Raw genomic sequence first — 70,685 nt, 5'->3', positions numbered from 1 at the left:
TTCCCACAATTATTGAAGAAGTTGAATAAACCTTAGAAGAACAATACTGGGTGAATACTAATGCTGAATCAGCATTCCCACAATAAACATACTAAACGTGAACAGTTTTATGATTACAGTGAGTGAGAAAGGTGCTAATCACTGTACATTCGTCAGCTTCTCTTCATCCCTAAATTTATGTCAAGCATGTTGTATGTAATCCTAATTTACCTCGATAGACTGCACCTATTACCCAACAAACAAATGTCCTTATTGGTCCTTATCCTGTGCCAGACAGGAAGTGGAAACAAACACTGATACAACTGTTTGTCCGCTTAGTAAACAAACCGCAGTTGTCATGATGACTTGCAGCAGCAGTGTTACCTCACCGCTACTATAATGATAAATGATCTCGCTCTGATTTAAACTCTCCTCAGCTGTCCTGTGTGAGAGAGACGAGGAAGCGCCCGCCTTTCTCTAATAGTTATAATGGTGACCCTGAAGTCTGAGCTATTTATACCTTTTCGTAAAAACTGTTTGGGATTTCCCTCTCCTGTCCTCACCTTTTATATTTGATAAACATTTCTGTCCAGCTGTTTTACTGGCACGAGAAGACAACAACATCTTGAAAGCAGGAAGATTTATATCAACAGAGTCCTCCGGTTGCATGACCCACAAATAGAGATTGGACATCCATGTGTGCGGTGGCTGCTGATTCAGAATAGCTGCTGCTGCCCTGGACGTGTGAGGGACTTCCGCGCATTGGGGTCAGCAAGGTCATGAAAACATCTTGTGTGCTGAGTGAGGTCAAGAGAGCGCATGTTATCATATAAGAAGCAGTCCAGGGTCTGAGAAGTGAGGCCAATGCTGAAGCGCCTTAAGCTTGCATTCTTTCTAATAGCCAGCAGGGGGCGACTCCTCTGGTTGCAAAAAGAAGTCTGATTGTATAGAAGTCTATGAGAAAATGAGCCTACTTCTCACTTGATTTATTACCTCAGTAAACATTGTAAACATGAGTTTATTGTCTTCGTTAGTTTCAAGTCTTCTTCAATACAGCTTGATGTTCATTTAGTAAATTATGGTGCCATTTAGAGTCAAATAGACTGTAAAGCAGGGGATGCTTTAGGGCGTGGCTACCTCTGATTGACAGGTCGCCACCACGGCGTTGTCCGGTCTGGAAGTGGTCCATATTTTCGTCTTACAACTTTAACCTTTTCACAGTTTTCAGTTAATGAAACCTATTTATAACCTTTTTGGTCACCTAAAAATGTCTTATTCAGCGTTCGGTTGTACTTGGCGCCACCCTGTAGTGTCTCTTCTGGTTGCAAAAAAACAAGATGGCGCTGGCCAAATTGCCAAACTTGAGGCTTCAAAACGGCAGTCCAAAAACCAATGGGTGACGTCACGGTGACTACGTCCACTTCTTATATACAGTCTATGATAAGAAGACTGCACCATAGCTGCTTCCTGACCTTTCAAAAGGAGTAACACGTAGGACCTGAAAACGACAAGCCAAGTGGATAATTGTGGGCAAATCTATGATTTAAGAAAAGAAGAAGCAGTAGATAACATAATCTATGTGCAGTAGTCATTACTAGTTATAACATTATCATGGTAAAATTTTGATTTGAGCCAATCTCGACAGCTTACTTCTGTGCTTTGGCACCAGTGGACCAACTGTGAGCCAGATCTGGCCCATTCAGTTTATGACTGCTAGATTTGGTGGTTGTTTCTGGATTAAGGACCTGGGCCAGTTTGGACTAAGAATCTGTTCTTGGCCAGTTCCAGTACTTGGAAATCAAATTAGTTTACATGGGACAATTATGCTGCAGCATTCATCAAATCTGGCATGAATCCATCTGCCCAGACAACCCCTTCATTTGAATCTGTCCTGGCATGCCCAGTCCCATTCTACGCTGCCCTGCCATCCTTTCCCGTCCAGACGAATCATACCCGATCCTATTCTTTGCACCAGCTTCAAGAGACACTGCAAGAGAAAACTTTTTTCTCACATGCCACTAGTACGTTGCCGGTGTGTCAGTTGCAGATAGTTCAGAACTGTTTCATCCATGTAAAAGGCTGTAAAACTCTAGCTGAAGCCACATTAGTCTTCACTGAAACTGTAAGAAAAGGTGTGAACCTCTCCCATCCTGGTGGCCTTTGTGTTTTAACAAGCTGGTGTCAATCACCTCATCGTCTTTGCTGAAAATACTAAAGGGAGAGTAGGGGAGTCGGGCAGGCGGTAACGACGCCCCAAATGTTCAAGCTCTCCAGCCGAGTTTCTGAAGGTGTTGGCTTTGACGGCGTTGATATAATTAAAATAGCAGATCAGACTGTTGATGTGATTGGTAATGTAAACTGTGCAGATGGCTCAGGTGTTACCCCGAGGGTCCGTCTATCATCGGGGCTGCCGAGCTGCTATCAGGTCGGACGTGTGATATCATGAATTTTTCCGATGAGCTCGAAGCCTGACTCAGAGTTGGTCAGATTGCAAACGAAGCCTCAAGGAACCAGCTGTCTCAGTGCAGGGGGGGGGGGGGGGCGCCATGTATGTGGTCTGTGACAGCTTAACACACACATCAAACAACTGTCAGACCCCCACCACCAACCCTCACACACACACACACACACCTAAACAACAAGAACACACACCTCACGCTCTTTTGGGGCGCTGCGAGTATCACCAAAAACTCATAAACGACACAAAGGATCAAAGAGAAGCTCTGCAGCGTGCAGACAGTCACTGTAGTGTGTGTGTTTGTGTGTCTTTGTGTATATTTTGAGAAGTAAGAACTCATCTTTTCCCATGTCCCCCGGATATGCTGTCTGTTACTGACTCATCGCTGATGGATGGCAGTCGAATGAATGATGAAGGATGGGTGAAACGCCTTGGTGTGGTTAAATAAGAGTGCATAAACACGAGGAATGCCCTCGGTGCCTTCATGGTGTGTGGTTTACAGCACGGGGCCACACATGGGAGGACAGCAACAACAATCAATTGGAGACACAGGTGGGCTATTAGGAGGAAAAACACAAGCTGAGATGTGATGGAAACGGGGTCTCTGGTATGCTGAATGAAAAGATGGAGGTTCAAGCTCAGTCCAATTGGAACTTGTCGCTCCTAAAAGCCAAAAAGAGGAAGAATTGGGATTGTTAAACTGCTCCATAAAGGCTGATGAGGGGATTTTGGGGAAAAGTGAGTGGGTGGATTGATGTATTCAACAAGGCCTGATGTTTAATTTAGCTGTATATTCACATCCCCGTCAGCGAACACAGCTAAAAACAGACTTCAGTCCTGCCAGAGCACAGATAGGAAACTCCCTTTATGCTTTTTTTCCTGTTCTGCCGGACGGACTAAGAGCTGGACGGACAATCAAGCGCAGCGAGAGAGGACAGAGTTCAGGAGGAGGAGGCGCGCAAACACAATCACAATTAAAGTTTGATCAACAAATGCCCTAAGATCGCATCACAATAATTGGCAACAACAAGCAGTTCCCTGAGAGTAAATGACGTTGGTGAAAGCAGCGGAGGGGAAGACGGGAATCAATCCTCATCTTCATAATCAGAGGAAGGCGGAGATGAGCGGGGAGAGGAGGAGGAGGAGGAGGAGGAGGAGGATGGAGGGGTGGAGGAAGGGATCAGTGGAGGAAAAGATTTGTTGAGTGATACAGTAGTTGTGTCTAAAGGTCGGTGCCCCGGCGCCACCGCTGCCTCTCTGCTGAGAGACGGAGCAGACTGAAGACTGAGCCAACCCACCTGGGACGACAAATACACCCAAGGGACAGCAAAGAAGGGAAAGAGAGGAAGAGTGTTACTCGTATAGCCTCTTAACATGGCCTCCTCCACTTTTTGTTTCCCTTCTTTAAAGTTGAAAAACATCACTTTATTCCAGTATCACACATATATTCTGTACCAGCTTGTTACAACTCTTCATTGAAGCTATGCTAAAGGATGTTTACAGTTAAATATTCAGGCATGTTTTTTTATGGTGGCACCATTCAATCATATAGAAATATCTTGTGCATCATTTTGTACACATTCCCCCAAAATGCAGACATATTTGGTATCTTTGGGAACTTTCCCCACTAGAATTTATTTATAAAGTTGTGCAATTTAAAACAATTTTTGGCTGCAAGTTCAAAACGTGCACAAAATAATGCCGGTAGTGATGAAATAAATCACATTACAGTTTATATTACATTACAGTTTTGCTTGTCTTTATGAAATGCATTTGAGTTTTAGAATACGGTTTTAATAATAAAGCCAAAGCCAGGACTTTAATATAAATACTAGGGCTGTCAAACGTGATTATAACAAGTTAATGCAAATTCGTTTTAACACCACTAATTTCTTTAACGCATTAACACAACTTAAAGCTAGAGTGAAGATACTGGTATCATATGAAACTAGAAAACCCAATGAATCCATTGGTAAATTTTGGCGAGGAAAAACTGGCAAGGTCATTTTCAAAGGGGTCCCTTGACCTCTGACCTCAAGATATGTGAATGAAAATGGGTTCTATGGGTACCCACGAGTCTCCCCTTTACAGACATGCCCACTTTATGATAATCACATGCAGTTTGGGGCAAGTCATAGTGAAGTCAGCACACTGACACACTGACAGCTGTTGTTGCCTGTTGGGCTGCAGTTTGCCTTGTTATGATTTGAGCATATTTTTTTATGCTAAATGCAGTACCTGTGAGGGTTACTGGACAATATCTGTCATTGTTTTGTGTTGTTAATTAATTACCAATAATAAATATATACATATATTTTCATAAAACAAGCATATTTGCCCACTCCCATGTTGATAAGAGTATTAAATACTTGACAAATCTCCCTTTAAGGTACATTTTGAACAGATTAAAAAACTTGTGTGATTAATTTGCGATTAATCGTGATAAAATATTTTAATCGATTGACAGCCCTAATGATAAAAACATATCAGATCTTATTTTGTAGTATTTATTAATGTATGCCTTTGTTTATATTATATGCTAACCCTGCCCTTAATTAATCATTTTGTTATGTATCATACTGGCTGTTATTTATCAATTTAGTTGTTCATTAGGCACTTAAAACCTAAACTTTACTATTATTAAATCTTCCCAATTTCTTCAAATTGTCTTTAAAAAGTTGAAATGGAATCGAAATATAATTTTGTACTTCAACTGAAGGCTATAAAACATGTTTCTAAGCATGTTTTCTTTGTGTTAAGTCTTGGCATTATTGTATATTTTTAATTAAAGTTCTGAGGTTAAAGTCTTGTTTAACCTGCAGTTCTTTAAAGCTAATCTTTATTATGTCTTTAGTTTGTGGTTCTACTTGTTTGAGCATGTACAGACATGAAAAAGCAGACATAGAAATGCAAATAGTGCAGCCCATTAGGAGTTCAGCAGAGTGCTCCGATACCAGAGGGACTCTCAATTGATATTGAAATTGACTCCTGCATGAAACTTGTCATGCCCAGACTTGACCCATGGGCTACTCTCGTTCCTTAAAGTAAAACAACAGTGTTGCACTCATATCTGGGAGAAATTAGAACAACAAAAAGATTCAAGATTTATACTTTGGACAGAGTTTTCACATTTTTAGATCAATTCCTGTTGTCCATATTTTGTGCATGAAATGAAAAAGAGGGCATATCCTAAAAACATACTAGCATTACAACCCATATTATGTTGTATACAAATCAAATGAATGGAGAGAGAGAGAGGTGGGTGTGTACACAGTGAAAGAGCGTCAGAGCAGAGAGGAGGAGGAGGAGGGTAGTGGGAGGGGAGGAGGAGGGGGGCGTCATGGGAGGGTTCAAGTCTGGGGGCGTAGTATATAAGGGTGGGCAGAGTTCACGTTAGCAACAGACTTCAGAGTGCTGATAACTGCTGTGGATCTATCTGCACCAAATAAGAAGAGAAAAATGGAGCCAACTGACGGTCCTTACGAGTACTACGACTACGACGAGTCGGAGAACTCCACCATGTGTGACTATTCTGAGTGGACGCCGTCGTACTCCGTCATCCCGGTGCTGTACATGCTTATCTTCATCCTCGGCCTCTCTGGGAACGGAGTGGTGATCTACACCGTGTGGAGAGCCCAGGGCAAGAGGCGAGCTGCTGACGTCTACATCGGCAACCTGGCCCTGGCTGACCTCACCTTCGTGGTCACTCTGCCTCTGTGGGCCGTGTACACCGCCTTGGGCTACCACTGGCCCTTCGGAGTGGCCCTGTGCAAGATCAGCAGCTACGTGGTGCTGCTCAACATGTACGCCAGCGTCTTCTGCCTCACCTGCATGAGCTTCGACCGCTACCTGGCCATCGTCCACTCCCTGTCCAGCACCCAGCTGCGCACCCGTGGCCACATGCAAGCCTGCCTGGCCGCCATCTGGGTGCTGTCTGGTGTCCTGGCTGCACCGACTCTGCTCTTCCGCACCACCAAGCACGACCCGTCCAGCGACCCGTCCTTCAACCGCACGACCTGCGGCATGGACTTCAGCCTGGTGGTGACCAAGAAAAGGCAAGAGAACCTGTGGGTCGCTGGTCTCAGCATCTCCTCCTCCGCTCTGGGCTTCCTCCTCCCCTTCTTGGCGATGATGGTGTGCTACGGCTTCATCGGCTGCACCGTCACCCGCCACTTCAACACCCTGCGCAAGGAGGACCAACGCAAGAGGAGGCTGCTGAAGATCATCACCACGCTGGTGGTGGTGTTCGCTGCCTGCTGGATGCCCTTCCACATCGTGAAGAGCGCCGACGCCCTCTCCTACCTGGAGTTCTTCCCCGCCACCTGCGACTTCCTGCGCTTCCTGCTGCTTGCTCACCCCTACGCCACCTGCCTGGCCTACGTCAACAGCTGCCTCAACCCCTTCCTGTATGCTTTCTTCGACCTGCGCTTCAGATCCCAGTGCCTTTGCCTGCTGCACCTGAAGAAGGCCCTGCACGCCAGTCCCGCCGGCTCCCTGTCCTCGCAGAAGACGGAGGCTCAGTCTCTGGCCACGAAGGTGTGACGACAGCTGAGGGCCCAGATGCATGCTGGGGAAGAGGCGAACAATGCAGAACAATGCAGGTGAATCAAAACTGTACGGCGATGGGTGCTTGCTCACAGATCGTCTTCAGGTCCTCTCTGACTCTGTGGACTATTGTAAGGACTGAAGACAACAGTCAGACTTGTGGTTTTGGGGGGTCTGACCACTCTCAAACTTTCAGGTGCAAGGAAGCAAAACTGTTTAATACAAGGGACCAAGCATGAAGCAAACTTTTTTTATTTAAAAAGTGGAATGTATTTGCACGTATCCTCATGTGGTTCTCCTGTGGACTTTTATGCAAAATACTGAGCTTTTGAAATCTTGTCCTCAAGTCCCGGTGAAGTGTGTTACTCATGAATTTGTCCCCGCTGTTCTTGTTTTCATTTGTAAGCACTTGAGGTGTGATACCCACCAGACTGTAGTATCTGTATCACAGCCAGCAGTGTTACGTATGTGTGTGTCTGTGTGTGTGTAGAAAGGGTGTGCCAGTCGGTAAGAGGTGTTGGAGTCTTAAAGGGGAGTCGGGGGGTGGTGAGTCCCAGACAGACAGACAGACAGATGGCAGCTGACAAATGTTTTCAGGCTGGTGGAAAGCCCAATTAAAAGGTGACTGCTTTGACAGTCTGCCAGTGTGTGTGTGTGAAGGAATGAGTGTTTACTGAGCGTCAGAATGATCAATGAATTTATTCCTGACGAATAAACATTATGTGAATACACATCATTTTTTGGATTGTTTATGATTTGTAATAAAAAAAAAGTGCTTTGAAAAAACACAAACATCCTCTCCGTTGTCTCACTCTGTCATTTTGTGATAACTCGTTGAGTCTCGCTGGAATGTATTTTCTCCCATCCAGTGAATGTGCTTCTTCCTGTTGGTGCATTGTGGAGGGGAGGCAGTCGCCCTCCCATTGTGTTTCGGTGGGGCCGAAATCAAAGCATGCGTCTGCAGGAAATGCAAGTTGGACTTCTGTTTCCCTCTTTCAGCATGTTTGTTTCTTCTCCTCCTTAACAAGTCGCTCACACAAACAATCAGTGAGCACAAAAGCTCCTAAATTGGATCAACCAGGATGATGTTAAAAGTCTGAAGGGTTAATTACCACAACTTCAGGGTTCCTTTTGTGTCCCCCAAAAACATCTAAATGAGCCCCTGTGTTGTTGGTGTGTCATGATTAATCATAGTTGAATGTATTGTTTTTAGCAAACAAACACCACAACAGGTTGCTGAGCTTCAAATTAGAAATTTTGACTGTAAAGAGCTTTTTTTACAGGATGTAATCAGCAACAGCAGGGGGACAGAAGGATTGGATTAATCCTTGGTTACTTGGTTGACTATATGTCCCTGTGTAATACCTGTGACGGAGAGTGGCTTAGTTTAAATCACCGACAATTACAGTTCGCTATGCCATTTAGGTAAATGTGACAAAAGCTGAACTCCTCGTAGAAGGAAAATCTTTAATTTCACAGGTGAAATCTGAAAAACTTGCCGGTCACTGGAAGAAGAAAAGAAAGCCAACAGCTGCAGCGACATTCACTCCGTCTCCTTCATCGCCGTCTCAGCTCTATAATCTCATCTGAGCCACAAGACACAAACACAGACATGCAAACTAAATTGTTAAATAGATCTCTGAATTTAAAGTTTGTGTATAGAAGACGAATAATTTCAAATAGCTGCTCTCAACAAACTTGCTGGAAACGAAACATTAAAACATGTTTTATTGGTGAAACAGCATATACATTAGAAATCTTTAAATTCCACGCAGCAGCTATTTTTTTTACAGGACGACTTGTCACATTATCCTCCACCTGTCAGCATCAAAGTCAAAGCCCCGCGTGAAAGCTAATCTGGATAGATTATTGTCATGGGTTTTCAAGTTTTATGAAGCTAATGCGATCGTGTTACCAAGATTTCATGGCACGAACTTTGCCACGGCGAAAAAACAACGTGCTACAGAGAGAAAAGGGGACTTATGGCCTTTGATCCTCTATAGGCTGGCTGTTTGTCTGAGTTGACTGCTTAGAAATGATTACACAAATGTTTTCATTCCTCTGTAATAACAGAGGAATGAAAATTGGGTGTGTCTCCAGTGGAAGCACGCTTGTTTGCCGGGAATCCCGAGGTTATAAACATCCCTCTCTTTCTCTAAGAAATGACAAACAACTACAACAGCTATCTATTCACAAGCATATATAGTATCATTTAACCTTTGCTTGAACCAAAAACTTTAAAATATAGCATTGTTCTCTGTATTGATAATGTGACTGAAACATTACTCTGCATCCTGTAAGGAGGCAACAGTAGTTCTGTCTGTGCAAAGACGAGCACCGCTGTCTGAAAACACTGCTGAGAAGAAAAATCCAAACTCCATAAGAAAACAAACTCCAACCACTAATTATATCCTTAATAATATCGTGTAAACATCACAGTTAACACCTGATGTAACAACCTTTTTAATCTGCTTTACTCTGAACTCAATTTTTTATATCATAAACTTAAAAAGTCGTCATTCATTCCCACTGTCCCCAGTGGAAATGAAGAAACCAGTTAAAGGGTGAGGCAGCAGTTTTCATGAGAAGTAGAGTTTCAAATGAAACTGTAACTAAATACATTTACTCTTTGTACCTCTACTCTACTAAAGAGGGAAATACTTTTTACTTTTTTTTCATTCCACTACATGCATTAGACATCTGTTGCTACTTTTCAGATTACAGTAAGTTTTTACAAACAAAACATATCAATCAATTTACACGATAAAATATACTCGATCTCAACTAACTGCAATATTAAAATGATGCTTACAAATCAATGCATCTGTAATGCTAATTCAATTATATAATATTCAGCAATAAAACACTCACAGGAGCCTTTTTCTGTGTGTGCAAATTGTTTAATTTAAACTAGTAACATAGCATTAATACACAAAACAGATCAGAATCAGGTTTATTGTCAAGTAGGTTTTCACATATTAAGGAGTTTGCCTTGGTGTTTTTGGTGAATAACAATAAACAAAGTGAGAGAAAATAAAAAAGCAAGTGCACAAGTCAAGAATCATAAATAGAGAATAGAAAAATTTACAATAAAAAAATGTATAATCTATATGTAAGTTTTTTTCAAATGAAAAGAGCTTTATTGTGTTTGAAAGGAAGAGGGTGGAATGTGCAAAATGTTGACTAATAGGGACGCACCAGCACCCATACTGGATCGGATATTGGGCTTTATACTATATTTGGATAGATACTATATACATTATATACTGGAATTTTAATTCCTGTTTAAGTTTTGACCAAATTGTTGCAGCATTAAAAAGGTTTACAAATGAATTGTAATTCCTGTTAATTTTGAAGATTGTTTTTGCCAAGTTGTTGGTGTATGATTTATTATATTAATAATAAATAACAATTCACTAAATTTATGTTATGGCATCCATACTGTATATTTATTTGTTACAATTTTTTTTACAAAGTTAGGAAAGTGATGTTTAAGCCCAGCCTGATGTTGCCTTACACATAAAAGAATGATCCCACTCACTTCCACACAGTGATGCATACAGCTTATTAATTATGGTATTATAACTGGTATCGGCCGATACACAAAGCCAAGACATCGCAATCGGTATCGAGACTGAATCCCTATAAGGAATGTGTAAAAGTTCAAAGTATAAAGTATAAAGAATATGTGCAACAGAGATAACAATCCAGAAAATGTGTGTTGATCTAACGCATTGAGTCACATACAACTGGGGGTAATTTATTGAATATGTTTGCTGGTTTTTCTTTGTTTTGTTTTTTTTATTTCCTGAACTGACCCTTTAAGTCTGGACATAGAGGTATAAAAAGGTCCTCTCTGTCTCCTCTCCCTTGGAGCTGATCTATAAACACAGCACAATGCATACTGTGAAAAGGCCAAACCCAAAATCTTCACCAGACTGGACAATGTTTGTTTACGGTAATGCATCTCAATAGAAACTGAAGGGAAAGGTAAGCAGGCCGAGTTTCTATATAGGGGGTGCCCATCTTAACTCATTCATTGTCGTATCAATGGGTGACGAATAGCCTTTGTGTTGTTTTAAATCAGGCTTGCAGCCAGGCCTCCTGTATGTTTAGCTGTCATAAATCAGAACCCAATAAACCCGGTCGTGCAGAAAATAGACAGAGGAAGTGTGCGCACGTTTCTCCTCCGTCCTAACAATGGAGGCTGAGTGGTGCAGCCAGCAGACCGGACCTTGAGCCCGGTCTGACCGCAGCCCGGTAGGATGAGAAGCTGACCCCTGGAGCGTCTTGGAGGACCCTCAGCTTCCTGCCGCCCTGGTCTTGCAGCGCTTCTCCCTGCAGCGTCCCAGGAGGACGACAGACCTCACGGACAGGATAGGAGTCAGCAGGCCAGGCAGGAAAAGGAGAGTATAGGGGTTCCTGACCGGGGATATCCTGTCTTTCAGAGGCATCTCTCTGCTTTTAGGGCCCTCTGAGAGATGCATGCTCCGTCTGAGGTCTTGGAGGACAAGGGGTGCTTGCTTCAGAAGGTGAGCTATAGAGAATAAAGTTTAAGCACACAAAGTAGATGTAATCATGGCAAACGTGTGACTCAAACACCTGAGGTGACACATCAGATGTCTCTTTCTCCCTCACTCTCTGCTCTCACTCCGTCTCTCCTGAGATGGCAGGCATTTCAAAGGCGTTCGTTCACACAACGACAAGGCCATCGTTAGTGGAGACACGTCGTTTCCGACAGCAGAAAGGAGCGGAAGTGCCCAAGCTTTGGGTGACTCCGGATCTTGGGTTATGTGAGTCTCAAGCGAAGATCATCCTCTTCACAGGGCACAAAGTGTCCCTTCATTCCCTCGTCTATCCTCTCCATTGTGCATCCTTCTTCCCTCCCTCGAGGCCTAAATGGGTGCCCTGTCATCTGCAGCAGGAGCGAGCCAGTTCAGAGGCTCAGCTGCACCGATTTAAGCAATCGCAGGTAAAGATAGCTGCACATGCAAGCAAGAAATTACGCAAGAACAACAACCACAGCACAGTTTTCATTGATTTAAGTAATAACTGCAGAGCAGATGACATTATTAAACAACATATTAGACTATGTTAATTTGTCTAGACTGGTGTTAATGATGCAAACATGTTGCCAGCTGTCCTCTGTTATTACAGCCACATCTTGAAGGCCTCTAACAACAATCTGCAGCCCCACACACACACAGACACAGATTCTCTCTCTGTGTCTGTGTGTGTGATTTAATCATGTATATATCATGTTTGCTCTGTGGGTTGTGGCTCAAAAGACTCCTCCATTTCCCATCCAAACATGTTGTAAGACATATTTAAACCAATGATTGCCCTGTACAGTATTTATTGTTATTTCTCTACATGACATCTTCCTGGCAGGTGGCATGTTGAGAGGAGGCTGAGGCATAGAAACCCAAAAAAGAGCAGGCAGGGTTTATGAATACTGAGTAATTAGCCATGTAGAGCATCACTGTAGTCAGTGGTGGAAGAAGTAGGGTACAAATACTAATATCACATAGAAATACTCTGTTACAAGTAAAAAGAAAAAAAAAGAAATCTGAGCTTTTGAGAATGAAGTCATAACTTTACGAGAAACAGAAGAGGCAATTTCCCCGTAGTGGTTCCTGGGTGGTTCTTTCTTCGGAATAGACGTAGTTTCTTGTATAATCTTTTCAAGGACCTGATACTTATGATAATGTGGTGCCGATGTGCCAAAAGATTAAGTATTTTGTTATTTGTGAAACCTATACTAGAGTATAACTTCACAAGATGCTCCACGTTCCTCATTTTCACATAGGCTGCTCTATTCCCCCTCAAAAATAACACGTAAAATTACTACTTTATAATATTATGACTTTATTCTCATAATACTATGACTTTTTTTTCTTAAACTTATGATTTTATTCTCATAATATTATGATGCTTTAACACGTAAGCAGCTTTTTAATGTGACAGCTGGTGGAGGTGGAGTACATTTTAACTACTTTATATACTGTTGAATAGTTTAATCTGTTGCACAGTAGCCATCATATTTTATAAACTGATCACATGTTTTGTTTATAAAAAAAAATCTTAATCTGTAAAGTAACTAACTAAAGCTGTCAGATAAATGTAGTGGAGTAAAAAAGTAGCAAAATATTGAAATACTTAAGTAAAGTAAAAGTACCTCAAAATTGTACTTAAATACAGTAAATATTCTTTTTTTTAATTTCCACCACTGACTGTATTGCCAGTTTTCTATAAATCAAATGACACATAGGATGAATTGTGGCTTTGTTTTCTCATTATAAAGAGAAGGAAGAAATACAAGTTGCATTTCAGGGCATCTTCTGTAGCTACAGTGTGCTGTTGAGTCAAATAAAAGTGGCATGTAACATTGACTTTATCAATTAATGGATGATTTAGAAAGATAGTCAATACTGACACCTAGTGACAACACCGGAACCAACTTAATTGACATACAAATACCGTTAAGTAAAGCAGAGGTTAAAGCTGTCATTAAGGACTACATGCACAAAACCTGGCAATAATACTGGGACTTAAGTGAAACAGGGAGACATCTGTACAGTATTCAGAAACATGTAGGAGTTGGTGGGATACGGAGCGGGAGCCCAAGGGAAGAGATGGTCATTACCCGTCTGAAAATAGGACATACAGGATTAAACCAAACACTCCATAGAATAGGCAAGCACCCAACTGTACTATGCACGCACTGTAATAAACTGGAAACTGTCAAGCATGTTCTTATAGAGTGCAACAAATATGACGAAGAAAGAAGGGAATTGCTATCAGGAGTAGATGCCTCTAAAATCATAGGATGTGACATCCCATCTGTGGCCTCCATCTATGCCACACAGATAGGCCACAGGGCGCAGAAGGTGATTGCTGACCCCTCCCACCCTGCTAGTTGTCTCTTCCCAGATTTCAGAGACTGAGATGTAGGACATCCCGCCTCAGGAACAGCACGTACCCTGATGCTATAAGGCACCTCAACTCTAATGCATAGGCTCTTTGCAGGAGGAAAATGAGCTCCAGCCAATATGCACTTAGGAATGTTTTGCACTAGACACTTTAGGGGAAGTTGCAATAGCACAAGGCTCTTCACAGTATTTTTAGCATTTTAGGATTTTATTGGTCTGAATGATTGTATAAATGTAGGTGGTTGTCTTCTTTGTTTTTTATGTGTGTGCTTTTGTCTTTTGTCTGTTTTTAATGAGCACTGCACCGAAACAAATTCCAATCAACTGTGGGTTGACATGGCAAAAAAAGGTATTGATTGATTGATTGATGATGGAAATATTACAATCGGTAATCTGTTAGGAAAGACATCTAAGAAAGTACACAATCTTATAATTAATTACTTAAGGACAACAGGAATAATGGAGATAATTTAATTATTAGTATTATTATTATTATTTTATTTTAGTTAGTTATTATTATTATTATTTATTTATTTTTTCGTGCCAATCTACTGCTCCACACTCCAGTCCAGATGGTGGCGGTAATGCACCTATAAGCTGGTTTGACCCAGAGAAGAAGAACAGCGGAACCAGTCTGTCCGAGTTGATGCTACCTTCGGAGTGATTAAGAAGAAGGACCGGATTAGCATGGATGCGGCTACATCCAGGATGCTAAAGGCCTTGTTGAAGCCAACACATCCTCCGTCCCTTTAACTCAAACAGCCTCCTGTGTGTCTCAGTCCGGGCTGAGTTTAGTCCGCATGTTGTCTCGTAAACAGCAGCGCGTGTGGAGGTACGTGGAGGAGGGCAGCCTGCTGAAGCTGAAGTCCTACCTGCGGAAGCACCGCGACCTGGAGGAGGACCTGGTGAACTTCTCCCGGGGCCGGAGGCAGAGGAGCCCGCTGCAGCTGGCCTCTCGCCTGGGAGACGACGCGGTGCTGCGGCTGCTGCTCAAACACGGAGCCGAGGTCCTCCAGAGGGACAGCAAAGGAGACACGGCGCTACACATAGCGGTCAACAGGGCTCTGAAACACGGGAAGACAGGTGAGGAGGACACACACAGGGGGACCAAGCTGTTGTTTAATAGCTTTTATTTAGAAATGACAGCAAACACTGAAGCCATTCACATACAGAAGAAGCAAAACATAAACAAAGAACAGGACCAAACATATAAAGGACAACAGAAATGAAACAAAACCAACAGAAAACAATAAAAAAGAACATGAGATTATGACAATAAATTCACTTAAAAATGTATTGAGATATTGCATACATTCATTGTTTTCATATTGCATACATTCGTTGTTTTCATATTGCATACATTCATTGTTTTCATATTGCATACATTCATTGTTTTCATATTGCATACATTCGTTGTTTTCATATTGCATACATTCATTGTTTTCATATTGCATACATTCATTGTTTTCATATTGCATACATTCATTTGCATACATTCATTGTTTTCATATTGCATACATTCATTTGCATACATTCATTGTTTTCATATTGCATACATTCATTGTTTTCATATTGCATACATTCATTGTTTTCATATTGCATACATTCGTTGTTTTCATATTGCATACATTCGTTGTTTTCATATTGCATACATTCATTTGCATACATTCATTGTTTTCATATTGCATACATTCATTTGCATACATTCATTGTTTTCATATTGCATACATTCATTGTTTTCATATTGCATACATTCATTGTTTTCATATTGCATACATTCGTTGTTTTCATATTGCATACATTCATTTGCATACATTCATTGTTTTCATATTGCATACATTCATTTGCATACATTCATTGTTTTCATATTGCATACATTCATTGTTTTCATATTGCATACATTCGTTGTTTTCATATTGCATACATTCATTTGCATACATTCATTGTTTTCATATTGCATACATTCATTGTTTTCATATTGCATACATTCATTGTTTTCATATTGCATATATTCGTTGTTTTCATATTGCATACATTCATTTGCATACATTCATTGTTTTCATATTGCATACATTCATTGTTTTCATATTGCATACATTCGTTGTTTTCATATTGCATACATTCATTTGCATACATTCATTGTTTTCATATTGCATACATTCATTGTTTTCATATTGCATACATTCATTTGCATACATTCATTGTTTTCATATTGCATACATTCATTTGCATACATTCATTGTTTTCATATTGCATACATTCATTGTTTTCATATTGCATACAATCATTGTTTTCATATTGCATACATTCGTTGTTTTCATATTGCATACATTTATTTGCATACATTCATTGTTAAGGGTTTTTTGTGTTAAATTTACACTTGTGAATGGGGAATTTTGCGAGAATTAAAATTAGAATAATAAGATTAAGAAAATGCATTAGTCTTTGTCACTGTAATTATTATATATTAAATATAATATTTCTATAGTACAGTGCAAAATCTAAGAAAAAATGTCAAGTATAAAATTGTTAACATCTTTCCACAGCTCATATTTTGTTATGTAAGGAATAAATCGTTGACGGATATTGTTCCATTTCCTTCATAAATACAAAGAAATTAGGCCTTTTTTGGGGGGTAAATTTACACTTGTGAATGTGGAATTTTGCGAGAATTAAAATTAGATTAATAAAATAAAAAAAATGCATTACTGTCTTTGTCACTGTAATTATAGCAACCAAATATAATATTTCTATAGTTCAGTGCAAAACCTAAGAAAATGTCGTGTAAAATTGTCAACATCTTTCCACAGCTCACATGTAAATTTACAGGACCAAAATAAATGAGAGCAAGGTTCAGGATGTGATTCGCAGAAAGAACAATTTACATCTATGTCACTCTTTTACTTTTTGTAAGAAATTTTTCACTGGATAGAATCTGTGGATCAATTTAAATGACACCTCTTTTACCTCATTTGTTAGAAGGAACTTCTGTGAACCAAACTTTCTTCCACTCAATATCACTAAGAAAACTACTCCAATAAAATGTTGCTGCCGTAATAGAAACCATGTTGTCCTGAAACAAGGCCCTTATTCTGGAGTCTTTTAGCTTTTATTTGTTGTTTTCCTTCAGCGTATGATGACCTGGTTGTGCCTCTGAAAAACAGCTGCCCAGACGCTTTGAACACTCCTAACAGTGCTGGAGTCACACCTCAAGACCTGCTGAACTGGAGGAAACAGAAAGAGGTAAGTTAAACATTTAGATTAGAATCAATGACATGCTCCGATGTTGTATTTTGATATCTGTTATTAAAAAAAGAAATGTAGAGCTGTAACTAATGATCATTTTCATTGTAGATCAATCTGTTTGTGATCTTTCCCCTGTAGTAATTGTGTCTGTAAAATGTCAAAAAATAGTGAAAAACTAGGTTCAAATTGCTTGCATTGCCTGACTAAAACGCAGATATTTTTCATTAATATTTACAGTGACAGAGCTGAAACAATTAATTGATTAATCAATTATCAACAGAAAAATAATCAGAATCTAATTTGGATTGGATGTTTTCCAAGTAAAAATGAAACACAAAAAATCCACAATTGCTGTTTCTTCATTGTAAGGCATTGTTGATTTCTCTGTTTTCTATAATTGTAAACTGAATACCTTCTGGGTTTGGAGCTGTTGGTTGAACAAAACAAGACATTGAACAAGTTATCTTGGTTTGTTGCCAAGTAGGTTTTCACATGCAGGTAATTTGCCTTGGTATGTTGGTGCATACCGGTCACAACAATAAACACAGCAAGAGTATAGAACATACTGCAAAAGTCAAGAATCATAAATATAAAATAGAAATTTACAATAAGAATATATATAAATATATCTGTTTTACAATAAAAGAGCTGTACAGTGTTTAAAATATTGACTCAAGAATGTACAATTGTTCACAGGATGAAGAATATGTGCAGTGTGTGTAAATTATAACCAAAAATGTGCGTTAATGTAATGCATTGAGTTTGATGATCAATCGAGCAGATTATTGGCAGATTAATTAATTATGAAAATAATGATTATGTGTGAGAAGACGCAAGAAGCTGGAACAAGGAACTTTTGTCATTTATGCTTGAAAAATAATGAATTGTCAATTAATTATCAAAATACCCAGACTATTTAGATTATTATTCTCGATAGCTGTGACAGCAGAAACTGGTGGGCATGTCAGCAGAGCACAATTTGATCCGTTTGTTAGTACTGGATCATATTTACATATAATTTCCTTTTTATATTCTTCAGACTGCAGAAAGCATGAGCCGTCCATCTGACAGAGACCCTGAGAAGGAGTGGCAGGAAAAGCTGTTTGGTGAATGCGAGGATGAATTCTTTGAAACCTTTGGAGTATATGATGGTAAATGTATATTCGTTCTTCAATGCAGAATTCTATTTTGACTTTTGCTTCATAATAATAACGGTGCTGCATTTGTTTCACAGCTGATGATTTTCTACCCGTCGATGATGACGAGCAAGACTTCGGGGACTGGGCTGACCGCATCAGAAGAGAATATTTCGATAAAAAGCACGCAGAAGCTCAAAGGCTGGCGGCGTCGGCGTCTTCTGGGAGGAAGAAAAGGAAACAAGAGACGGACCAGGAACGTCAGAGCCACAAGGAGCATCTTGCGAAGCTGCAGAAGGAGCATGAAGAGTATCTGGCGCGGGCGGCACGTAAAGAGGAAGAGGCTAAGCAGGGTAAGAAGCGCAGGTACGACGAAAGGTGCGCAGCTACTTTTGACGGCGGCTCTTCATCTGGCGGCACGAAGCTGAGCTACAACGACATCCCCTGGCCGGCTCCACGAGGCACTGTAAAGGAGATGCTGGATGTGATGCTGCACGGCGTGGACAGGAAGGACGTGCCGGTGTTTCGTAAAATGCTCCTGAAGCAGCAAACGCGGTGGCATCCTGACAAATTCGCTCAGCGATGTGAAGCTCGGTTAGAGGAGAAGGACAAGCAGCGGATCCTGGAGACGGTTACAGCTCTGTCGCAGGAGCTCAACAGACTGGCCCAGACTCTGAGGACTTAAAATCTAGCTAATGATATCATATATATATATATATATATATATATATATATATATTTTGTGCTTTTCTGGAAAAATTTGTTCCATTAATGCAAAAGAACCCCAAAAAAAATCCAGTACACTGTTTAATAACGAACATTTTGGTCCTCAGACCTTCATCAATGAAATTCCTACAGACACACAGCACCAGGATGTAAATGTAAACGTAGCCCAGGGAAAATAAAACACAAATCAGAGGGCACCGCTTAGCATTTATACAAATGAAGGAGACGATTTCAGGTGGTTTCAGGTTTCACACACACCTGGATGCTCCCCAGTACAGTCCAATTCTCACCGGTGAGCAGGGCCTTGCTCAAGCGCACACCAATGGTGGTGATATAATGCTCGGATCTGTCCTGCTAGACTGGGAATTGAACCGGCGTCCTTCTGATTAAAAGGGCCACTTCTGCCCTTGAAGTTGACCTATAGTACATACAGTAGTAAAAATGTAAGTCACTTGACACAAAAGCCTCTGCCTTTTATGGTGAATATTTGCCACTGACATCTTCCTGAAATATGAGTGTGTACTTGTAGGATTCAAGCAGCAGAGATGAGACCAATCCCCGGATAGAACACTGAGCATAGACATGCTTCTGTTGAATCCCTGATTTAAAGAAAATAAAATGAAACGAGTAATCCAGATTTCTCAAACCCTGAGTAACATTTGTGTTGTGTCAAGTGGGCCTACTACTGGTATTTTTACTCCTAAAGCACGTAACGGCATGTTGTCACAGAGTCTCGTACCTGTGATCTGCAGGTCTACTAAAGCACACATTAATCATTTAATATAAGTTTAATACATTTGTTCTAAAAATGCAAAAATGAACATATAATCCTGAAACACCCTAAATAAAGGATTTCACACACAAAGAGCAGATGGTCGGCCTGCTTTCAGTGATGGAACAGAATAAGAAGATGCGCTGGTTGCCAGGTTTGAGGGCTAACCCCCTTTTTAACTTGCCATTTACGAGCATAATTTTAAACGAGACAAAGGAATTCTCTGAATTGTTTACACCCAACATTTATACTGTGGATAATTTTATTATTATTATTTTTAAAAGAGCAAAATATGAATAAATGATACCTATTTCTTCTCATTTATGATGATATAGGCTAGCAAAATATATATATATATATAATACAGAATGGATGGTCAAGGCCCTTGTTATGATTGCAAAAGTTTTAGTGATTAATAGATCTTAAAAAATATTTTATTATCATTTGGGAATAGAAAATTCATCTTCATATTCGTATTTTTTGGAGTACAGCGTCCTCGTATCAAAGCCGTTCATGTGAGCTGCAGTCACATTAGTGTGCTTCATTATGTTTAGCAAATTTTGTCTAGAGTACGACAAATGCCTGCTTGTGATACAGCAGGGCGTGATACCTACAGGTTAAGTGTCAATGCAGTCTAATTAGGGCTGCACAATTAATCAAAATCACAATATGACCTACTGCAATTTTCAAATCACAGGATGAAGAGGAAATCGTAATATTTGTTTAAGGCGAAATGTGTCTCAAAATACCATTTTAAATGAAATATTGTGGTGGTGCTGCAGAGATGTCCTGGCCTACACATCATATTCTACAGATATAAGAAAACATCTGCCTGCTAAAATCACACCATAATAATTTTAATGTTTTTCAATGAAAACCCCAACCCCTCTCAAAATAATAATAACAATAACAATGTAAGATGGGGATTTAAAAATAAATGCATAGGTAAATAGATAAATTAAATTATATAAATCTAAATGAAATAAATACCTTAAAATAAAAAAATGCAATTTAAAAATAATAAATGAATAGAAAATAAATAACAAAAAAATTAATTTAATTAAATAATGACAGCGATTTGATATTTTTTTTCTAAATTGTGCAGCCCTAGTCTAAATTAATATCAGTAAAACTACATTTATGGACTGATAACAATGAAAGACTGGGATTTACAAATAAATGAATAGGTAAATATTTAAATTAAATTATATAAATCTAAATGAAATAAAATTAATAGATAAATACATTAACATGAATGTAAATGTAATTAAATAATAATAAAAATAGCAATTAGATACTTTTTCAAAATCGTGCAGCCCTAGTCCAAATTAATATCAGTAAAACTACATTAATGGACTGATAACAATGAAAGGTAAATTAATAGGTAAATATGTAAATGAAATTATATAAATCTAAATGAAATCAAATTAATAGATAAATACCTTAAAATAAATAATAATAATAATAATAATAATAAATGTAATCAAATAATAATAAAAAATAGCAAAATTCTAAATCGTGCAGCCCTCGTACAAATTAATATCAGTAAAACTACATTTATGGACTGATAACTGTCAACTCAAACCCCTTAAACACCTGTCACTTTCTAATTCAAGAATCAAACGATGATTTCAGCGGATGCAACGAAACCTGGCAACCCGGAGGAGACGCGATCTGTGTCAATTGCCGGCCGGGCGACGTAGCGGGAATAAAGGCCGGAGCCTATTTCTGACTGACAGGCTTTTTATAACGTGTGATGCTGCCTGCAGCCCCGTCCGTCGACATGGCGGGTTGATGGTTTATCTGTTGCCGGTTTCTGTCTCAGCGTTGCGTCGTGTTCGTGTTTGTGCGCCATAATGAGGTAAAAGGTGTTGAAGGAGGTGAAGAGGAGCTCAGAGGATGACGCCTTTCTCCAGGAGCGCAAGATGCAACATTTGCATTAGGGAGGTTTCTCTCTTTGTTTTCATGTTGTTTATTATATAGACGGCGTTGAAAGGTGGGAACAACACGGTCAGGATGAGAAAACATGTCATTTATTGACAGACAATAATGAATAATCCTCTTGGGGGATGTTAATTGGTTAAGGGGCTTTAAAGCGACGCACCGACTCGTTGCATTGTCTGTGAGGTCCTATTTTCGCTTGTGGTGTCCAAGCCCCAGTCGGCTATACAGACAGATTATAAAGCGGAGGAGATCTGTCTGTCAGATCAATAAAGATGGTGTTTCGGAGTGAGGAGATGTGCTTGGCGCAATTGTTCCTGCAGTCCGGCTCTGAGTATGACTGCATCAGTGAGCTCGGTGAGCTGGGGCTGGTCGAGTTCAGAGATGTAAGTATAGAGAGATGATGATGATGCACTAACTCTGTTTTTATATATTCTATCACCAGCTAAAGAAAGTCTGTATGCTTATTTATATGCATAGGCCATTAGTTTATTAGTAAGCTTGTCTTTATTATTTTTTTAATACAGAATAAATTAATTCCATACCTTACCTCTCCTTTTCTCTCTGGGTGCATGCATGTTGGAGGGAGGAGGGATGGATGAGGACGTCCTCCTATAAATAAACCACAATGTACTTGTGCACTTGTAAAATCTGTCTGTCTGTCTGTCTGTCTGTCTGTCTGTCTGTCCGTCCACCCATCTACTGCATCTATCTACATACCTACTTATCTATCTATCTATCTATCTATCTATCTATCTATCTACATAGCCATCTATCCATCTATCCATCTATCCATCTATCCATCTATCCATCTACCTACCTACCTACCTGTCTGCATTATGACTGACCTTTCATGTACAATGTGTCTAATTTTTGACTTGACTTGGGGAGAGCAGTATTATTACAATATTTAAACAATAATTCATAGAAATTAACAATATTATAGCCAGTCTGAAACTGTGTAAAGATGCCCTGATGATGATGATGATGATGATAATGATGATGAACCTTGTTATTATTGCACATGCTATTGGCTGCCTGGTGCAGTAACTTGCAGCTCACCTGACCTGTGATGATGTGATGGTACTCTCTCTGGTTTCAGCTCAACCCGAGTGTCAGCTCATTCCAGCGGCGCTTCGTCAGCGAAATCAAGAGATGTGAGGAGATGGAGAGGATTCTGGGTAAGCGAGAGAGAGAGAGCAGAGCACCTGCAGGGGTGGTGAGCTGAACATACACCTGCATGATATATCACCAGGGGCAGTTAAGCAGCAGTGGTCCCTCAGAGAGTTGGATTCAGACAGCTTGCTCTGACACTCCTCCAGTAATAATAATAATAATTACCATGAAACAAACTGTCAGCATATTTTGTGGACAGGTTACCTTCTGAGGGAGATGCAGAAGGCCAACATCGCCGTGCCAGAGGAGGAGGAGGGCCCGCTCGCTCCTCCACCCAGACAAGTCCTTGAGATCATGGTAATTGTCATTTACAAGTACCCATTTTGTACACTTTTCACCAGTTTAGTTTAGTATATTTATATGCACACTAGTAGACATTTGGAACACAGAGAAACCTGGCTATTTATATATAGAGCCTAATAATATACAGGTTTTTGATTGCTACAGGGGTGCAGGCATGTCGTTGTCTCCTCCAGCTTCCTTTATGGTTGGAAAAATCCTACATTATTCCACACTGTCTGACAGTATGATGCATAAACTGCATCATCTTGTTTCAGCTCTTCTTCTTCTTGCGTGCACCAATCCATCAAATAGAAATATTATAGATTTTCTCCCAAATTAAGCCTGACATGTTTGGTATCTTTGGGGAATTGTTGGGACTTCTAATAGATAATATTTCTTGCCTGGATTTAGTGTCTCCATGTAGCCATCAGAAATGGAAAATGAGACAAGAAAATTGAGCCTTTGCATTGATGACATTGATGGCTTTCACTTTAATTACAGCATGTAGCCCATTGTTACATCACTTATCCTCATATTTTTAGTTTTTCTGACCCGCTCTACATAACCTGAGTCGAGGACTCACCTGCACGCACGGTGGAGAATGATTAGAAACCTGGATGAGTCGTTTGCATGCTACAATAGTTTAGTTTAGTTTATTAAATATGGACATCACCATAGCATTAGAACATAACATACATTTATGAACAAGGACCGGATGCACTGTGTTTAGTGTTTGTAGCAAAACGCTTATTTACAACACCTGTCCACAGGAGGGCTTTTTAAAAGAAGAGTTAAAATACAAAAAGAAAAGAAAATACATTCACAAAAATATATACACAAATACATACACAAAAACATACCCAAGATACAAAATACAGGTCTGTCTACAGGGGTATTAGGTGTGAGAACAATGTTGGTTTTTATTTCAGCCATGATTTAAAGCTGCAGTGGGTAGAAATGGAGCAAATATGATTTAAAAAAAAGTTATTTTTATAAAACGGTCACTATATCCTGATAGTAGTGCATGAGACAGGTAATCTGAAAAAAAATCATGTTCCTCTGTGTCTTCCGGTGTCTTCCGGTGTCCTCCGGTGCTCCTAATGGCATCTGCAGCATTTCACAGACTGGAGGAAAACAACCAATCAGAGCCGAGCTGGAGCCTTGCCGTGTCTGAGCAGCTCGTAAACTACGATCAAACGGTCAAACTAGGCAGCGCTGATCAAATCTGAATCAATATTCTGTTACTGTAATGCCTATTTCTCGCCTCAAATGTTTTCAGAAACATCTTGTAGTGTACTGTTTAGCTGTAAAATGAGAACGTTTGTGACCAGCCGGAGCAAACTTTTTTAATTACTTAACATAATTAATTACGGACGCTAGAGGTCGCTGTTGTCTTCTTTTATATCTTCTTTCGGTGAACTACCATGTGAATAGATGATGCAACCTACTAGTGGGTGTAGTAGGCCCCTATTGACCCACACCTATGGTTCTTATAGCGACTGATATCGCCTATTTAATAGCCTGACAACAGTCTAATCGGCTGGTTAACTGGACAAGTCATCTCGCTGCTGAATTCAGATTTAAGCTGGTGTTCGATGTGTGTTGGGTGTGCAGGAGCAGCTTCAGAGGCTGGAGATGGAGCTCAGCGAGGTGACTCGAAACAAAGAGAAGCTGCGGAGGAACCTCCTGGAGCTCACCGAGTACACGCACATGCTGAAGATCACACGGACCTTCATACACAGCCGCTCCAGAGTGAGTGTGTTTCCAACCGTCTGTCATATACGACAGACACTCTTAATTTGCATCTCAGGCAACACGCTCCCCCCCTCCACCTACACCTCCACCTCCACCTCCGTCTTGTTTTCTTGTCACTGACGTGTTTTGTATCCCCGGGGTGACAGAGGTGGCACTAGAGGCGACTTTAATTAAAGACACGGTCACAGCGCAGCCCCCTGACTCATCCAGGCTGCCGTGTTAAAAAGGGATGCCGCAAACGGTGTTTGTGTGAGAATAAACATCCCATTCCAGCGCGTGAACACCTCATAGGCTTTGTGTGTGTATAGGACCATGTAAGGAGCAGTTAATGTAAGCTGTCATGAATGAAACATGTTCCCTTTTATAATTAGCATGAGGCTCTTGGTCCCCAGTATGAAGAATTCCCCACGATGGAGACAGACTCTGTGACAGGATGCACCGGTATGCAAAGACTTGGAGCCAAGCTGGGGTGAGCTGCAATATCATGTACATTTAGGACGTCATAAAGTGTGCTATCAATAAGAAATAAACCTTAATCTCTCCTGGCTGTAGGTTTGTCTCTGGTCTCATCCAGCGGGTGAAGGTGGAGGCCTTCGAGCGCATGTTGTGGAGAGTTTGTAAGGGTTACACCATCCTCAGCTACGCAGAGGTGGACGAGAACCTCGCTGATCTCGACACCGTGAGTCAAATTCACGACGGACGCCAAGAGAGACGTAACATCTGTTCTGCCTGTCGAAATCAATTTGGAATTGCTGTTTTTTATTTGTTATTTAAGGCACTTGAAAACCTTTATCAGCTTCTTACTCTGAGCAACAGGGTCTTAACATGAACTAGGGTTGCACAATTAATCGAATGTTAATCGCGATCAAGATTTTGGCTTCCCACAATTAAATGATCGACTACGATATTGACAATTAGAAATTGTGCTCAGCTCATAGAAAAGCTGCATATCAAATCAAGCGCTTGCTAAACTAACAGAGATCAAGATGTTTTGGCTTAACTTTTGGCGAGCACCCTATTACGCACCTCACTCTCAAACACGTATATAGTTATTTAAAGTTACAAAGAAATAGAGAAATAATAGAGAGAAAGTTTTAAAGCTTCCAGGGGCTTTAAATGAGAACTCCATGACCATGATGTTGCTGGCATGTCATCAAATGATGCTGTAGTGATGATAATGTAAGTGAGACATCCTACTTGTGTACCTGCAAAAAGGAAAAACGTATTGTGGGAGGGATACTTATAAAAGTAATTTTTCATCACTTTATATGAAGCTGTAGTGATAACCTGTCTGATCTGTGTTGTTTCAGGGTGAGATCAGCAAAAGCGTTGTGTTCCTCCTCTCTTTCTGGGGAGACCAGATTGGACAGAAAGTACAAAAAATCTGCGATTGGTAAGAACGCCATCATCACATTTAAGACTTTTACGTTTAACTTCCTGTTTGTATTCTTCTTCTTTATCAGCGTACATATCTCTGTCTTTGTTGTCCTCAGTTACCACTGCCATCTTTACCCGCACCCTGAGAACGATGAGGAGCGGGCGGATGTGTTGGACAGCTTAAGGACTCGCATCCAAGACCTTAACAACGTAGGGCTGATGAAGATAGACGGGAACATTTTAACACATATTCTCAGTGAGTTTGTGGTTAACTGCTGTGTTCCTCCCTCCAGGTGCTGCATCGCACCGAGGACTACCTGAGGCAGGTCCTGCAGAAGGCCTCGGAGTCGGCCTACAGCTGGGTGGTGCAGGTGAAAAAGATGAAGGCGATCTACCACATCCTGAACCTCTGCAGCTTTGACGTCACTAACAAGTGTCTGATCGCTGAGGTGTGGTGTCCCGTCAGTGACCTGGCAAACCTGCGGGGGGCGCTAGAAGAGGGCTCGGTGAGACTAATTTTGAGATGCAGCTCAGCACTGTGTGTCAAGTTGTTCTCGTCATTAATCAGAAATAAACATAAATTAATTAATTAAAATATATTGTGAAAGTGTATAAGGTTTAGAACATTATGATAGAAGTTTATGATGGTCATTCCCATGATCTATTATGTCTCATCAATTCTTGCAGCAATTTTTGTGTTGATACCATTTGTTACACAGATTTGGTGCTAAATTTAAAAAAATGTTACCCCTCAAGAATTGATAAAAATTATCAATAATCCCTCCAAAATACCACATTAAGACACTTTGAGACTTTGAGGAACACCACGCTGTGATTTGGCATCAAAAACGTTTGACATTTGGAGATTTCTGCAAGAATTGCATTCTTTAGCGATTGGATGGTGAGCACTTCTGTTGTGTAAACTGCTCAGAAACCCCCTTATTGTCAATCTAGCTAGGAAAGCCATCCATCCTCTGAATGCTCTAGGTCTCTAGTTTGTGGCTGTAAAGTTTCATGAGGCTGTGATTATCCTACAGGACACCACAGATCATTTTATACAGTGAGGTCAAGTTTAAAAAAATGATATCTCTATATGAAATGGCTACTATGGGGACTAACATCATCCCACATGAATACAATTGGGCTCATTGGATCCACAAGAGTCTCAGCTTTCCATTCATACCCAATTTATGTAATTCCAAGACTGTTTAAGGACCGCAGTATGTAGAAATATTCAAATATAGCTTTTTTTAGAATAGGCGAAAATCACACATTTTCACTGCATGCAAAAACACTGTATGGTTTTTGCCCCAAACTGCATGTGATTATCATAAAGTGGAGATACCAGTATCTTCACTCTAGCTTTAAGACTGAGCCCGCTACAGCCTTTTACAGACAGTAATCTTGGTTGGGATCGCCGGTAATCCCACTGGTCTCTAAAATAACACTTGCAATGTAAAAAAAACAAAATTTTGAGCTGGTTACAAAAATCATTTTTGGCATCTTAATTGAATTGGCATTGATTATCAGCTGTTAAGAACTCAAATAGTATCACTAAGATGCATTTTTAATTATTTCCCATTATTACTGGCAGCAGGCTTTTTGGATGACTCTCTCTCCCGAACCACTCCATCTGTCATGTTTTTTTGTTTTATTATTGGCTGTATCATTTGTTGTTGTTGTAGTTTTTGTTGCTGTACCGTATGTGCCAGCAATTCCTACTGCTCCAGGTTGCTTATTTGGTAGTTTTCAGATCAATCTTACCCAGAATGCACCAGCTAAAATACTTTCTGGTCAGAGAATCACTCAAACCTGTAAATATTTGACATGAGGGAGCTCCAAACATCGTCAGTGTGTCTTTTTCTGTAAATAATAATAATGCTGGTTGATACAGAACTTGATTTCAGAATCGTTTTTATTAACAGAGAAAAGGCGATGCCACCGTACCGTCTTTTGTGAACCGCATACCGAGTACCGACACTCCGCCCACGTTGTTGAGAACCAACAAGTTCACATCTGGCTTCCAGAGCATCGTGGAGGCGTACGGGGTGGGGGACTATCGCGAGGTAAGCCCAGGTAAGAACTCACACTGTCTGTGTCTTGTAAAGAATAAACTGTTTTTTGTTTGCTTTGGAGAAAATTCAGACTAAGTACATTAAAGATGTGTCTCTCACTGTCAGCTCCCTACACCATCATCACGTTCCCCTTCCTGTTCGCCGTGATGTTCGGCGACCTCGGCCACGGGATGGTATTGAGTCTCTTTGCCTTGTGGATGGTGCTGACGGAGAAGAAGCAGAAGAAGAAACGCTCCAGTAATGAGGTGGGATTTAGCTGTTCCTCTCATCCAGTCTGATGATGATTGTGAATTTGTTTCAGCTGATAGCCGTGTCTCTGTTGACCTCAGATATGGACGACGTTCTTCCATGGGCGTTACATCATCCTGATGATGGGTCTTTTCTCTATCTACACCGGGCTGATCTACAACGACTGTTTCTCGAAGTCTCTCAACATATTTGGCTCTGGGTGGAGCGTCAAGGCGATGTTCACAAATCAGAAGTGGACGTGAGTTAGCAGTAAAATACACACTCAGAAACACTCTTTCTGTCAGTACATGTGGTGTTTTGATGTTTTTTTTCTACATTGCAGAAATAAAACCCTCCAAACAAACGCTTTGCTCACGTTGGACCCCAACGTCACCGGCGTTTTCAGCGGACCGTATCCATTTGGAATCGATCCTGTGAGTAAATGCACTCAGACATTACAGTCAGGATATAATTGATGATCAATTTCCGATCATTTTCACTGAGATGCTTTTTAATATCCCATCAGATATGGAACATGGCAGTGAACCGTCTGTCCTTCCTCAACTCCTACAAGATGAAGATGTCGGTTGTTATCGGGGTCATTCACATGAGCTTTGGAGTGGTGCTGAGTGTCTTCAATCACTTGTGAGTGGCTCCACATAGAAGTCTCTAACCCTAACCGTTACATCACCTTTTTCATGTACTTACAGCACAGGTATCCATCAGTGTCAGGCATCAGTATGTGCGGATTCATTTCTATAAATTAATTTCTAGATATATAGAACATAGACTTTATATAAGAAGCGAACATAGTCACTGTGACGTCACCCATTGTTTTGTGGACAGCTGTTTTGAAGCATTGAATTCGGCATTTTGGCCTTGTTTTTTTGCAACCAGAAGTGACACAAGAGGGTGGAGCTATGTACAACCGAATTTTTTAGGCGACCAAAAAGGTTAGAATTAACTTCAATAAACTGAAAACACACTGTGAAGGGGTTAAAGTTCTAAGACAAAAACACGGACTATTTCCAGACCGGACAACGCCGTGGTAGTGACCTATCAATCACAAGGTAGCCACGTCCTAAAGCATCCCCTGCTTTATGGTCTGTTTGACTCTAAATGGGACCATAATTTACTAAATGAACATCATGCTGTATTGAAGAAGACTAGAAACTAGCGATTGAGACCATAAACTCATGTTCACAATGTTTACTGAGGTAATAAATCAAGTGAGAAGTAGGCTCATTTTCTCATAGACTTCTTCTTGCAACCAGAGGAGTCGCCCCCTGCTGGCTATTGGAAAGAATGCAAGTTTAAGGCACTTCAGCATTGGCCTCACTTTTCAGAACTCTAGGTTGCCTCCTGATATAGATATAGATATTTCAGTATTCTGTGCATTGTGGTTGACTGACAGGTATCTTTATAATCGTGCTAGTATCTTCTGATATAGCACTACAGCTGTTACAACTCTTCTTTTTTAAATTTGTATTGTAGCAACCTATTAACGCACTAACTAACCAGCATCGATGGTTCTACTCGATGAAAATTAACTGTAATGATTTTGTCAAATGTATTGGCTTTAAATATTTGAATGAGTGTCTGAGCCATCGACGTCCATTGTTGTACAAAAACTATTAGGCTGCTCCAGCCAAAGTGTGTGAAGGAGCGCTATCGCAGGTCCTTCCTTCCTGCAGCTGTCAGACTCCACAACCAGCACTGCTCCCAGTAGACCGCTTACACTTACACTTACACACCAAAAACTGACAATAACCTGATATTTTCAGGTGGAATTTCATTCATTGTCACTGTGCAATATCATTTCCACTTGTGCAATTTTGTTAATAGTCTGTTTATTGTCAATACTGTATATACTGCTTTTTATACTATTTTTATACTTCCTTCTATTTAAATGGTTCACATTTTGTTACACTTTGTTTAGCTCTTTTTTTTACTGTGTTAGCTGATGCTTCTTGTTTTTTGTACTATCCCCTTTGCTGCTGTACACTGCAAATTTCCCCACTGCGGGACTAATAAAGGAATATCTTATTTTATCTTATCTTATCTTAATATTTTAGGATTGTTTTAAGGAAACCCGACTGTGTACTATTAAATATTTACATAGATCTTTCCAAGAAACTTTTAACAGTTATAGTTAATCAGCTAATCAGAAATGTCACTAATAAATCTGTAATATAAGAACAGTAATGTATCAATGAGCATGCTATATGCGATATTGGCATGGGTGCATTACTCCACAGAATTTCATGTATTATTGCTTAAAGGCTACATATTGTGTATATTATATACTCATATTTTGATGAGCATTTATGGGTCAAATCATTGATGCCACTCTCTTATCACTTTCTCTATTCCCACACTTTGTTCTCTCCCTTCAGGCACTTCCGACAGAAATTTAATGTCTATCTGCTATTTCTTCCTGAGCTGCTCTTCCTGCTCTGTCTCTTTGGCTATCTGGTCTTCATGATTCTCTACAAGTGGCTGGCGTTCGGCGCACAAGACTCCAGCCAGGCTCCCAGCATCCTCATCCACTTCATTAACATGTTCGTCATGCAGGGGAAGGACATCACTCCTCTCTACCCAGGACAGGTACGTGTTGACGACGATATCATCTGAAACATTATCAGCTCTGGATGTGTTTTGATCCTTGTTAATGCATTGTTTTGTTGTCGTGATTCCACAGACCGGGCTGCAAATCTTCTTAGTTGTGATAGCGATGCTGTCGGTTCCTGTGCTGCTGTTAGGAAAACCTCTTTACTTGTACTGGCTGTACCGCGGAGGCAAAGGCCTGCGCAGACGCAGAGTATGTGTGATCAGACATATTTGAAATATATTTATGTTCAGTTTTTGGTAATTTGACAATAAAATCAATGCTGTCGTCTCACCTCAGGGTTATGAGAGGGTGAGGCGTGTAAGTGAGGATGATAATTCCACAGCACCATCCTATGAAGATGATGATGAAGAGGAGGGACTTGATGAAATGCCGAACAGAGAAGCTCTTCCCAAAGAGGTCAGAGACCCACCAGTACTCTGCCTTTTATGTGTTAAATGTTGCATTTCTAGCTGATATGTGTAACTTTAAATGACCCGACATTATACATACTGAAATTTTCTTTTGAACGGTACTCACAACATTTTCAAGTGTATGCGACATGTGCTGTATTTGCACATTAAAAGATGTTTACTGCTTTGCAAGGCTGCATGTACTGAATATTGGATGTGGTCATTGTGTTGTTGTCGTGTGTACGCTGATTTTGTTGGCATCTTATTGTCTTATGTTTTTATTTCTTATAAGGAACAGTATCTAACATTTAAGAGGATCTATTGGCAGAAATATCTTCTTTTTTATTTTCTTTTTATTTGGAAGAGGCGTTATCACAGTGTATACAAAACTTTACAGATAGTTATACTTAACTCTTTTCCCGTTTTAATATACATGTACAGTTTATATATTGCATATGCACGAAAAGAGGCATGCGGATGCCACAGTACTTGTGAGTCGACTCAGTCTTCTGGAGAACTGTGGGTCCTCCAACCTCACTTTCTGAATTACGTGGCCGTGTAAACCGTTCCACAAGTCCAGATTTAACACATCTACACATCAATATTCTGTTGCATACTCACGCATATACAGCCTACATGCCCATGCATACTTCTCCATCAAACTATCAGCAGTTACATTAAGCTTTCTTACATATGCCTATCTCACACTCTATTAAAGACATATAACTATGTTTTCATTAGTGTATAATCAGCTGAAACTAAGAATCATTGTGTATTCGTTCTTCACAGAATCCACCATGTTTCTACGGTAACCCAGAAGAGACAAACCAAACACTGGCTCCAGTGAGAGCCTTTCGCATTTTTCTCTGACACGCTTGTGAAACTGTGGTAACGTGAGCCGCAGAGTGCAAAACCGTGGCACCGCCAGCTGCCGTCTGACTTCTGTTGCTCCTAAAATCGTGTTATTATGTAAGGATGTCCTCTGAACGAGGCGAACGGCGTTACCACGGTTTTGGAAAGGGAGGAGTCCTACACACTGTCCCTTTAACCTGTAACGTCATTGGTTTTAGAACATCTTGCTAAAAGGACTGCAGTTGGAAATATACATCAATGTTTATTAATCCTTATAAATAAATAAATGAAAAAAATATATATGTAAGAGAGAAAGTAGGCTCGGAAAAGAATTGTGGAGCTAGTTTATTATCGTGTGATCACCAGTAAATTTTAAAATACATAAATATTGTATGCTGTATTAAAACAGGAGAGCCACATTATCTTAACTTAATTTTCATCTGTATGAATTATTATATCTAATATATGATTTGAACTGTTTTTGCAGTTTGACTTCGGGGATGTGCTCCTGTACCAGGCCATTCACACCATCGAGTACTGCCTGGGCTGCATTTCCAACACGGCATCGTACCTGCGTCTCTGGGCGCTCAGCTTGGCTCATGCCCGTAATTGCTTTGCTTTTCCTCTACCGTAGATATGAGTTCATTTTTGTGTGTCTTTGTGTATTATTGCCTCTTCATGGTTCTTTGTTTGTATTGCTTTCAGAGCTGTCGGAAGTGTTGTGGGGCATGGTGATGCGCCTGGGTCTGAGGATCACCACCAGAGTGGGAGTGGTGTTTTTAGTCCCCGTGTTTGGCCTCTTCGCTGTGCTCACCGTGTCCATCCTGTTAGTCATGGAAGGATTGTCAGCGTTCCTCCACGCTCTACGACTTCACTGGTGAGTCTCAACTGATCTGAATATTCACAATCCTTCAGCAGCTCAGAAATATAGTATGAATACTGTGAAATGAGACTAGACATTGTATTGGATTTTAGCTATTGTAATTAGACTTATTATTTTCTCAATTAACTGATTAATCATCTGGTCTATAAAATGTCAGAAAATAGTGGAAAATGCCTATCACAATTTCCCAGAACTAAAGATGATTTCTTGTTTTGTTTGAACCAACAGTCCAAAACCCAAAGACAATTTACTAGCAGAGAAGACTAAAATAATAGCAAATATTTACCTTTGAGGGGCAGTGAGCAGAGGATTAATGGTTAATGGCTTTTCCTACTGTGTAAGACAGTGATTAAGTTAAATGGTGCAATTTTGACTGTTCTAGATGATTTAAATAGACCAAATGCCCTTTTTAATGAGATATTCAATAATGGGTCTTTAAAATAATATAGAGTTTTTGTTGATCAAATGTTTCCCATTTTCTCAAAAGAGAGCAAGGAGGTTACATCCGGTACACGTGTACAGAGGAAATACAACGATTGAAAACAGATCTCAGGAAGAGTTGAAACTTTACAGCATCATACTTGCATCAGAGAGCCACAGCATCTTTTTAACTGCAGTCAGGCCTGCTAACAGTAGACGTTTTTCAGGATACGATGACTATTAATCAATCAAGAGCGTGGCTTTGGTGAACATGGTACTACAGTTCCCAACACATCTGACAGCATAGAGGACACCTGACTAAAAAAAAAAACACCACATTGCTATATTCCCAAAATATAAAAGAACCTAAACGAACTGTTCAATGACGTACAAACTGAACCGTGGGCTTGTTGAACCATTGCACCACTATTAAAATCAGGCCTGCAAATTATTTGATGAGTTGCCAGAGACGTAGAAAAGGCAATTGTCTGGACATAGGCCTACTTGACCATTAAGTAGCCTGCTTTATTTCATGTATAAAAGCAGTGTTATGAATTCATATAATATAGAAATATCATTCATTACGATCAGTCAATCTACTTATATATTTTGGTGTTCAAACACATTGTAAATAGTTATTTTTTTCTTCTTCCTAATTTGCAAAACAAACCAAAACTGGGACACAAAAACCGCAATACAAACCGAACCATGGACAGAGGTCACATAGTGGGGATAATCTTCATTTTGTGGTGTTTTTTCTGAGTAAAGTATGTCCTGTGGTTAAAGTTTGAGTGGATCTGCTGATGATCAGGGTTCTTAAAGGACTCTACCACTGTGTCCCATATTCTATTCCATAGTATGGATTCGTTATCAACAGAAAATCCCTAGACCACACTTGTTGTACATGTAGGGCCTTGTAAGAAGACAAAGAGAATAGGGAGTACAATACAGATACCAAGCTCTTGGTTTGAGCCTCCTTATCTGAAATGCTATGCAAAGCCTGAGGGGTGAGTGGTGTATTCCACGGGACGCCATACGCCCTCATGGAGGACCTTAACTGGAGAAACTAAACTAGCCACTAGGCAGGCATTATGCAAAATTGTTACTTGGTGACATCACAATGTTACAGAAGAAAAGGCAGGACTTCTATCAAGGTGTTTCAAGCTGTTCAGGAGCAGTGTTTCTGTGGGGGAGAGTAACTCCCTTTGGCCTGGACTTTGAGCTTTGTAACTTTGCAGGACTTTTACATGCACAAAAAACTATATAACACACTAAAGGAAAGGGAAAAAGTTTAAAAGGGTCCTCTTTAAAAATATGTGAACATTTGATTTCAGGGTGGAGTTTCAGAACAAATTCTACCACGGGACCGGCATCAAGTTTTTGCCCTTCGACTTCTCCCTCCTGCCCTCTGTTTTTGAACAAGATGGCTTGCTTTAAAATGAAAAATATGGACTCTGAAGTTTTGCATATGAGTGGAAGCAGACTTTATGATTGGGGAAAGATGCTGGAAGCTGGAACAATTCACACTGTGATGACGACAACAGACCTTCAAGACAATGGACTGAAACTCACTCTTGTAGCAACGTTTTTCACCGTGACGATTTTTAAAATGTTATCGGCTGTGCTGACTGCCTTACGACTGTACCCAGCAGACCTCTGAATATACAGAGGTTCAAAATTCTTCCTCTGTTGATTTCATTTTGTAGGTGAGATATCGCTTAACTCTACTTGCCACATCAGTTGGGTGAGTTTATTTGCATTGTGCTGTGTAAACCAGTTTTGTATTATTTACAACATGTTATACAGTGCAATGTAAATATCTATCGGAGACCATATCAAGCATCCTGATGTAGTGCCATAGAGATTTATTTCTGATGATGATGATATGGGGATGCTGATGAGAGAAAATCTGCATCAAAACCTAAAGAAAAGATAAAAAAAAAAACATTACAACCCTTTTTTGTGAGGCATACTGTCACAAAGCACTTTGCAGAAATGATTGTACAATTAAGTTTTCACTGACGACTGTGATGATGCCAAATGAAAATAATCTTCAACTGTTAGCTGTTTGCTTATTTACTTATTAAAGCATTTACTGTATTTATTTAAGCGTAACCTCCCCTGTAATCGATAGTCAAATACTCCAGAAAAAGTCAAGAAGTGTTAGGCCTTTCTTTGATGATACTGCTTGTTGCGTTTGTTAATGATAATTAATTATGGTATTTATTTAAATTATTGTCTGTACAAGAGTCTAATATTTTACCATTTTGATGTGTTGAATAAAGGTTTCAAGAAATGCAAGCAAGCATTCATGTTCAGTGTGATTTTATTTATTTTTTATTTTTTTAGCTCCCTTATTTATTAATTTTGGTGGGTTAATTGATAACAAAAAATGAATACAATAATCATCCATCACTGTTAACTTAAAGGCGGTTCTGTCAGAATATAAATTTGGTGAGATATTCTGTCTATGATAATTTCATGTTTCCACATTTATTTTACTTTTCAGAGACAGTTTGAAGAGGCACGTATCATAAAATAATATAATATAGAATAAATTATAATATACAATAAAGGAAAAAGTGTGCGCAAGTTCAGGGAAAAATCTTTAAATATCCAAAATAATGTCTTAATTTCTAGGATTCACAAGGTTTTAGAGTAGACCCTTATAAAACTAGTAACAAAGCATATATTTTTGTGTGAAATCTAAGCCATCTTTGGAGGTGGTGCCCTCTGGTGCAACTGAGTGCCAAGGATGCACCATGTGCTGTATTATATAGTATGATTAAAGCCAATGTGTCAGAATTTGATTCTGATTTACTTGACTTTAGTAGCAAATGTTTGTGTTATGTCTTAGAATATCTGATTATAATCTATGAATTATGATTTCTTTGAAAATGCTGAATTAAAGTAGCAGTAGGCAGAACGTTTTTGGCATCATTGGGTAAAACTCCATAATAACCTTTCAGCATATTGTAATTGTTCTGAGAGAAAACTAGACTTCTGCACCTCCTCATGGCTCTGTTTTCAGGCTTTAGAAAATCTAGCATGTGATGGGAGACTTTGGCCAATCACAGGTCATTTCAGAGAGAAAGAGAGAGAGAGAGCGCGTTCCTATTGGCTGTGCTCCGGCTGGTGGGCGGTGCTTGGTATTTCCTCAACTGATCTCAACATGGCTGACGGGTCACAATCTTTCTCATTTTAGCAGCTGAACAGTGCACTACAGGATGTTTGTGAAAACATTTGAGGTGAGAAATAGGCATTACAGTAACAGAATATTGATTCGTATTTGATCAGCGCCGCCTAGTTTGACCGTTTGATCGGAGTTCGTGAGTGATTGACAGCTGCTCAGAGACGGCAGGCTCCAGCTCGGCTCAGATTGGTTGTTTTCTTCCGGTCTGTGAAATCTTGCAAATGCCATTAGGAACACCAGAGGACACAGAGGCACATGATTTTTTTTCAGTTTACCTGTCTCATGCACTACTGGATATAGTGTTTTATAAAAAAATAATAATCATATTTGCTCCATTTCTACCCACTGCAGCTTTTTAAGTCTTTAAAATTCTGACATTTTCAACTGTTTTAATAGAAAAATTCAATCTCTTAATTACTATTTTTCCTCAGATGTCTGAAAGATCTATTTATCCAACCCTGTCTCATGCAATACTGTCAAGATATAGTGACTGTTTTATAAAAAATAACTTGTTTTAATCATATTTGCTCCATATCTACCCACTGCAGCTTTTAAGTAGTTGAATTCTGACATTTTCAACTGTTTTAATAGGAAAAATTCAATCTCTTAATTACTATTTTTCTCAGATGTCTGAAAGATCTAAAAAATATATATATATATATATATATATTTATTTTGTGTCATGACCTTGTTGAAATTAATATCAAACCCTTTTTTTCTTGGCAGTATTCATCCTCTAACTCTCTCCTCTCCTGCAATGATGTAGAAAACTGCAGTGCATGCCATATGTGTGACACACACTCACACACACACTCACACACACACACACACACACACACACACACACACAGAGACTTGCACCCATATGCTACCATCCTGTGATAAGGACGTCATCATGATCTGCTCTCTCTCCTCTCTCACATCCTTTCACATCCACAGGCTTTATTATCACACGCAGTCAAAGTGCAGGCTCAGCCCTTATGTACGTAGTGTCATAATGTGGCTGTTATGTCATTCTAGCTGATACTACGTAGATATTTATAAACTATCTCAGAGTAGAGAGAGGAAACAGCTGCAAGCTAACAGTAGTAGCTCTAGCGGAGGATCCGGTGCAGCCCTGCAGCTGGCACGCAGCTAGCTACCGGCTACAGCTGCTGACAGGCGGCGGATACTCCACAGACTCCGGCACCGGACTCTCCGTCCGCATCCCGCTGGAGGTATTGACGTTACCCGGCCCGAGAGGAGCAAATGAACGAGCTGGGGAAGTGTCTGCCCTCCCCGACCCTCCCGGGGCTCCAGCTGCCGTGCTTGTTGACCGGGACCTACAAAGGCTGGCTCTTTAAATGGACCAACTACCTGAAGGGCTACCAGCGGCGCTGGTTCGTCCTCAGTAACGGCCTGCTGTCCTACTACAGGTAACTCACGGCTATAGTAGAGCACTGAACCACAAATACACTCTCTAGAGCTAGTATTTAACATTTAACATGGAAGGTTTATCATTATTACATTTGTTGGATCGTTGATTTGTTGAAAAAGAGGATTTTTTGTGACGTGAAGTGAAGTTTTTAACGTTAACGTACCGTTACATCCGCCGAGGAGGGAGTGCCCTGAGTGATGCCTGTTGCTTAGCAACAATACACATCACCTCAGTAGGCAGTTAGCCATGAGTAGAGACATGAGTTGTGAATAATACATTTATGAATGAAAATAGTTGGCCAGCTAGTTAACCAGTTAGTTAGCTAGTTAGTTAACTAGTGTTATTTGTTTGCACAAGTTGAAATCAAACGACAAAGATGGTGTTAACTGAACTGTAACCTATATAGTGTTATGACAATGATAAATGCTGGAGAGAGATGTAGGAAGACTAAATATAGCCTAAGAAGAGTGACTCATCTGTTCTATATATTACTATACATTTTGAATATGGTGGTTAATCCATGTACGAATTGTATAATATAAAGATAAAATGTATGTTTTGTATGTTATAAACAAACCATAAGGGAATGCTAAACTACCTTGTAAAGAATATTCAATATAAAGCGGCTATAATGATATAAGATTAAAGGTCAAAGTGTTAAGCTACAGTACATATTGTTCTAAAGCCTCTAGAGAAATGTAGGCTACATATTGTCCAAAGCATGACAGCAGAGAAAAGGCTTCATCATGTTTGAGAGACTTATGGGATGCTATTTTAACAGTAAACTACTTTGAAATCAATCAAAAGCAGAGCTGCCCTTGGTCATCTTTTCTCCAACTGTTTTTTTTTTGTTTCCCTCAGGACTCAGGCAGAGATGGCGCATACCTGCCGGGGCACCATTCCCTTGGCAACAGCACACATCGAGGTGGGCGACACCTGCCACCTGGTGTTAACTAGCGGAGGCCGAAGCTACCACCTGAAGGCCACCTCTGAGGGAGAGTGTCAGCGATGGGTCTCTGCCCTGCAGCAAGCCAGGGCCAACTCCACTCAGCTGATGAATCACTCAGGTGAGATGGATATTTTTTATTCTGTGTGACCCAGTGCCAGTGCTCAAAATGGGCAGCCTCTTCATGCAGGCAAACTATCCATGCATTATCTGTAACTGCTTATCCCATTCGGGGTCGCGGGGGTGCTGGAGCTGATCTCAGCTGACATTGGGCGAAGGCGGGGTACACCCGGACAGGTCTCCAGACTATCACAGGACTGACACACAGACCACAGATAACCATTCACGCTCATATCCACACCTCCGGGCAATTTAGAGTCAACCTAACCTGCATGAAGCCGGAGAACCTGGATAAAACTCACACTAACACGGGAGAACATGCAAATTCCACACAGAAGGGCCCAAGCCGGGTTTGAACCAGTGCTAACCACTGCACCACCGTGCAGCCCGCAGGCAAACTAACCAGTGTCATTTTTTTTTATTGATAGCTTTGTTGTCCCTTTTAAGAAATAACTTGCAGAATGCCCCAAACATACCTTGAAGAAACAACACAGATCACCTGAGAAAGTCCAAGGTAGGCAAACTAATTTTAGCTGTAACCTGAATGCAGGCTCATTCAAGACCTATTTAGCTAAATGCATATTTTTATTTATTTGTTATATAAACAACAAGCCACAAGAGGGCAATGTTGTTCCATGTGTTCTGATGGAGATGGTCAGCTGGGGCAAGTGTGTGATGTGTGTTAATGCAAAATCTGCATTTAATCATGTCATTTTAAATTGCTTATTCTGAACAATATTCACTTTTTATTTATCACACAATATAATTTGATATAATGTAATATAATATATGTATTGTATTTTAAAGAGTCTGGGAGACATTTTTAGTTTGCTGCCTGTTAGCCTTATTTGCTTAAAAGAAAAAATAGGAGCAAAAATGCACAGTGGATTTTTCCCCCTCTCTTTGTCTCCATCTCTTGCACAAATGTGTACAAATGCACATGCAGCTACCACCTCCCTCCCTCCCTCCTTCCCTCCCTCCCACTCCGTCTCCTTCCTCCCTCCCTGTCTCCTTCAGTGTGACGACAGTGAGAGCTGAATGAAATGACCTTCCTTTAGACTCCTCCTCCCGTTCTGGTAGCAGGAGGGGTAAAAAAGAGAGAGGGTGTGAGGATTTTCATTGAAAATATTTTTCCGCCATACACTCTGTGGACAATAGGGAGGCACGAGTGTAGCCTTTTCAATGTTTATCACCTTGTAAGTAACCTTTTAACTATTTTTTACTAAGAGCCGAATAAGAATTAAGATAGAAGCTGTGTGCTTGCCTGCATGCATGTGTGGGTAATTAATGCACTGTGTCTGTTTATGGAGTTCAGTAAGTTTGGCTGTATTTTGTGCATATGTCTGTGTAAATTGGATTTCTCACAAGACAGAATTTGCTTTAAAGTTGACAAAATGGCATCGCAATTTTCAAAGTCACTGCAGAACAACAGGACAGTATTTAACAGTCAGTCTCAGTCGTATTTGACTGATTTGAATCCTACGCTTTCTCCGGATTATTACTGTAAATACAGCTGCTAGAGGATTCACTCCTATAAAAGGTGTGTGCCTTTAAGCACCCTTTACTGTGGAGTAAAAGGTTTTCACCTGCAAGATGCAAATCACTGTTTTTATGTCCGTCTGGCCACATTAGCATATGGAGATTGTTTGAGGTTTTTATGCTGTATCTACCATTGTATAACAATGAATGGACTTGGCCTCACTGGGAGAGATTACAGCAAAAATACTAAACCAGATTTAAGGAGCTGAGCCCTTTTAGAAGATTTTACACAGCTTTTCTTTCTCACTGAGGTTTCCCACGGTTCAGTTTTGTCTTCATTGTTTTCAATTAGTTTCATCATAGATTTATTAGCTGACCAAGGCCATTTTAATATCCTAATCTAATGTATTATTCTTCAAAATATCTCGACTCAGAATAATTTAAGCACACACACAGATCCTTGTGTGTTTTGGTAAAGTGTGTGTGTGTGATGTGATTATGGATTATTATTGCATGAGCCTTTGGTTATGGGCTTAGTGGCAATTATAGCAGGGCAAATAAATTGGCTAGAAGTGGATTAGAAGAGCAGTAATTAAGTGGATGTTGCGGAAGTTATCTGGCACCTCACTTGAGAAACATTTTTAGAATATGCATAAATATGTTGTGATATAAAATTACTCTCCAACACCCATTAAATCCAGGGAGAAAGTTTAACATCTCTGAGTATGAATTGAAATAACTGTTTACAAGGGCTAGCTCAGGTTGTGCTACAGCAAGCTTTCAGCACATTACAGTCAGACTCTGATTGCAGAAGCTTTTTAACACCGATCTCTTCCCACGCTGTGTCCATACTGGTGCTCCCTCTATCACCTGCGGGTGTGTTTTCATGATTCAACGATGGATGAGTCACCGGTTTGTCTCAGACTCTCCAGTGTCCTGCGTGAAAAATAACCCATTAGTAGACACAGAGCAGACCAGTAAGCCTCTCCCCAGCACGTATGTTATGTTTCCATGGATGTGTAAGAAGAAATGCACTTCCATATATACAAATCAAATTCAGAATATAGTGTTTTAACACCTTGAGTGAGATCCTTTTTCTCTCTACTGTATATGGGTCATGAAATCGTTACAGATGCCTGAAGGATTTTTGTTTTACCCTCGCATTTTTAATCTTCCCCTCCTGAGACTTTATAATACCAGTTTGTCCTGATTGTTTTTTTTTATTTCTTTCCCCCTCTAATAAGTAGTAGTAGTTTGCCTCCCTGCTTTGGTTTTACTCACAGGCAATGCAGACTGGCCTAGATTCAGTCATCGTGCTCGGGAGTTTTCAGATTACACACACAATCTGTTTCTTTTAGCAGAGAAGAAATGTTTTGACCCAGAAAAGTTCCATTGCATATGACGGAGTCAATCATTTGTAACTGTCTACAGCAAACCAGACATTATCTTAATTTGTACAAATGATAGTAGAGCTTTTTAAGTGTCTTGAATCTTTTTTCACTGAGATTCTTTAATAGAGCACAGTTTGCTCTATTACCCTCTCCGACCTACAGACTCTTTCCCAGGTCTATTTTTATAAGCACTATTCAAAGCCTCAGAATTTATTTGAAAGCCAAGGTTTAGTGTCAAATGTATCTTGACATTTATAGTTGTCATGCTGCAACCATACAAAAAAGGTGCATAATAGTGATTTAGCTTCAATAACCAAGTAGATCAAGTAGATATAGAAAAAATGTCATCTAACTTTGAAGCCTTTTTCCTGAATTTTAAGCTAAAAAAAAAAAAAAAACTAGAAGAGAAATACTGTACGTTTCAAGTAGTTAAGACATTTTAAAGTCAATGTCATAATTTTTCTGTCGGCTCTTCTTCTAAAATCCCTGAGACTGATAGCTCAGCTCATGCCAATGAGGGGTAGAGAGAGGAGAGGAGAAAAAGGGTAGTGCGTCATCTTTTTTCTCCTTTTCTTCTAAAAATAGCCCTGCCTCCCGATTGCATGGGCCTATGTTTCCAGGGCAACGGTGTTCATTCACAGCTTTCCGATCTTGTAGAGGAAGGGGTGTGGGGGGATCGGAGTGTGAAGTGTTATTATCTTCCCCCATCCGTTCCCCACAAACATTCTCTCAACTCGTTTCAATCTAAATTTAGAGTATTAAAATAGCTTTCCCGATGTCAGATGAGACATGTGCTGTTTACTACAGACATAATAACCTCTAATGATACCCGTCAGCTTTGGTTAATTATGTAATTTCTCTACTGTCTTTCTTTTTTTTGTCTTTGTGTGAAGATGACTCTGGAGATGAAGGCCCCGTACCCCAGGAGGACCGAGCCCTAACCCAAGGGGTGCTCAAGACTCTGGCCAGCAAGCTAGACGACCTGAGCACCTGTAATGAGCTGATAGGAAAGCACGGCGCCGCTCTCCAGCGCTCCCTCAGCGAACTCGAGGAACTGCGTGGATCCGTCGAAAGCACAGACAGAGTGAAAGCTGTTAATGAGCGAGCCACCCTTTTCCGCATCACCTCCAATGCTATGATCAATGTGAGTTCACGCCATGCAAGCCTCAGCCAGTATAACTAGCTGCTGTGAATGATCTCTTCTAATGAGTGGAAAGCAGCCCAAGGGCTCTGCCTGCATCTTTCTGATGTGTGTTTTTTGTGTTCACACCTCAGGCTTGTCGTGACTTTCTGGACGTAGCAGAATCTCACAGCCGGAGGTGGCAAAAGACCCTGAAGCATGAGAGAGAGCAGCGTCACCATCTGGAAGAGACCATCGAACAGTTAGCCAAACAGCACAACAGCTTGGAGAGAGCCTGGAGGGAGAATCCGACCTCATACACAGGTGAGACACATCACTCTCTTTTTAGTGTGAAAGGCAAAGTAAAGTCTCACAGAATAGGAATATGGCCCTCTTCTGTCCAGTAGTAGTGGTGCATGTCTATCACAGAAATGTGGCTCAGTCAGAATTATCATATCTATATTTTTAGTGCATTTTTCTACATGGGAAGTAAAAGAATCGCATAACAACAAAATAGTAGTTTAGTGACAAGTATAATGTTTGTTTTTTGTTCTGATTGTCATATGTGCTAATTTAACAAACATTTTGAGTTCATAGATATTAAGGTTTATGATTGACGTAGTGTCCCTGGTGCAAAGGTGTGCAAGCCAAAATTAACATCATCACGTATTGTGCATAAAGCATGAAGGCCCCGCAAGTTGTCGCAGCACTTTGTGGTGCACCTCTGAATTTTTGTGAATAGGCCTTTTTCAGAAATGACTGCCCCAATAAGATAAAAGCAAATAACTTAAATTATAAAATAACATAATGAAATAGAAAGTGTTTTAATTTGTTTTTAAATGCTTTAAAAGCAGGAGATATCTATATTTGAGTAAATATTTTGCATCCAATTGTTTACAGAATATTAAACCTTTCAACCTTTGTTTCATTATAATCCATTTAATACTTGACTCGTTTCTTTAAAGGGATTGTATAAAGGTGATAAAGTACAGTATATCCATGAATATGAGATATGAGTTTACAGTTAATTACAATTCCTCCTTGGCATTCAGGAGTTTGGTTCGTGGCATATTTGCCAGTAACACTCGTTGACTTGTCGCTTCTTCACAGAATATTTTTTTGTATGCCCTCTGGCGTTTCAGAGAAATCTGCGACCAACATTGAGCATAAACGCCTTTGTGCGTGCTCGTAGCTCGCGGGCCATCTGTGGAGGCGAGTATAAACAAAGCTTCAGCGTGTGAAGCAAATATCTTATTAAGCGTCTTCTAATTAGTGTTGGTAAAGGTCTTCTTGAAACAACTGTTCCTCTTTGTCAGTATAGTTTTTTTTTTTGTTTGTCACATATTCTCATAATTTATTAGATTTTTTTTAGCTACATTACATAATTTTACAATGGTTGCAATTTATAGCTGTAATTAAGGCAACAGCTAATGTAAATCAAAGAAAAGTCAATACACAAGTGACTTGTATATTAAGTTGCCACTGGTATTCCCTTTTTTTTTTTGTTTTCATGGCAACATAAAGCAACTTACAGAGCTGTAAATAGGCCAACTAACTTCTGTTGCATCACTTGCAAACAATTAAGGAATGATAATCAACCAGAGTCGAGTCTCAAGTTGTTGTTTTTTAGCTATTGTGTATTACGGTAAGATGTCTCTGTTATTTGGCCACCTTGTAAACCAGCACTGCAATATGTATGACTTTTATATATAAAGATTGAAGACACTCTGATAACCCATCCCCTTGTCCTGTGTTTGTCGCCGCAGGCGTGGAGCGCTCTCAGGAGGGGGACGCGAGCGATGAGAATGACGAGGCAGAGTTCTTCGATGCCATGGAGGACTCCCCTGCATTCATAACAGTGACTGCTAGTGGCAACATACAGCACAAGTGAGACATCATCTCTATACAGACTAATCTCAGAGCTGCGTTCTCCATCAGCCATTGTGTCTAAATGATGTTGCTTTCTCTCAGGCGCTCAGGGAGCAATCAGAGTATGATGAGCGGAGGGATGTCCAATGACTGGACTCACAATGAGAATGTAGGTCCCAAGCATGCTTAGCTGTCTTACTAGTTGTTGCTATACACACACTTATGCACACCATATGCACTTAAATTTAAGACAATTAAAAATGTTGTCATATTGTTTTCAGGACACCTCAGGCACAAACCACATGCAGCTACGAAGACCAAGACGCAGTCGTATTCCTGACAAACCAAATTACTCCCTTAACCTTTGGAGCATCATGAAGAACTGTATTGGAAAAGATCTCTCCAAGATACCCATGCCTGTAAATGAAAAACGCACAGTACAAATTGGCTGTAATATAGTTTTTTGAATTAGAGTTTTAATTTGAGTCTTTTTCTGTCTGTGTTTGATTGCAGGTAAACTTCAACGAGCCGCTGTCGATGCTACAGCGTCTGACTGAGGATCTGGAGTACAGCGAGCTCCTGGACCGGGCGGCTCGTTGTGACTCCTCTCTGGAGCAGATGTGCCTGGTGGCCGCCTTTTCTGTCTCCTCCTACTCCACCACAGTCCATCGCACAGCCAAGCCCTTCAACCCTCTGCTGGGGGAGACTTACGAGCTGGACCGACTGGAGGAGTATGGTTATCGCTCCATCTCAGAGCAGGTGAGACAAACACAGACACATATCCTTACAGGTATATTTTACACACACAGATAAAATTACCCCATGTAGTGAAGGACAAAAACATAAATACACGTCTGTACTGCCTGCTCACACCAGCTGCAACCATTCACCCTCAGGTCAGTCATCACCCACCAGCTGCTGCCCACCATGTGACATCACAGCGAGGATGGACCCTGTGGCAGCATATTACTATCGATAGCAAGTTTCGGGGGAAATATATTTCTGTCATGCCATTAGGTAAGAAACAAGTCAATTGATGCCATTCATGCCAAAAATCAGAATACTGAAGCAATAGCTCACTACATAACAGGCCATGTTATGTTGTGATTATATCACAACTAACGAGCGTTGTTAATAAAACGGTCATCAAGTATGGCAAGTTATAGACACATTCCAACTTAAAACGTTTTTTATTGACAAATAATAATGTTCACAATAGGCCGTCCTGCCTGCACTTACAAAGGCGGTTGCTATGGAAGGATGGTTGCTATGGAACGTACACTAGCAGCTAGCATATTTCTTTTCTCATCACAAGCTGGCGTTATATTGATTTCATTATTTGGCTCTTTATTTACATTATCTGTATGTTGACATTTATTGTGCAACCACAACTGTCCAGCGTCAGTAGGATGACTCTGATAACTGCTTGTACTAGTTTTGCCTTTTTTTGTTCGGTGGAGGTGTGTTGTTTGGCATGGCGAGGATGTTGCTCCGGTTTCTCCGGTCCCCAAGTTTCGGTTGCCAATCCACTTACGGCCATACTTTCTCTGGTGTCAAGGCCCACATCGAATAGTGTCTGAATCGTGGTGCTGTGGAGGAAGTATTGTTTCCATTTTGTATCGGGTTCTAGCAGCTGACTTTCTTACTTTGTATCTGTAATCTGTTCGGTGTTGGTGGAAGTGAGCCCCTGTGACCCTGTTGCTAAGCAACCATGACAACATATTAGTCTCAAGTTTTTTCCCCAGACGCAGAGTGATACTGAAAGTGCAAAGGAATTAGACGTCATAGCAATGGTATGTGGGTATTATATCATGGCTATAAAACAATCAAATTGCTTGATTTAAGCTACTCATTTTATAAAATATAATAAATACCACTACAAGCCAGATACAACCTGTAAATACACACTACATATTTGTTAGAACACGGATAATTCACCATATTCAAGTAGCGGTAAAACTTTTTGATGTTTGTGTGTCTTCTCTGTAGGAAACATTCACCTGCAGTTCCACTCAAGCGGAAACCGCTACATTTGGAGCAAAGTGACTTCAACGGTGCACAACATCATTGTGGGGAAACTTTGGATTGATCAGGTGTGCCCCTCTCTCTACTTTAACTGTCAAAACCACAACCTGTATTGTGTGAGTGTGTGCTTATTTTTAGACCAGTAAAACATGAAAATAATAACTTTTCTGGCCTACTAAAAAACAATTCACTCCAAAGAAAAAAACTGAATTAGGCAACAGAGAGGTAACTACTGTTCAGAAAGACAAAATTTACAAATTAAATTGAATTTGCTTTGCATCAATGAGTAGGTGTGTGGTTGTTTGCGTTGCAGAGGAAAGGAATTCGGGTCATCATATACTTTTAAGTCACATCTGTTGTTCTTGCTGTTTTCCTGTCTGTTGCCGTTGGCAGTCTGGGGACATTGACATTGTGAACAACACGACCAAGGACACCTGCCGTCTCAAATTCTCCCCCTACAGCTACTTCTCCAGAGATGTCCCACGTAAAGTGAGTCTGTTGTGCCTTTCCATTCTTTCCATTCTACAGGGCGTCATTTCAGATGGGAAACAGACAGCTATCATCTTTGTCGGTTGTCTTCTTTCAGATTTCATTGCATTTACTTCTACACAAGCCTGTGTCCAGAAACACTGTTAGCGTCATTCATGTGGTTCTTAATATGTTTAACAAGTCTTGTGTCCTCCGTGCTTAGTCTACCAGTGTAGATAACCTTAAAGAGATGTATTATTCCTAAAAGATGTTGTGTCATAATATCAGCATCTTCCCATAATGAAATCACAGACTCATCAGCTAGTTAGGAGCAGGAGCCTAAGAGTTTATATCATCCCTTGAGCTTTTCCTCTGTTTCATATAGTCTATTGTGCACAATAGGTACATGATTCAAACACACCCAAAATCTAAAGGAGCTGTCCAAATTAGAATTTAAAAAGTAAGTAAAGCAGTGCCCAGCTGTGAATATGTCAGTGCCTATAGCAGTCAGAAAATGCATGTAACTGATCTCTTCCTGTGTGTCATCTTCTCTGGTGTCTCTAGGTGACAGGGGTGATAGAGGACAGAGAGGGCACAGCCCATTACATCCTGTCAGGAACCTGGGACGACAAGATGGAGAGTGCCAAAATAGTAGACAGCAGCCAAGGATGCGGCGGCTCTGAAGGCAAACAAAAGACAGTTTATCAGACTCTTCAGCCCAAACTGTTGTGGAAAAAATATCCTCTCCCGTATGTTTATCTTATCGAACACATTTCCACTTTACCTTGATGACTGATTGTGGCATTGCAACCTACTCCCCTTTGTCATCGGCCCGCTCCTATTTCTCTTCTATCTTTCACTCTCCAGAGATAATGCAGAGAACATGCATTACTTCTCCTCCTTGGCTCTGACTCTCAACGAGCCAGAGGAGGGCATTGCGCCCACTGACAGTCGTCTGCGGCCAGACCAGCGGCTTATGGAGGCGGGCGTGTGGGATGAAGCAAACACCCAGAAGCAGCGTCTGGAGGAGTGTCAGAGGCTGGAGAGGAAAAGAAGGGAGGCGCAATCCAATCAGGCCCTGGAGGAAGGTAAGAACAAGGAAACCAACGAGAAAGCACCCCTCTGCTCAAAAATGTGTTTTACTTATTGTTATTTTCACTTGGTAGTTTGAGCCTCACTGTGCAGAATGATGTACTGTATGTGCAGTTCGACACTAGAGGGCAGCTTTCAAATTCATCTGCTGAAGGGGGAAAGTTTCTCTTTTCTCAGTTTACAGTAAATCATTTAACATGTGAACATACAAGCAGGCTCACAATTAGTTTGGACACCAATAGTGGTCCAATATGCAGCTTACACAAGTGTGATGTCGAAACTTGAAACATCCAGTGCACATACACTGAAAGATTTCAATGAAGTAAGACACATCTTGTGTTTTATAATGAACAATATTTGCATATTCTGGATTTTTCAATGAGGGACTGTGAACTGTGAAATTGACCTTTTTTTGTGTAAGACACAAATTATTATTTAAAGTAGAGTAATGATCAAACAAAACATGTCTGGAGGGGATCTTTACAATTGAGACTCTGCCTTTTACCTCTTACATGGCTCTTACCTCTTTAAGATAATATGATTCTGTGTCATTAGGGCAAGACATCGAGGTCTACCAGCCAATGTGGTTTGAGAAGAGAGCAGATGATTCAACGGGAGATAGCACCTACGTCTACAGGGGCGGCTACTGGGAGGCTAAAGACAGACAGGACTGGAGCCTATGCCCTGACATCTTCTAGGACTAAAGTTCCCCTTACACCGTGGCATCAGACAGGTTGAGTGGTTCCTCCTGATGTAAGGATACTCCGTGACTTATGGACAGTTGTTTGTGTGTGGAATGAGTGAGTGAGTGAGCCAGGTGCTGAAAGAAGCCGTCACACTCCCAGAATTTTAAGCACCGCTTCCACTTACTAATCTACTCTCTTCTGCTCTACTATAACTTGTTTTTCCAGAATGCATGGCCTCAGTTTGTGTGTGTACGCTTATTCAGCACCGTATAGAACGGATTCATGAGAGTACATCAAGTTCTTATGTGTGTGGGGCTGCACCAAAACACACATGTTTCAATGTGTGCATGGGGATAACTTGGGGACAAGGAGCGCCGCGGTTGTTTTGGTACAAGCACTGAATGTCTTGTTCTCCTCAAAGTTGGAACAACATGTTCCTCTTCATGCTGGGCTCTGACAGAGACACCCGGCATTTAAAGGACCGTAGCAGGACTACGCATTCTTCTGTGCTTAAAGGCTTTTTCACAGCAGCATTTCATTTATTGTTCCCCCGGATTTTGGGGAATTTTTACTATTTTGCCCAAACTGTATCTTGAAGGATTTACTTTGGATGGACTACTGCCTGAATACACCATGCTGTTTTATAGACAACCGCTGCTTCCCACATGATCTTGAAATTATGTTTCTGTTTGCATTAAAGGAGCACTACACTATTTACTAGTATGAAGATTACTAGAGAGATCTGGAGGAGCTTTGTCGAGTCAATGAAAATTACAGTAATCTCGGCTCAGACTTGTACACATTTGTAACAGACAGCTTGTGTTACAAACTGGGGGGCGTGCAGTTTGATAAATTTACCAAACTGGGAGGTCCTAACTAATGACACCATTGAGTTGCATTATGGGAAATGTAGGACCCAGCCTTTTTGGAACTTGACCCGTACTAAGAACTAAAAGTCAAGATATCTCAATCTCTGCTTCATCCCCAAACTTAAAGAGGAACTATTATGCTCATTTTCAGGTGCATACTTTTATTTAAGTTTTCCACTAGAACATGTTTACATGCTTTAATGTTCAAAAAACGCATTACTTTTATGTGCTGCAGCACCTCTTTTCACCCTCTGTCGGAAACGCTCTGTTGAGCTCCTGCACAGTCTGCTCTGATTGGTCAGCTGGCCCACTCTGTTGTGATTGGTCAACTGAATCAAACTCTTCGGACTCCACTCCAGCTCCGCTCTAACTAGCTTTATTTGAGGGCATGCCAAACTACTAGGCAGGTATTATGCAAATGTGTTACTTGGTGACATCACCACATTACGGAAGAAAAGGCGGGACTTCTAGCAAGGCGTTTCAGGCAGTTCAGGAGCAGTGTTTCTATGGGGGAGAGTAACTCCCTTTATACATTTTTGAGACCTTTTACATGCACAAAAAACTATATAACACACTAAAGGAATGGGAATGCACAAAAGCATAATAGGTCCTCTTTAATGGAACAATAAATGGCTGGAGTACCACTTCAGATATCTTAATTCTGAAGTCCCACTGAAGTATTAGTCTGCTTAGCCGGGGGATTTTCTTCAGCAAGGAATAATGTTGGTGCTCAATGGTAATGTTAGCCTTAATTATGTAATGAAGTAGTAAGTCCCTAACCTCTGCATCTAAATTCTGAGATTCTGTACAGATTATAGAAATCCGGCAGGGTATTTTTTCTTTTGAGGGGATTTACATGTTTACTTCAGGGTGAGTTTTATTTTGTTTATTTTTTCCCCCAAAATATCAGGGTTTGTCATCTTGGTAAGTAGCCACAAACTTGTTTTTTCCCCTAGTAAAAAACAGCAGAAATTGCTAGCTCTATGAGTGGTTTCTATTTTAAGATTGCTTTATTTGGACATGTCAGCAATAACACAAGTCAAGTCAATTTCATTTGTATAGCCCAATGTCACAAATTTGCCTCAGGGGGCATTACAATCTGTACAGCATACATCACCCTCCGTCAAAACTGCACAGTCACATGAGAAGAAAACACTCCCAAGACCGAGATGTGTTTTATGCAGCGCAAAAACTATGTTTTGGTTACAGTATTCCATTAGTTGAATGATAGTTATGTAAAGAAATCCAATTTATACACATCAGTCAAGGACCAGAAAGCAATTGCAGAAGGCTTAGCAATACATATGCCGAGGTTTTTGTGTGTACATTAGTAGTAAATATGCATACTATAACCAATAGTAACCTATTTATTTATAGCTTTCATCTTACTGTGTATTATAATAGGGCATGATATACATGATGGAACATGTATAATTGCCTGGTTGCTTTTGGCCTGTATATAGCAAGAATATAATAGAAATAGAATTGCCTCATGTATAATTACTGTTAGAAAATCTTGTTTCACATTACTTGAACATTCACATTTTGGGCACTTACTTAAACTCTATATGTGTATACATAATCTTAAATGGAGTCAAGATTGTGTACCGGTTATTGGGCTGTTGGGGGGAATGAAATTATGAATATAAGTTCATAAGATATGTAATAATTACGATGCAAATAAGGTGTTGTTCAAATAAAGCACAATGTTATGTCAGGTAATGATACATGCTACATAATCTCTCATAGCATCATATAGCTATGCATGGTTTTAGAGTGCTACTGTAGTGGACAGCCTCTTCACCTAGATCATAGTTCGTGGACTCTTACATGATGAAACATGATGTGAACTCACCTTTTGTGCCCAATGACCTCAAAAAATGTTCTATTTTTGAGCTCAAATAAAAACATAAAGCTGTCACCGTGCTGTTGTTCACTGTCAAAACAATGTTGTCCATCTCTTTTAACTCACAAGGGAGAGACGATACAGAAGACGTCCAGAGAAACAGTGTCTGTCATGTTGCCTCGAGGTCACCAATAGATTTATCTTGGGACAATGTCACAAGCCTGGACTGAGGTTGAATGTCAGCTGCTGTCATAAGTGCAAAATAACAAACCAGACAACTGAAATGTCTCATCTGACAATAAATAAAAGCTGTGCTAACTCAGTTTTAAGATATGCTAAAGGAAATGTGCATATCTAGACATAGTTTATGCTTTCACCTGAACTCAACTGTCATCTACACATAAACCACATCACAATTGTCATGGTTGATATTTCAGTTACATTTACTCTACACCCTGAAATAGCATGATTAACAAACCTCATGTCCTCATTTAGAGAAAAAAGGGATGAAGGAACATGGGGTGGTAAGGTTGCAATGATGTCTAATCAATGTTGATGATGTTTGTCTATTCAAACAAAGAACATATGCATTCTTTATGAGTAATAATTAGCATTTTGCAAATGAAACCTTGCTGTTCCTAGCTACTGCATGTGTCCTAACTCACCCTGAAGACTTCATGTGATGAAAGGAAAGTTCCAGTGAATTTTTAAGATTAAGATTTGGCTTTGAGAGCAATGAGTGTTTTCTCTAAAGGTGATATTGAAACTACAAAGCAAATCCACAGCAATGCCTACTATTGATCACAACAGTATCATTTTGGTGTTTTATTCGAAGACAGAAAATTGGACTCTACTACTTTTAGCCAAATGCTTTATTCATAAGGCAAAATTCTTAAAGACCCACCCATCTTCATGTGCTATTATGATGAAACTCAACTCTATATTAAGTCCCTTAAATTAATGGAATCTAAATATACCAAAGATCTGTTTATATTACTTGAAAATTATCTGACCCTATAACTAACAAATCCTCTTTTTTTAACTTTGTTTTATTTATGTCATGCTTTGTTAAAATGTATCTATTTATTTTGTATTTGTTGTCTGTGTAAATGCATTATGTCGATTGTGATATCTGCTCAGTTTTGAGGATGATAACTTTGTTATTGTAATGATTTTTGCCTTACTGTTTGTAAATTCATTAATCATGTGGGGGGGGGGGGAAATGATGACAGGAAATACAGGAACGCAATTCATCATTTTCATTGGATGATTCATGACCATGTGAGGCTCCAACACTTCAAAACCTGCACAGGAGAGCGGTTACATTCATCTTGCACCATGCACGGAATAATAATAATCCGCCCATAAATGAGTGGCATTGCCCTTTAAAGCTGAAGTAGGCGTGATTAGCAAATATGATTTTAAAAAGTTATTTTTTATACAAACAGTCGCTATACCGTGACAGTAGTACATGAAACAGGTAACCTGAAAAAAATCATGTGCCTTTGTGTCCTCCGGTGCTCTTAACGTTATCTGCAAGATTTCACAGACCGGAGGAAAACAAGCAGTAAGAGCTGATCTGAGGTCTGCTGTCCAGCTGCCGTCTCTGAGCAGCTGTCAATCACTTGCGACCAAACAGTCAAACTAGGCAGCGCTGATCAAATATGAGTCAATATTATGTTACTGTAATGCCTATTTCTCTCCTCAAATGTTTTCAGAATCATCTTGTAGTGCACGGTTTAGCTGTAAATTGAGAAAGTTTGTGACGTGGCCGCCATTGTAAAATCTGGTGAAGGAACGCCAAGTTCCAGTCACATGACCGGAGCACAGCCAATAGGAACGCTCTCTCAATGAAATGACCTGTGATTGATCAAAGTCTCCCATCACGGGCTAGATATTTTAAAGGTCCCATATTGTAAAAAGTGAGATTTTCATGTCTTTTATATTATAAAGCAGGTTTAAGTGCCTTATAAATACTGTTAAACTATCAGAACGCTCAATATACGGAGAAATACACACAGCCCGTATTCAGTAATTGTGCATTTGACACAAGCCGTTAGGATTTCTGTCCATTTGTGATGTCACAAATGTACAATATTTAGACCATTACATGGTTTTAAACATAAACATTCTAAATGTGTCACCGTTTATTTCCTGGTTGCAGTGTATGTAAATAACATCAGCTGACAGGAAGTACACATGGACCCAAACTGTTGCCTAGCAATGCAATTCCGTTGAAATGCACTAAAACGGAGCGTTTAAGACAGAGGGGGAATACAGGTATATTCAGGCTGACAGTACGAGGAAAATAAAGTGTTTTTTGAACATTACAGCATGTAAACATGTTCTAGTAGAAACACAAAATACAAGTATGAACCTGAAAATTAGCATGATATGGGACCTTTAAATCCTGAAAACAGAGCCATGAGGAGGAGCAGAAGTCTAGTTTTCTCTCAGAACACTTGCATTACAATATGCTGAAAGGTTATTATGGATTTGCCCAATGATGCCAGAAACATACTGCCTACTGCAGCTTTAAGTGAACTATCCAATGATACTGGAGCTCGTCTGACAGACAGCCCGGTGACCGACTGACGGAGGTTTAAAGGATGCTGCCCGCAGTGCTGTCAAGGTACTCGTCGAAGAACAAGGTAAAAAACACGAAAGCTTCATACTCTGAGAAAATGTCACTGGCCAACAGTTATGTCGTCGGGTAGCTAACGGTCACTTTACAACTGTAAACTAACTGTCAAGCCAGTGTGACGGTTGTTTTTGTGACCGTTAGCTCCTCACTGTTGTTATGGAAAGGGTTGCTAAGCTAACGTTAGCTTAACCAGCGCGCGACCTCCTTCCTCACTGTTGTTATGGAGAGGGTTGCTAAGCTAACGTTAGCATGACAACACGAATGGTGTCAAATGACAGTTTGTAAGCAGACGGTCAGGTAACGTTAAAGTACCCTTTTATTCTGTCAGACAAAGGCATTCTTGTGTTAGTGGTACGGTGTAACATGCGAGTTGGTGTTAGTGAAGCAGGGTTTCCCTCTGCTGCCGTCAGTGCTCGGAAAGGGAATCACAAGATCTCCTCTGGCAATGAAGTAAGTTGCTATTTAAAGCCAGCAGGGAGGAAAAACGCTGCCTCTGCGCAGCCTGGTATTTATAAGATTTATTTACAGGCATATCCAGTGAGTAAGTCGACCCATGATGTTTACTACAGGGAGGTTTTTGGTGCATCACAGTGAAGTCACCGTCACCGTCAGTCCTTTGCTGCATGTGTCTGGGTATTAACCAATCCCCTCAGTCCCCGTCGTGGAGAAGGCGCGTACTGTTTTTTCCAAGCCCGCCCTGAACAGCTCATTCCTCCTCCATGGTCCCAACAACATATGTCATTCTGCCTGCGCCGGGTAAGTTACACAACCACGCAAAATAGAAACACGTGTCTGTAGGCGGTGCTGCTGCAAAAATACAGGTTTACTGAACAACAAAAGACTTGGAGGAGGAGGAAAAACAGCTGTGTCGCAGGTTATTATGGCGGTTTATAGCCTCAAGGGGTGCTGGTTTGATCATGCGTTTCACTTGGAGATGAGAGGTAGAGACTCAACATGTGTTTTCCTTTCAGAGAGGACAATGATACGAACATGATCAGCGCCGATGGCTTCTCAAAATGCGAGGCGACTCTGCAAGAGAGAGGCGGGAGGAGGAGGCCACCTGCAGAGATGCTCCATCTGCTGTCAGCTGTGATTGTCTGGCTGGTGACTGGGACCACCATCTCCAGCCTCAACAAATGGATCTTTGCTGTTTACAACTTCAGGTACCCTCTGCTGCTGTCAGCTCTGCACATGCTGACAGCCATAGTGGTGGACTATGGGCTGATCAAGCTGCAGGTGATCCGCCACAGAGGGGTTGAGGAGCAGCACCTGACCCACAGTGCTAAATGTAAGGTGTTCCTGTTAAGTCTGACTTTCTGTGCAAGCATTGCTTTTGGGAACATGGGTCTGAACTGTGTCCAGCTGTCCTTTGCACAAATGATCTACACCACCACTCCGCTCTTTACTTTGGCCATCTCCACGCTGATCCTGGGCAAGCAACATCACATCCTCAAATACACAGCCATGATGCCCATCTGCCTGGGAGCCTCCTTCAGCATCATGGGAGAGGTCCAGTATGATCAGACCGGCTGCATCTTTGTGTTTGCAGCGACCATGCTGAGGGGTGTCAAGTCCATTCAGCAGAGTGAGTACCACTTTCATTGTCTCACTTCAGTGTTTTCTGTAGGGTTCAGGTTCGGGTGACTTTATTTGTACCCGTAGGTAGATTTGTTTTGCAGCAAAAATAGAGGATGACATCCGTATTGACAATAAGGTAGAGCAAAGACAAGAGACAGACATACCAAACACATGACAAAGAGTACTCAAAGGCTTACTGGGATCAGGACCCAGCAAAAAGAAGGCCACCAGAACAATATAAAAAAACACTGAAATATCAGGACAAAAAAGACATAATAAATGAGAAAAGGGATAAACTTTCCATAAATATTTGCAAAAGCTGCTAGGACTTATTTAAATGAACAATTGCAGCTGGGACAAAGCTGTTGCTGTAGCGCTTTGTTCTACACCTTGGGACCCTAGGGATGATCCGATTCGACTTTTTCAGTCCCGATACCTGGGCTTTGGGTATCGGTCAATATCGAGTACCGATCCGATAGCAGGGTATAATTGATAAGTTGTATGTCTCAATGTGTGGAAGTGACTGGGATAATTCTTATGTGTGTAAGGAAACATCAGGCTTGACTTACACATTGCTTTCCTAACTTTGTAAAACAAAATGTAACAAATAAAAATTTACTGAATTGTTATTTATTATTAAAATAATAAATCATGCTCCAGTAACTTGGTAAAAAAAAATTCAAAATGAACAGGAATTACAGTTCAAGTGTAAACCTTTTTAATGCAGGAGCAAATTGGTCAAAACTTAAACAGGAATTCAAATTCCTCAATATAATGCACAGTATATGGTATAAAAAACATAGAATTGAATTGAATAAATCTGCCCCATTGTCACCGATATCCGATGCAGCTTATTTTCTGTCCGACGTGTCACCTCCGACATTTATATTTTGTTTTTGTTGTGTTATTGTTGTCGCTATAGAAAGTTGCCTTTTGTAAGTTAAATACGCTTTTTATTACTGGAAATTTCATCTCATTACATCAGAGTTTATTTTAGTGTTTCCCCCTGGACACCATAGCAGTCTGTGGTCTTGGAACTTTTTAGTGATTCACTCCTCAGACTAGTAACACACCCACACATTGAGGTGGAAAAGCACAGCATATTGCCTGGTTTCTTAGGGAACATGATACAAACATCAAGAGTGAGTTAGAATGGGCAGGGTTACATCCTGGGGAATGCTGACTGGTAACGTTGGTTTTTCAAAGAAAGGCAGAACTTTTTCACAGTCATCATCTGGTCAGCTGATATTATTTTATTGATTTAAAAAGTGATAGGTTCAAGGAAGCTTTGTAAAGGTTTTTATTATTAGCAACCCATGTTCTCTGTTTTTTGAATAGACTATTTATACAAACTGTATAAAACACTGTTTAGTAGCGGATCAGTTAACAGTTTAAAACATCTTGACTTATTTTTTATTAACATTGATAATGTGTTTTGTCTTTTTCTTTGCTTTTTACTGAGTGGATTATCCAAAGTAAACTATCAATACAAAACAACTAGGGCTGCAACTAACGATTATTTTCATTGTCGATTTAATCTGTCCATTATTTTCTCGATTTAATCGATTAGTTGTTTGGTCTATAAAATGTTGAAAAATGCCGATCAGTGTTTCCCAAAGCCCAAGATGACGTCCTCAAATGTTTTGTTTTGTCCATAACTCAAAAATATTCGGTTTATTGTCATAGAGGAGTAAAGAAACCAGAAAATATTCACATTTAAGAAGCCACATTTTTCATTTTAGCCGTAACATTAATTAGCTTTAAAATGAATCTGCCCCAGTGATATGTGTCATTTTTACCGGAGACAGTCAGCTCAGAATATCTATCTATATCTATATGTTTTCCAGTGCTCTTTGCTAATAAGAGCGAGCAGATTTGTTATCGTCGAAGCTTCACAAATCCAAAATGGAACCGGCTATTCAAACCAGGGCTTTAGTTTAAGTGAACATGTCCTGGGAAAGAGACAGATTCCTTTCTTGAATAGATGTCACATGGGCTGCCTTCACACAGTTATCCAATGTTCTCCTTTATCTAATGTTCTGTGCTCTCACAGAAGCATTCGTGGAAGGAATTGCTTTAAAGTTGGTTCAGTATGCAGAGGATTAGTTTGTATAACATCATTAGTCTCCACAACATTGTAGTTGTCAGAAAAGAAAAAAAGAAGGTAATGAGACTCTAAAATATATAGAGGAAGAATATATAGAGGCCCTGTATTGTTACATCACACTATTAGCAGATATTCAGTTTTGCTCAGAAGGATGTAATGTAGGAGCAGAGGGGCACCTCGCGGTTACAGGCTTGTGACTATCGGGTCATCAGTTCAAATACTCCAGTACGGCTCAGTGTCAAGCAGTACCAGACTGCAGACGTGTGTTTAGAAAGTTGTCAGTTTTCTCTGTTAAATGAGGGTAACTACATATACAGGAAATTTAATTCCTGCTTTTGCATTTAGAGCAGAATTTGTAAACAAGGTCCAGCAGGTCAAAGCTGCTGCCCCATTACTTTTATTTTTAATCATGACTAAACATTTGAGTCCATACCGAGGTGCCAAACCAACTTGATGATGTTGTCTCAAGTTTCAACAAGCTATTTTCATCCTCCTCTCACTTGTTTGTTGTCACAGTTTCCACTTATAAGTTAACTTTTCTCTTTGGTAGTGCACATGTTTTTGTTTAAAGGCCTGGACTCAAAGCATTTTCACAGCTTTGGCACTGTATGTAAACACTATGACGTGTTTATATATTGAGTGAAGCAACATCAAGAGGTTTTATAGATGTGTTTTGCTTCCTACATGTTCAGACTTCAAGAAATATCACGTGTGAGCTTCCAAACAGGAGTTTTGCATAAGTTCCTGCCATGTTCAGACAGCTTCAGAGCTCGTTGTCAACTTTTGACTGAGCTGATTAGTGAACAGAATAGAGTCTGTCCTTGTTATGTTGACTAGATAAACACAGCAACCCTCTGTTTAATTCACCTGAACAGTCCACTAAAATACTGAATGTTTCTCAAAATATTTGAGGTGAGAAACAGGTCTTGTAGTTGCAGAATTTGATATTTCTTCTAAGTAGGAAATGCAGTCAAAGAAAAATGAGTTTTGTTTTTGACATCACTCTGGTCTTTTGCTTTATAGTCAGGTTTGCAACGGGCGCGACATATTGTTCTGTGTTAAATCAGGTAGAGAAAATCAACTTTTAGCAAGCTATCTTTCTCTTGTTGTTGTTACAGTTTCCCTTATAAGTTTACTTTACTTGAACACACGTTGTAGTGCATGTCTTGTTTAAATGTCTCCAGTCAAAGCTTTGTTTTACACGTGACACTGTCAATGTCAATAAACACATTTCTCTGTTTACTCAGGCATCTTACTTCAGGAGGAGAAAATCAACTCTGTGTTCCTGCTCTACATGATGTCCATTCCCAGCTTCTGCATCCTGGCCGTGGCAGCTCTGGCCTTAGAGAACTGGGCTATGCTGGAGTCGCCGTTCCACTACGACCGCCACCTGTGGGTCTTCATCCTGCTCAGCTGCCTGGGCTCAGTCATGTACAACCTAGCCAGCTGCTGCGTCATCACGCTCACCTCAGCCGTCACTCTGCATATCCTCGGCAACCTGAGCGTGGTGGGAAACCTGCTGTTGTCTCAGCTGCTGTTCGGCAGCGAGTTGTCCGCCCTCAGCTGCGCCGGCGCCGTGCTGACATTGTCCGGCATGCTCATCTATCAGAACTCGGAGTTTATCGTCAGCTACCTGGACGCGCGCAGGGCCAAAGCTGAAAAGGATTTTCACGCTGCAAGTGGAGAGGACAAAGCTAGTGCATCTGAACCAACATATCATCATCAGCAGAGAACGGAGGGGAAACAGGAAGACAAGATAGACTGAACTGAAAGGATGAAGGAGAGAATAAAATGCGTGGATAAAAGGAAGAGAACACTGGCGTGTCGTAGTGTGTCAGTGAGGTGAAGAGCAGCGGAGGGAGTGTGACCTTATATGGCCATCATCACTGATGATGTGATCTTTTTTAGTATTTTTTTTTTAACTCCCTCACTAAATCTCCCCTGGTCACACAGAAAGTAGAGTCTGCAGAGAGGGAAAAGGTTGCCTTTATGTGTCGCGATGATAGTTGGATTCTCTCCTTCATCTGTAAATCACTCATACATAGCCTATAGCGGTATATGCATGCACGAGCACACTAAACTGTTTGATACCTCATGAGGTATTCACACTGTCACTCATACTACACTGTGAAAACGTTCTCATTGACAGAGGGCTCTAATCGATATTTTTTGGGTGGCTGTCGTGGATATTTGCAGGCTGCAGAAAGCCTTGTGTGAGGCTTAGAGAGCACTCCGCCTCAAATCTGAACGGGCACAATTTGTATAAAAAGTATATACTAATGGTACTGTTACCTGACACTCACCTGGCCCTGTCATGGTAAGGGACTGGGTTTTTGGCAGCTTCTTTTTTGTTAGTATGTGAAGCTTGTTAAATAAGGACGCTAAATCTTTAATTTAGAGGCAGACGTTACAATGAGACTCCTCTTATCCTCTACCGAAGCACACTCTTAAATAAGAGGCTCCATGTTTTGTCCTCCCTTACGAACCTCAGTGTGGCTTCCCACTTAAGGCCTAGATTTTGTTCTCAGGCAGTCTCTGTAGAATTAGTCCAATTATTTCCATCTTTTACGACATCGCAGCTCGCCTCGATAATTAGGTTCACAAGTTCTCTAAGGAATGTCACTCAACTTTAGCTGTCTTTTCCCTGCGGAAGAGATGAGGAAAAAAGATTGAGATGTCTTTTAAGGTCGCTTCTTAAATCCCAACCAATGTCATCTGTTAGGTTTAATTTTTAAACAAAGTTGGTCACCAGCAGGGTCTGAAATTAACATTTTTTCTCTGAATGCCACTGTGGCAGGCAAGTAAAGCCTACCACTCAGAAATTTGATCTGCAACTTTTGAAATCTATGCGCTAAAATTAAGGAATAACATTTTAGATCTGATGTCAATGTTCGATATATTTTACATAAAACATTATATACATGGTAAATTCCAGTGTTCGAATTACACCATGGCTTCCGGGGGAGCCCTATGTTTCGTGGGAGGGAGGGTACTGTACAGAGTACTGAACTGTACTTTGTTATTGTCATTTATAGTGGTTATTTGCATAAAAATACAAATTTCAAATGATTTATGATTTATTTAAAAAAATTCTTGGCAAGCTGTTAGGAAGTTAAACCGGTCATAATTCTCTCTCTATTATCTATTTTGTATTGCTGTGAAAACATCTCTTACAAACAAATGGATTTATTCAAGTTTCTCGCCAAAAACGTAATTTTACAAGATTACATTTTGAACACAGCATGATAACGTTGTGCTGCCCAGCGGCCTCTAACAGGTAACATTACTAGCTGTCCTCCGTTTGATTGCAACACGGATTTGTGGTTCACAGTGTCACATTATCAAGAGAAAAATAGGGTGCGCCCCACAGGTTTAGTAGTAGTAGCAACATGTTGAGCGCTTTTTTTTTCTCTCCGCCAAACAAACTGAAACGTGATACAGCGTGCGTTGCATCATTGTGCATGCGTAACTGTTGGGAAGCATCAATAAGCAGATTTCGATAGTCTCAGAGGCATGAGATGCCAAGGAATCGAACAACTAGGAACCAACAGAAACCGATTCTCTAGTCCCATCCCCAGCGTTTTCCCTTTCCTGCCAAAGTGGCGGGTGGCCTGACGATTTTATCCATATGACAATTTACCTGCGGGTACTAATTTCAGACCCTGGTCACCAGCACATCTAGAAAAACTGACCTCTGCTGGACAGTGTTATGTTTTCTCTCAGTATTTGAAGAGCATTTTATTGACATGATTTTATTTAACTGACAAAACACATTTTATTCCCCTTTTCTTAATATTTATGTGAAAGAAAATATTTATTTTTGAATGACTGTAGCAGTCGCTGGCTTTGTAATGCTGTAGATTTTGATCCTCAAGTGTCTTGCACATGCATACATGTAATATTTGACGGCGCTAGTCTCTCCTGTCCTCCCTCTCTCTTTAGAGAAAAGTCCGAGGCAGAAGATTGCATGCCGCTGCTCCTGAAAGCATCTTAAATGATCCAGGATGTCTGGTACTGTGCACTCCCTCCTACATGTATGGTGTGTGCCAAATGTCTTTGAAAGCTTGTTTTGGTCCCACTGGTTCTGTCATTGACCAGACGCGAACATTTCTCTCACATACAGTTTGAGTTCTCACAAGACGACAACAAAGCCATACGTCAAAGATTTCTTTTATGACACCCGCCACAATTTCTTTATATTTTGCCATAAAAATAACCACAAGCAGGGTTGTATTTTGCTTCATGTATCACTGTTACATGATAATATTTCAAGGGTGCCATTCTTAAAGTTACATTGTCCGGAGCATCATATATGATGCTTTTCATAATCCCCCAGTCAGTTGAAAACAGTGGAAGAAAGATATTAAACGGTTTTATTTTGCACTTTGATAAATAGCTTCTTGGTTTAATATTTACAGGGTTTTTAGGATTATGTACAGCAGATCATTTCACTGGTTTTACATTATTGAATACCTCAGCTGTTATATAGGACTTGTTATGTTCATTGATTATTAACTATTGGACTGAGATCAAGCAGCTTTTCAATAACCACAATACAACTGCAGCATGTGAATGATGGATTCCACTGTGTTCACTTCAGATCACAGATGTCAACATATTTTAACATCCTATGATCAGACCGCCATTTGTTTTAGTTTTATCTCATTTAAAACGGTCACAAGCTGGTGGAAGTTTGGCTGCTTGTTCTCGTGGATATCATGTCGAGTAAAGAAACTGTTGCACTTAAGAGGTACGAAGACGTCGCTGCCTTCAAAGCCTACGGTTCCTATGTACATACTGGTTTTAATTGTTTGCAAAGCTAGTTTGGTGTAAATAGTTATTTTATGATAATAATAATAATAATAATAATGTATTTTATAGTCATATATGGCTGGTTGAAGAATGAAACGTTTGCCTCATGCCTTATTTGGACATACTGTAGATAAGGAAGGAGTGATTTGATTTGTCATTTTGTCAAAGGTTTTTGGATTCATACTTTGAATGCCAACAGCAGCCGCAGTGGCTTCTGTTTAGGGGCAAAGATGTGAGCGATCCATATACACATGAGCTGCAATTGCTTGAATAAAAATAAGTGGACTGAGTCAGAGTTGTTGCTCTCTCACTGTTATACCTCCTGCATATTTTAACTGCATTTTAATTTTAATTGATTTAATTTTTTCCCTCTTAGATTTTGAATGTGTGAATACATGTTTATGATATTTCTTTTTGATGCTATACAAGGCTCTTTTTAATTGTTTTTATCATTTAATTTGTTGATTTTGATAAAGCATTTAGCCTATAAAACAGTGGAAAACGTCCATTGATAATCCCCAGATCTCTAAGTGACACATTTAAATTGCTGTTTCATCTGACCAACAGTAACAAAAAAAAAATCAAGAAAATAGAAAACATTAATTTTTAAATCATGTAAATCATCAAATCCTCACATTGGAAAGCTGGAACTACAGTAGCGATTATTTTGTATTTTTTTCTTCATAAAATGACTTGAACAAGGAATTGACTATGGACATTGGACATCAATCACTTAATCAATTAATTCACTAATAGTGTCAGCATTACATGCCTTTCCAGAAACAGGGACAAGCCTTATTTCTGACATGTCACCGTATTCAACCACAGGAGACTAATGTGAAATCAGCATGTTGTAATACATTGTGAAGGCTATTTTGAAGCAGCTGCAAGTGTTCACCACTCGGTGGAGCAATTTGCCTGCTTTCTGATTTATTAGATCGTTCTCTAAATCTGCCTCAACTATTAAACACTAAATAATCACTGCTGAAGTTGAAGAGTGTATTTTGCTAATGGTCTTTTCTTCCAGATTTGTTTGTGTGTGTGTGTGCTCTCTCTGTATATGTCTTGTACAGATTCCTCTCTTTCTGCAAACAGAGTGCCACTTGGTCAGCCTTTTGCCTCAATAAGGCAGTGCTCCTCACTTTTTCTCCCCCTTGTTAACTCTTTGTTTTCCAGCCTAAAGAGTTGCCTTCAGCATCATCCAAATGAAGCGTAACCAAGTGAAGATTGTGATGAAGTTTCACATGACATCATCCAGGATGCAGTGACACAAGGAAGGAGAGACTCTGCTGAGGGTGACAGAGACTTCTCCTCTTCTTCCTCCTCCTCTTCCTCAATCTTGGGTGGTTCATGTAAGCAACCTCCACTCTGCTCTCCAAACATCCATCCTTATGAAGCGCTGCGGTGTGAGGTGTGAGCTCTGCAGACCAGTCTAAAGGAGGATCAAGGAGAGGCTAAAAACTTCTAAAGAAGACAAAAGTTTGCATCTTGAAAACAGGTGAGTGACACCTCAACAGCCACCACATCACTATTATCAGTGTTTGTTTTTCACATTTGTATTACTTAATTCTTCCTATCGTGTGCCATCAAGCTCTGCTGCGACTCCTTCCCCGTGTCTGAGCGCATAGTTGTACGCTGTTATCAGATTCTTTCAGCAATAGTCTCGTTCCACTACATTACTATATTTGTACGTGTTTTGCCCCCTCTGTGCTGCCGCACTCAGCCAGTTGCTGAGATACACTGAGGGGTGCTTCAGTTAGACAAACATTTCTCTGCACGGCTGCTCAGTTTGCGTCTGTTTAGACTCACACAACTGTTTACATTTGAATTACTTTGTGATTTTATGCTCCGTTTGTGACACTGTTTTAGTGTAAATAATAATGTCTGTTTGGTCTGCGTAAATAATTCAAACATTTCCAATTCTTATTCAGGCCAAGTTGCTGAATTTGCATGTGAGAAAGATGCTTCGCAAGTGTGTTTCTGCATGTTTGTTTGCCGTCTTTCAGTTCTTGTCCTGTTAAATATTCTCAGGGAATGTAAATATGTGTCACTATAATGCTGCTGTGTTTTGTTTTTTTGCACCATCCAGTAGATTTCTCTCTTCAGACATGGAGTCAAAAACCAGCGAAGAACTGGCTGCCATTGAGGATGAAGAGGTTCTCAACAAGATGGTGAGCCAATGGCTTTGCGTCTCTTAGCGTCATGTATGTTTAATGTCATGCAAGCAGTGTTGCAAGAGCAGGAAAGGAGTTGCCTTTGTGCAAAAAGAGAAAAAATCTTATACATAATCTAAAATGTTCAATTCAAAATCAGCCTTTTGTATTTGCTGTGCTGAAGATTTTCTGTCATCACTCTGACACTTATCACTTCTTATTTTTGAAAATGAGATGACCTTTAACCCAGTAATTAACTATAACTTTGTCTTTTTAGCTGGATAATGCAACAGATTTTGAAGAGAGACGGATGTTACGTGCTGCGCTGAGGGACCTGCTCAAGAAAAAGAGAGGTCAAATCTGATACTTGTTCACATGCAAGTTACCATAATTCTATCTCCATTATTCCTCTGATGCTTTGCTTGATTTCTAAATCCTCCACCATCTCTCGCTCATCAGATAAACGGGAGAAGGATCGAGGGTCGAGGCAGCAGGACCTGAGACAGCAGGGCCTGAGCAAAGGAGGGACGACAGGCGGGGGGGCTGTTAGCGTAGGCAGAGCATCCATGAACCAGCAGCCACCGACAAACAGTAGGTTTAAAAAGACGCTCTGGGACAGCCTGTGTTATTTGTATGATTTACTTCTTGATATTGATTTTTTTTTCTGCATCTTGTTAGAGATGCCAGGCCAGCCCTCTCCATCAGCAGGCAGGTGAGTCTATTGGATGGCCAGTTTTGCATGTTTGGGTTCATTAGATTAAAAAAATCATTCATTTAATCCCCGCCATGCCCGAATAATTTGCTTCTTTTTGCAACTTAATGACCTTTTTATTAAAACAATGTTGGCCTTGAATGCAAAACCGTTTTTTGAAACTTAAGTAGCCTCTAGGGATGCACCGATGTCGGGCCGATACTGACTCAAATAGCTGAATCGTATATCAGTGACATAAATCGGGCCGATCTAGTCAATTGAGTTCTATATTTATATACTATATACATTATAAACTGGAATTTTAATTTCTGTTTAAGTTTTGACAAATTAGTTGCTGCATTAAGAAGGTTTACACTTGAACTTTAATTCCTGTTCATTTTGAAGATTTTTTTTTTACCACGTTGCTGGTGTACGATTTATTATTTTAATAATAACTAACTATTAGATGTAGCAAATTTACATCTATGTATTTATTTTAGTCAATCGATTAAAATACTTAATCACGATTAATCGCATGATTGTCCATAGTTAATCGTGAATCACACTTTTTAAAAATAGATTTTTTGATCACAGTCACTGCATTTAGCATAAAACATATGCTCAAATTATAACATCAGAACACTTGCCCAAAACTGCATGTGATCATCATAAAGTGAACATGTCTGTAAAGGGGAGACTTGTGGGTACCCATAGAACCCATTTTCAGGTCAAGGGACCCCTTGACCCCTTGACCCCTGGCCATGCCAGTTTTTTCTTGCCAAAATTTAGGGTAACTCTGGAGCGTTATTTAACCTCCTTCGCAACAAGCTAGTTTCTAGTTTCTAGTTTTATTATTTTGGAGGCTACAGCCTCCAAAATATTGATTGAGCGTTAATGCGTTAAAGAAATTAATGGCGTTAAAATGAATATGCGTTAACGTGTTATTATCGTTATTTGACGGCCCTAATTAATTTGTTACATTTTGTTTTACAAAGTTAAGAAAACAATGTTTAAGTCAAGCCTGATGTTGCCTTACACATAAAAGAATGATCCCACTCACTTCCACACAGTGAGGCATACAGCTTATTAATTAAACACATGGTTACGGATCAATACTCAGTATCGGACTATACCCAAAGCCCAGGTGTCGCTATTGGTATCGGGACTGAAAAAGTCAGATCGGTGCGTCCCTAGAGCCACATCCACGAAACATTACATGGTGTTAACTGTGAGGTGAGTCCTAATTTAATGTGGCGCCACTACTGAAGCCTGTCAGCATCATTGTGTTAACTTCTAACGGCAGCTTGTTAGCTGCAAAGCATAGTCTTCTTGTAGGTTTAGTAATCAACCAAAAAAGGAAATGAAACACTTCTCTTATGCAAAGCTTTTGCCAAGTTAAAAGATGAGGTAAGCCATACTTTTTGTGCATGTGTATCTCCTTGTCTTTGTTTCTCCTCCTCAGCAAGGCCAGTCCCGCCGCAGCCTCAGCCCAGAACTGTCCTCCTGCTGCAGCACCCAACGTTAAAAATGTCAAACAGATGCTTCTGGACTGGTGCAGGGCCAAAACCGAGCCATATGAGGTAAACATGCCCTGACTTTCTTTGTCTGTGAATTATGACCCAGTGTAGCTATACATAGCTCTGCCCCCTTATGTCTCATTCTCTGCCACTATTTCTTCTAAACGGATTCCCCTCTGGCGTGAAACAGGGGGTGACGATCAATAACTTCTCCTCAAGTTGGAAAGACGGCATAGCCTTCTGCGCCTTGGTGCACCGCTTCTTCCCCGACGCGTTCGAGTACTCCATCCTCAACCCCAACGAGCACAGGGAGAACTTCCAGCTGGCTTTCGACACCGCAGAGTGAGCTGTCATTCCTTATATGAAGAAGCAGATGCATCTTGTCAGGAACAAACTCGAGCAGTGCATTACAGATAAAAACAAAGTGTCTTTACAGTTCTGTGTCATAGTGACACTCTCTGTCTGTCTGTCTGTCTGTCTGTCTGCAGGAGGCTGGCCGGCTGCCCCCCTCTGCTGGACGCTGACGACTTAGTCCGGATGAAAGAGCCCGACTGGAAGTGTGTGTACACGTACATCCAGGAGTTCTACCGCTGCCTGGTGGAGAAAGGCCTGGTCAAAACCAAAAAGCGACCATAGAGTCTGACAGGTCTCATGATTGGCTATGATTTCATTTTTTTTTTACAATTAATGCACACATAAGATTCAAAAAGATAATATCATGCACCTTTTTCAATTGAATGTTTACATGCCTAATGTGTGGTGTTTGTATTGGTTTGTGCATTAGCAGGGACTACTGGGTGTCTGTGCTCTCAGTGGACAGCTGTGCGCTTAGGATCAGTACATTCCACTGAGATTACACATCTGTATTAATCCCAGTCAGAGCCATAGAGAATCTGGGAACAAATTGTGTGCTGTTGAGGGCCTGAGGGTGTGAGTACCACAGACACATTTTATAAATATCCATTCCATTATTCATGCTGTTGTTCTTTAACTATAGCTGATGGTTGAATTAAATGGTAATGTCTTCTATTTGCCTGATACAATATTCAGCAACTCCTCATGTTTTATTGAAAACTATTCGGCCTGGACTTTGTTATAAATGGTTCAGATTTGTGTTCATCTTGGGTTTGAGACTTTATGACCTTTGTAACAGAAAGCCTGTGTTACAAACTTGAGGCTTTGAGTTTAAAAGACATGGGGCGTTTACTGACAGGAAGGGTAAATTGTAAATGGTAGGATCCAGTGTTTTGTGAGCTTGACACTAGGAACTATCTCGGCCTCTGCTTTTTATCATCTACCTCTTGTGAGGCCCCTGACTTTATGGAGGTGCAATACTACATTTAATTTAATACTAAGGATTCCTTAAATAATTATAATTGCACCAGCTTTTCTAATGGGTATATTGACACTAGGGCTGTCCAATATGACCAGAATCTTATATCATGATATAGATAATTTCATATCGCGATAACGATATATATCACAATATAGCATGTTTTCTGCAGTTAAAAATAAATAGTCTATAACCGCATGGTAAAGCCTATTTTTGTATACTCCTGTGTGAATTAAATACTTGACAAATGAAAAGTACTTTTCTCATTTAATTAAGAACTTCAGTGCAAAATGAATATAAACAACATTTCAAGTGAAATTATGGAGGATTAAATGAATAAATATTTCCATACAAACATCGTTCGTTAATCACAATGAACTGAGTGGTAATGTGAAGTTTAAAGCGCAATCTTCAAATGATATTCCCTCAAAGTATTTCATCAAATTTTCTGAGAAATTAGAGTTAGTATGTACTTGTTATTATCAATTTAGACGTGCAATTGTATATCGCGATATCTCGATATGATTTAATCTCGATACGATTCCACTGAAAGACGATAATTATCATATTGAATCATCACCCAGCCCTAATTGACACATTGCACAGTTCATGTGCTGAATAATTTATGTACTTTACATAGGCACGACCAGAACTAAAGCTACTATTATTATTATTGTTATTATTATTATTAATAATAATAAAAATAAAATAATAATATTATATATTATTATTATTAATAATAATAATAATAATATTATATATTATTATTATTATTAATAATAATAATAATAATAATAATAATAAAAATAAAATAATAATATTATATATTATTATTATTATTAATAATAATAATAATAATAATAATAAAAATAATAATAGCCACATGTTATCTTTTTAAAAATAATCTGGAAAATATTAGGATAATCTCAATTTAAAGGCACAATTTATAACATTCAGCCACTAGATGCTGCATTCTCCTTCCCCCGTTCCATTGCATACTTCACAACAAGTGGTTGCCAGACACTAACCGTCAAATTCAGCCACTTTTTTTCCACACTAAGGTTGCGTCCAAAATTCCATACTAATAACATTCAGTCATACCATGCTATTTAGTACTCTAAAACAATATGTGAGATATTTTAGTGTGTGCGGATCCTTAGTATGAAACCAATAGTATGCGATTCGCATATTATCTAGTGAAATATTACAGTGTGCAGCATGAATATCCCACAATGCAATGTGGCAGTAACGACAACATCACACGGACAGCTCTGTAACATCAATAACACTTCAATTTAACTGAACGTATAAGATTTCACTTTGCTAGGCGTAATATATATATTTAAATTAATTCAGACTTTGATTCTCATCCACCACGGGTTACTATGGTTACACGTCTTCAACTGGCATGGAGGCTTTCAGGAAGTGACGACATAAATGACTGTTTATTCACACAAAAGTATGTTGATCTATAGTACACTTATAGTGCAAAGCATGCTGACAACATAGAGACACCACGCCATAC

General features: G+C 40.0%; 6 protein-coding genes across 10 annotated transcripts; all 6 read left to right on the top strand.

Moving 5' to 3' along the window:
• Positions 1-5,818: 5,818 nt before the first annotated feature.
• Positions 5,819-7,778, top strand: aplnrb (apelin receptor b). The gene has a single exon (XM_037752220.1). The coding sequence runs from the start codon at positions 5,897-5,899 to the stop codon at positions 6,977-6,979; it is 1,083 nt and encodes a 360-aa protein (XP_037608148.1). The 5' UTR covers positions 5,819-5,896; the 3' UTR covers positions 6,980-7,778.
• A 6,784-nt stretch (positions 7,779-14,562) lies between these two features.
• Positions 14,563-19,010, top strand: nfkbil1 (nuclear factor of kappa light polypeptide gene enhancer in B-cells inhibitor-like 1). The gene is made up of 4 exons (XM_037752219.1): positions 14,563-14,997; positions 17,045-17,157; positions 18,200-18,311; positions 18,395-19,010. Exons 1-4 carry the CDS (start codon positions 14,715-14,717, stop codon positions 18,979-18,981), a joined length of 1,095 nt encoding a protein of 364 aa, XP_037608147.1. The 5' UTR covers positions 14,563-14,714; the 3' UTR covers positions 18,982-19,010.
• Positions 19,011-21,460: 2,450 nt separating this feature from the next.
• atp6v0a2a (ATPase H+ transporting V0 subunit a2a) lies at positions 21,461-36,109 on the top strand. The gene is made up of 20 exons (XM_037752208.1): positions 21,461-22,121; positions 22,838-22,916; positions 23,111-23,208; positions 24,808-24,945; positions 25,320-25,417; positions 25,501-25,627; positions 26,259-26,341; positions 26,442-26,535; positions 26,619-26,831; positions 28,251-28,401; positions 28,506-28,645; positions 28,730-28,887; positions 28,972-29,062; positions 29,155-29,273; positions 31,025-31,235; positions 31,330-31,449; positions 31,537-31,656; positions 32,989-33,106; positions 33,207-33,378; positions 35,139-36,109. The coding sequence occupies exons 1-20, from the start codon at positions 22,011-22,013 to the stop codon at positions 35,239-35,241; spliced, it is 2,544 nt and encodes an 847-aa protein (XP_037608136.1). The 5' UTR covers positions 21,461-22,010; the 3' UTR covers positions 35,242-36,109.
• Positions 36,110-38,245: 2,136 nt separating this feature from the next.
• LOC119477938 (oxysterol-binding protein 2-like) lies at positions 38,246-50,323 on the top strand. The gene is made up of 14 exons (XM_037752210.1): positions 38,246-38,412; positions 39,276-39,481; positions 43,244-43,494; positions 43,626-43,794; positions 45,237-45,357; positions 45,442-45,508; positions 45,621-45,758; positions 45,853-46,098; positions 46,236-46,356; positions 47,329-47,432; positions 47,758-47,853; positions 48,397-48,581; positions 48,700-48,920; positions 49,480-50,323. Exons 1-14 carry the CDS (start codon positions 38,246-38,248, stop codon positions 49,620-49,622), a joined length of 2,235 nt encoding a protein of 744 aa, XP_037608138.1. The 3' UTR covers positions 49,623-50,323.
• Positions 50,324-54,820: 4,497 nt separating this feature from the next.
• slc35e4 (solute carrier family 35 member E4) lies at positions 54,821-61,561 on the top strand. 4 transcript variants are annotated; one of them, XM_037752216.1, is made up of 3 exons: positions 54,821-54,976; positions 55,941-56,554; positions 59,902-60,419. In XM_037752216.1, exons 2-3 carry the CDS (start codon positions 55,960-55,962, stop codon positions 60,417-60,419), a joined length of 1,113 nt encoding a protein of 370 aa, XP_037608144.1. In that variant the 5' UTR covers positions 54,821-54,976; positions 55,941-55,959. The 4 variants fall into 4 exon arrangements, with proteins under 4 accessions (XP_037608144.1, XP_037608146.1, XP_037608143.1 ...); XM_037752218.1 differs by lacking the exon at positions 54,821-54,976 and adding an exon at positions 55,111-55,725; XM_037752215.1 differs by lacking the exon at positions 54,821-54,976 and adding an exon at positions 55,111-55,843.
• Positions 61,562-64,602: 3,041 nt separating this feature from the next.
• Positions 64,603-68,854, top strand: smtna (smoothelin a). Of its 2 annotated transcripts, none has more exons than XM_037752223.1 (8): positions 64,603-64,964; positions 65,559-65,637; positions 65,897-65,972; positions 66,079-66,210; positions 66,298-66,331; positions 67,773-67,890; positions 68,018-68,169; positions 68,316-68,854. In XM_037752223.1, exons 2-8 carry the CDS (start codon positions 65,575-65,577, stop codon positions 68,461-68,463), a joined length of 723 nt encoding a protein of 240 aa, XP_037608151.1. In that variant the 5' UTR covers positions 64,603-64,964; positions 65,559-65,574; the 3' UTR covers positions 68,464-68,854. The 2 variants fall into 2 exon arrangements, with proteins under 2 accessions (XP_037608151.1, XP_037608150.1); XM_037752222.1 differs by having other exon boundaries at positions 65,556-65,637.
• The last annotated feature ends 1,831 nt before the right edge of the window (positions 68,855-70,685 follow it).

The sequence above is a fragment of the Sebastes umbrosus genome, chromosome 19 (assembly GCF_015220745.1).
Source record: "Sebastes umbrosus isolate fSebUmb1 chromosome 19, fSebUmb1.pri, whole genome shotgun sequence".
In the NCBI taxonomy this organism is placed as follows: Eukaryota; Metazoa; Chordata; class Actinopteri; order Perciformes; family Sebastidae; genus Sebastes; species Sebastes umbrosus.
The sequence above is the reverse complement of the archived record's forward strand: the minus strand, read 5'-3'. Positions and strand labels throughout refer to the sequence as shown.

Bases quoted from the DNA above. Each gene is read 5' to 3' on its own strand.
- aplnrb (XM_037752220.1), top strand. From the start codon at position 5,897: ATGGAGCCAACTGACGGTCCTTACGAGTACTACGACTACGACGAGTCG.
- nfkbil1 (XM_037752219.1), top strand. From the start codon at position 14,715: ATGTTGTCTCGTAAACAGCAGCGCGTGTGGAGGTACGTGGAGGAGGGC. The intron at 17,158-18,199 runs GTAAGTTAAACA...TATATTCTTCAG, and splicing joins ACTGGAGGAAACAGAAAGAG to ACTGCAGAAAGCATGAGCCG. The intron at 18,312-18,394 runs GTAAATGTATAT...TTTGTTTCACAG, and splicing joins AACCTTTGGAGTATATGATG to CTGATGATTTTCTACCCGTC.
- atp6v0a2a (XM_037752208.1), top strand. From the start codon at position 22,011: ATGGTGTTTCGGAGTGAGGAGATGTGCTTGGCGCAATTGTTCCTGCAG. The intron at 23,209-24,807 runs GTAATTGTCATT...TTGGGTGTGCAG, and splicing joins GACAAGTCCTTGAGATCATG to GAGCAGCTTCAGAGGCTGGA. The intron at 26,832-28,250 runs GTGAGACTAATT...TTTTATTAACAG, and splicing joins GGGCGCTAGAAGAGGGCTCG to AGAAAAGGCGATGCCACCGT.
- LOC119477938 (XM_037752210.1), top strand. From the start codon at position 38,246: ATGAACGAGCTGGGGAAGTGTCTGCCCTCCCCGACCCTCCCGGGGCTC. The intron at 38,413-39,275 runs GTAACTCACGGC...TGTTTCCCTCAG, and splicing joins GGCCTGCTGTCCTACTACAG to GACTCAGGCAGAGATGGCGC. The intron at 43,495-43,625 runs GTGAGTTCACGC...TTCACACCTCAG, and splicing joins CCTCCAATGCTATGATCAAT to GCTTGTCGTGACTTTCTGGA.
- slc35e4 (XM_037752214.1), top strand. From the start codon at position 55,924: ATGTGTTTTCCTTTCAGAGAGGACAATGATACGAACATGATCAGCGCC. The intron at 56,555-59,901 runs GTGAGTACCACT...CTGTTTACTCAG, and splicing joins TGTCAAGTCCATTCAGCAGA to GCATCTTACTTCAGGAGGAG.
- smtna (XM_037752223.1), top strand. From the start codon at position 65,575: ATGGAGTCAAAAACCAGCGAAGAACTGGCTGCCATTGAGGATGAAGAG. The intron at 65,638-65,896 runs GTGAGCCAATGG...TTGTCTTTTTAG, and splicing joins AAGAGGTTCTCAACAAGATG to CTGGATAATGCAACAGATTT. The intron at 66,332-67,772 runs GTGAGTCTATTG...TCTCCTCCTCAG, and splicing joins CCCTCTCCATCAGCAGGCAG to CAAGGCCAGTCCCGCCGCAG.